We start from the raw sequence: 72,089 nt of genomic DNA, 5'->3' as shown, positions 1-72,089 counted from the left end.
TACTGTTAGCAATTTATGTAAATAAGCTAGTGGATAACGTCGGTAGCTCCACGACGCTGTTGGCAGATGATGTTTGTATATATAAGGAAGTTACAGCGCTAGAAAATTGTAGTAAAATGCAGGAAGACCTGTAGGGGATCGACGCTCCTTGCAAAGAGTTGCAGTTGATCCTCAGTATAAACAAATGTCTCTATCACGGTGAACCTATTTAATTTTACTAACTGAATCTTGACTATAGGAAACAGAATAATTGCTGTGGAAAACGAACAGTGCCTATCACGACTTAGCCAAATTCTCGCAAGATATATTGAAAAAATCATTCGTTTTCCACAGCAATTACTCTTTTTCCAATAGTCAAGATTTAGTTAATAAAATTAAAGACGTTCGCTGCGATAGAGATACGGAATTAATTTCCTTTGACATTACAAATCTTTACACAGATGTGCCGGTATTTGCAACTTTAGACACAGTAGAAAAAATTTACGTTGTTTCAAAAAAGATTTGTGTGATGAGTAAATCACTGATCTTATGAATTTACTTCGTATTGTAGTGAAATACAATTATTTTGAGTTTAATGCAAAACTATATCAACAACTACACTCATGCTCATAAATTAAGGAAAATGCTGATACATGGTGAAACAACGCTCTGGTGGGCGTTCGCGGATTTAAATCACCTCGGGGTATGACCATGAGGTGAATCTGACCTGCGGTCGTCGCACGGTGGCGCGGGCAGCAGTCCACATACGCAGAGATGTGTTGGTGCATGTCAGAGTACGGTGCAGGGGTAAGTGTGCAGACGTTTCCAGACGTGCTAATGGTGACTGCATGTTGAAAAATGGCTCAAAGAACACATATTGATGACGTTATGAGGGACAAAATACTAGGACGAATGGAGGCTGGTCAAACACAGCAGGTCGTATCACGGGCCCTCCGTGGGCTACAAAGTGTGATCTAAAGATTATTGCAACGATTCCAGCAGACAGGAAACGTGTCCAGGCGCTACGGTGCGGGACGTCCACAGTGTACAACACCACAAGAAGACCGATATCTCACCATCAGTGCCCGCAGACGGCCACGCAGTACTGCAGGTAGGCTTGCTCGGGACCTTACCCTACCCACTGGAACAGTTGTCTCCAGACACACAGTCTGCAGACGACTCAGACATGGTGTATTCGCCCGGAGACCTGCAAGGTGCATTCCACTGACCCCTGGTCGCAGGAGAGCCCGTAAAGCATGGTGTCAAGAACACAGTACATGGTCATTGGAACAGTGGTCCCAGGTTATATTCACGGACGAGTCCGGGTATATATGAAGATAGTAACTGTTCTCGAAAGAACAGATACCATTGATGACCTTGCAGCTTCTCTAGAATAAATAATAATTAACTGAAACCCCTAGCGGCCGACAGGCGTTGTTGATAAACCTCAAAGGGAACAGCTGAAAATGTCTGCCCCGCAGAGGACTCGAACCTGGGATCTCCTGCTTACATGCCAGACGCTCTACCCATCTCAGACACCGAGGACACAGATGAGTAGCGCGACTACAGGAACTTATCCCTCGCACACTTCCCGTGAGACCCACATTCCCAACTGTCCACAGTAATGTTCCTAATAGATATTTGCCCATCCACTCATTACTCGCGCCAACTAAGATGACGATTCCCGTAAGAGTTCGGGCAACCTGTGCGCCCTCTCCTCAATGTAGTCGCTTAAACATCGTTTTCCCTCGCATTTTCATGTTTTCTCCGTACTTTACTTGTCTGTATTTTCTTTTGTAAAATAAGGCTGTTACGGTCTGTTGTTACTCTCATGTCCTGGTTCCTGTTGTTAGCTGTAACGTTTAAATTGTCTTTGCAGTCCCTCATCTGCTCTTGTCTTCTTCCTAGATGGCACGAATCCGTGTTCATGTCCAACTTTTAGCGGCCTTGATCTGTTAGCCGTCTAGTGTGACGGTAGCAGCTCTTTTGATGCAGTTCTTGGTCCTAAGCGACCACGCGGCTGCCATAGTATTTCCATGGAATATTTTATCCATTTGGCAAATATGTTACATTTTCGCATTTTAGTTCTTATTGTCGTGACAATTTTCTATTTGACGAGAGCACTGTTGCTCAGATGTATTTTTACCCATGGTGTGATTACATGCAAGTATACTCTTTGTACTTTTCATGGAAGTAATGCTATTAAGTATACTGTATTTCAAGCCATGTCATTGTGTTTTCTAGATAACCCTATGTAATTTTTATTCTGATGAAGACTGCCGTAGTGCTGTCGAAACCATGGTCAATTAACTTACGGTTGCTTGACCTCAGCCAATAAAATTGTTTAAAATCAAGTGTAATTTGTTTCTCATAACAGGCTGGAACACTGGTTATCGTATCACTGTAGTCCACCCACAACGAAGGTATCTTTCAAACTGACGTGCGATACATACTTGACTATTGTTCGTTAGACCTGGACCTTTACCAGGTAGTACCAGTGGAGGATATAGAGAAGAGGGTCGCATTTAGTCGCAGTGCATTTAGTGAGGACGAAACTGTCACGGAATTGCTAATCCTCCACCAGTAACAGACACTACGAGAGAGACACTGTGTATCATGTTATATCTCACTGTTAATATGCCGAAAGCATATATTCCTATTAGAATCAACCCCCCACTATATTTCACGAAAAAAAAAACAGTGAAAGTAAAGTTAGAGAGATTCACGCTCACACGAGGTCTTTGGAAAAACACTTCCACGCACATGATGGGTCTGGAATAGAGAAGCAGAAAGTGACAGTGATACATAAAATACAGTCCGCGACACACCGAAAAGTGGCTTGCCAATTCCCGATGCTGATGTAACTATAGATATATTCCAAAAATAAATCATCGGACCTCAAATTTTTCCAAAAGTTTTGAGAAATCGTTATATAATCATGCTTTTTCTAAAATGATCTTCAAAATTTTCTTGATACATTTTTTTCAGCTACAGGTACGCAAATGGTTTCGTAACCGGTTACTGCTTTACACAGTAACGTGTCATCGTACAGCTATGGAGAGTTGCCTCTTCCACAGAACGGAACCGATGCTCCGTAGACGTTCTTCACGTCGACGCTGACCTTAAGATCTTTAGTAGCGTAGTACGAAAAGTAAATCAGTCTTGGTAGTGCAAGCACATCCAAACGTAATTCTGGGCTGCATTTACTATTACTGACAGTGATGTAGTATAGCTGACTGTGACCCTACCTCACCAAATGTTACTGAACTTATGTCCGTTAGGGGCTAGAAGGTTAATTACAGCTCACGTTTCTTAAAACCCGCCATGGTAGGCGTTTGAAACTGAAAACCGGTTCTTAAATCTCAGTGTGTTTACAATAATGAAAACTCTATTTCGTAAAGACTTGTCTCCACATTTTTGCTGTAATTATTTTAATTTCAGCAGTTTTTCAGCCATGAATACGCTAGTTTATTCTCGTGTAGTGTACACAGCAATTTGTGCTCCTGTAGTGGCCATAATATCAAGACCACCAGTTCTCCACTTAGCTTCGGGCGAACTTCTGAGGGGCTTAGAGAGTGCTTCCTCGTACTACAAGAAGAGAACTGCTGGCGGTGCTAAGTATACTTGCGGGAAACCCTTCTGCCTACTCAGAGGTACTTCCTTCGCCGATTACCTCAAGTCTTGCCTTGTGAGGTACTGTAACCACTATTCAAAGAGCAGGAAGCTGACTTGACTGAAATAATGGCTTTGCGAAAGTCTTTGATAGAATAAATTTCAAACACGTAACGGAGACGTTCATAATAATCCTTCTTTACGTAATGACAACGGAAACTTAACTGTGAAAAATAGCACACACTTCTAGATTTTTTGGAGAGCACTTCATATTCAAAGAGAATGTGCATGAGACTGCGATACCATAGCAAAACTAGCAGCAAGAAAGCATTTTTTTGTGCTCGATAGTAGACAAAAGACTTGTTTAATCTCACTGCAGTCATTGTAAAACATTTCTTTTAAGCAGTTTTCCTGAAGAAACGCCCACACAGAGATAGTGAAAATGACACGTCAATATGGCCGTGAGACAGCTTATCCATAAGTACATGTTGAGAAAGGATTCTTCTTGTGGAATAGCCGCAACTGCATTACAAAATACATGCTGTAGGAAGAGGAGGAAAGTGTCGTTTGCATACTGTAATAAAAATACTTTAATTGCCTTTAGTAAAGTCTATATTCTTTTCTTCGTTGAATCAGTTCAAACAGTTGTACACTGGTGTCTAAAGTTAAAGTAGCAAACCACTATTTTCCCATTCTGTATCTAATTCACTATATAGTCATACAAACTGTCGACAGATGTCCGTTCGATCGTGTTCTGCATGGAATGTAGCATTCAGGTCAACGAAGAACCACGCAAACGATGACGTCAGGGCACCTGTCAAATGGGGTGGTACTTGCCGGGTAGTCCAAATCCACAATCGGTGTATACACAGTCATAGACTGAGTTGTATGGAATAGTAAAGACGCCTACCTAACTCTCTGCGGTGAAGGAACATAGGAAAAATGAAAGCAGGACAGTCGCAAACTGATGTGACCCGATGACTTAACGTAAATCGTTTTGTTGTTTTACGGATGTGGCGACAATTTATAGAGACTGGAACGCTACCCCGAGGACCAGAGCAGGGCCGACCACGTGTGACATCGGAAAGAGAGGACCGTTATTTGGCTGTAAGTGAACGGCGGTTCCGCCTTAGTACTGCACAGTAACTGAAATCTGACCTCGCAGCACCCACTGGACGTGTTGTATGGAGGCAAACGGTGCACACAAGTCTACTGCAGGGTGACCTTTATTGCTGGAGACCTGCTGTATGTGTACCTCTGATGCGTCTTCACAGAAGAGAATGAGTAGAGTGGAGTAGTCAACACACCACCTGGACAATGGAACAGTGGGTCAATGTACTTTCCACAGATGAGTCCCGAATTGGTCTGGAGAGTGATTCTTGACGGATTTGCTTCTGGATGGAACGTGTAACAAGATTTCGGCACCCAAAAGTTGTGGAAAGAGACCATCAATGAGGAGGGTTCCTATCGATGTGAGCCGGGATTATGTTGACCACTCGAACACCTCTTCATGAACTTCTACAGTTGAATCAGCAAGGTTTAACTGCTGGCAGGTATGGTGATGAGATCTTGGGACCTCATGTGTGGTTTTTGCGAGGTGCTGTGGGTTCAGACTTCTTACTGAGTGACGATGATGCTCGACCTCATAGAGCACAGGTTAATGATATTTTCTTGGATACAGAAGAATTTTCATGCTTGACGTGGCCTGCTCGCCCTCCCGATTTTAATCTCATAGAGCAAGTCTGCGATGCGCTATGGACATGGGTTGCATCACGTTAGCATCCACCAACCACTCTCCAAGACTTGCAAGCAGTTCTGCAAGAATAATGGGCAACATTGCCTCACATGAGATTGATGAGATTATTTTCATCATGCTTCATCGTTGTCAGGCCTGTACTGATGAGAGAGGTAGTCACACCCGATACTGAGCACATTAACCATTTGTCATAATACGTGTGTAGATCCGTTGAGTTGCAAAAAACGAAAACTGTTACACGTGTTGCAGCTGTTTACTTTGTGTGTTCTTTACTTTGTTTCTACATTTCTATCGCCTGTTGATACTGTTTTGTAGAAGAATAAACACAGCTCTGAAAAATTTCTGTTTGTTCCTTTAATTTAGGACACCAGTGTATTATATCCCTTACATATTTTGAAGGTTAGCCGTTGAAACGAGATCACGGTTTGTACTTTCTCCTCATTCTGCCCTCTCACCACGTAGCTCACGAAGATATGAGAGATTACACTCAGTGCTCTTCCCACAGCTGAAGTAACCGTCGTGCTGTCAGGGTTAAGGTGACCTTACACGGGTTCACTACATCAGACAAGATTCCCTTGGAAAGATAGAATCATAAACACTTGAAAAAAAAATATGTCCGAGTCAGACTTCAGTTACTGCCCAGTGTTTAATGGTACAAGTCTACGTTCAAACGGAAGAAATTCCTGGGTGGAGATAAGCTCATAAACACTTGAAGTAAACATGTCCATGTCAGACATCAATCACTGTAGAGTGTTTAATAGCCGAATTCTAGGTTCAAATGGGAACAAATCTCGGACAGAAGTCCTTGAACACAAGTACGAAAGTCGAAAATAACTGCCAGATACCAAACCCTGATGCCCACAGTCCACAGGAGGTAAATGTTGAGGAGGTCGATGCTAAGAGACGACGCCCGGTTGCTTGTAGGGGCGTGACGTCCAGATCGGTGAGGCGTCTGGAGCTGCTGTCACTGTGAGGTGTAGATCCAGATTTAGCCCTGCGACAGAACTGGTGAGGTCGGCGACCTGAACTGCATGCTACCAACTGGGTGTTATGTTAAATACATGCTCAGCCGACACACAATAGCTCAGTGCTTGGTGAACATGCGATTATCTGACCCAAAGCAGTGCCCATGGACGTCGCACCCCCATCTGTGATACAGGCGCTACATGTGCCGAAGTGAGCGCCACTCTTTCCTGTGGTGGCTCCTGGAGGTGATCCGGACAATAACTGTCGTGTTTTGGTCGGCTTTGTCATTGACATGTCGCAGATGAGTTTCTAGGGGGCTCGTTACGTACTTTTTGGTGGCAGACGATAGTACAGGCAGGACTGTGGTATTCAGCGTCCGTCCCCACCAGGAGAAATATTGTGGAGAAATCCTGACGTCAGTCATCCTACATTCTTTTCCCGTGCAGCTGTCGAGGGAGAGATTATGACACGATCCTGATGAGAGTTATCCTGGTACTGACTAGGTGTCCAGGTTCGTTGTGGATACCTAAATTACGGATTCCTCGTCACCTGTATCCCTGTCTGTGGAGTGCTGAACCTGAGGTCTTTAATAGCCATGCCAGTGTCATGGATGGCCTGTTAGTGGCCATGAAAATTGGAGTTGGCTTGTGCAAATCAGTCTGGAGAATATCTGAAAAGAGGAAAACGCAGTAATGTTGTCATGGGTGGACCGAACTGACTAATCATCGATGGCAATGGAGGTGCAGCCAGGGAGTGGACCATTTGCATTTTTCCATGAGGAAGTAATCGCTGAGTTAGGGGATTCCTGTAAGTGTCCTGATAGATTGTCTCAGTCAGAAATGGCAACAACTCTGCCTGATTCGAGATGTCCCTGTTGCTGACTGGATTGCCAGAGAGATGAAGAGTCTTGCAGAGTTGACCATCTCCATGTGTTGCAGTGAGTGGACCATCCGATGGTGTGTTGTGGCTGCTGTTTTTCATTTCTGGCCATGATGATTGTGTCACACAAGAAGAAAAAATAGCAGATTCTCTTGAGAAGTGTACACGGCCCTGCAGACATGTCAAGAGTTTGATGTTCTGCGATAGCCAGGCCAAGACTTGAGCAGGTCGCTGCGTGCTAATGCATTAAAGTTGGATGTGAGTTTCCTTCGATAAGGTCCACGTCAACTGTGCTGGTCTGAACACAACGTCCTCGGTCCACCTGGTGGCCAGAAACTGCAGAGAAGGTATTTCTAATAGTGCTACTGATGAGTTTGGAGACCTAGATACCACTACTGAAGAATCTTCTTCTTCACCATCAGTATTGTGAAGCACATAGCCTGATCCCTGAGCTGCAGTATCACAACAGAAAGGTGTCACAACGCTACCGCTGAAACTGTCTTCGGTGACATATGAGAAGTGTCCAACACGTACACAAAGTTGGGACGCTAGGATATTCCAATGTGCAACACACAGATGTTCCTTGATCCGCATCCTGGATGGCAGAATGCTGTAAGGTCGGCAATAGTCAGAGATGTGGGCGGTACGTTGTATGTAGGTGGGAGTGACAGTGATACCAAGGATGACATTGATACTGTGGAGAGCTCTTTGGAAACCTGCTCACTGACGCTTGACTAGCTGGCAGTTAAGTCATTCTATAGTAGAGCAATGTCACTATGAAGTGGTGTGGAGGAATGCACGATGCTTATAGGTGTATTGTGCACACGAAGCAACTTTGTAAAACATCCAGAAAATAAATCAATACGAGCAATCTGTCCTGAAAGGGACTGGTTGCATTAAATGAGACCACAGGATAAGTGAATGTTTGTAATCAAGTTGTACAAGAGCATATGCCACTTGTTCAACAAGGTCGTCGGATCTCTGCCCAATTGAAAGCGTTTGAAGCATTGTGGCCAGGGTGCTCAGAGCTGATCGAGATTTTGAAGATCTAACATGCCAGTTGGACATAATACGGCACGATGTCCCCCAAAGAATATCCGCAATTCTGTCAGTCACTGTCAATCTGAATTACGGCTTGGATAAGAGGTTGACCAATGCGCTATTGACTTCTTCAGTTTTTAAAGCTCAAAATATCACATTTTCCTAAAATTGTAGTCATTTGTTTGTCTGTACGTGTACATATGTACATCACATCTAGTAATATCCATAGCATTCGGATAATTACTTCGCCGTTTGTCTTTTTAGAGTGTAGAAGGATGTAGGTTGCAATAGGTACTGGGAGATGAAAAAGCTTGCACAGGATAGAGTAGCATGGAGAGCTGCATCAAACCAGTCTCAGGACAGAAGACCACAACAACAACATTTTGTCTGAAACGGAACGTAAATTTGGCAGTATATGAACTTAGTTTTCATTTTATTTCCGTTCGTCCCAAGGTAAAGCTAATCTTTTTTGGGAGTGGGGGATCTTCCCTTGGTTTTATTTTTGAGTACTGTGTTAACCATGTCGTGATTGCGTCCAAAGTTCCTACATTGTTATATGAATAATATACGTCCTTGACTTCAGTACGGACATCTTTAGATCTGACCATCTCTCATCCAGCATGAGCATTAACAACTCGGTTGAATAGAGTTGTGAAAGTACTGGCACCGGAAAACATCGTTGCCACGTTGGCACCCTGCAGACGCAGCTCTGCCACCTCCCTATACACTCTCGCCGTTGAGTGCACCCTTTAACTGCATCGCATTCACTCAGCTCCGCCGTACCTTCTGACAAAGAGCGGCTTCCGTGTCATTTCCACCGCACCTCCGTGGTTCTAAACTGCTCATTTCCTAAAGTAAATTAACCCTTGCGAGGTTCTCGGAAACACCTAAATGTAACATGTAAATTCTCTCTATATTTTTCTCTTTACTAACATCTAATTTAATTTACCATGGATTTATATATATTTATAAGGACTTTAAAGGTTTGCCACTCCACGAATGGGATATTTCCTGTTGGTTCCTGTGAAGCACTACCAACTGTTTTAGCGTGTCACACTATAGAAGTCTGAAGGTATCCAGATTTGCTCCCGTTATCCAATGTTGGGCAACGTCTGCTAAATGATATAATGAAATATTTTTTTTTATATTTCTCCATGCATTCCTCCTGCACTTGTAATGTGTGCATTCTGAGGAGTTAGCGATTCATTTGTCACGATCATCGGTGATCAGAGGCTCTCAAGAGCCCTGTTCGCGCGCCCCCTGATTTCCTATACCGGCAGTAAGCATGCTGAGCTTGAGTATTTGCGACATTCTTTCTGGGGTACAAATCCTATTAAACAACTTCAGCCATTTGAAATGGGTTGAGTGAGGGCCTGCAGAAAGCTTGAGGAAAGTGTCGATGGGTTGCTGCACATATTTGGCAAAGTGATCGCTGGTGTGCCGCTGTTTTCAGTAGTGGTCTGTGTAACATTTCCAGACTAGTAGTTCACGTTGGGGACGTCCGCGTAGTACGTCAAAACCGACGTACTCTGCGAGCATTTTGGAAGACGGACCATCATCCTGGCATGAAATTCTGCTGTGTCACAGAGGACCCCTGGAAAGCGTCTGCCCGCATCTCGTGGTCGTGCGGTAGCGTTCTCGCTTCCCACGCCCGGGTTCCCGGGTTCGATTCCCGGCGGGGTCAGGGATTTTCTCTGCCTCGTGATGGCTGGGTGTTGTGTGCTGTCCTTAGGTTAGTTAGGTTTACTTAGTTCTAAGTTCTAGGCGACTTATGACCTCAGCAGTTGAGTCGCATAGTGCTCAGAGCCATTTGAAAGCGTCTGCTTGCATCACGACTAAGATCACATGTGCCTCAGGCCAGGCTACCACTGACACCACAACACTGCCAAGCACAGCTACTCTGTATTTGTGAAACAGTCGACTGTAGAGTGGAATGGCCCTCTATTGTCACTGAAGAATGGTGAGGGTAGTTCTATGTGTCTGTGGGTGATGAACGTGAAAGTGTAAGCCGTAGACCTGATGAGCGGACTATTCCAGAGTGCATCCGCCCACGAAGCACAGGTATCACACCACGCCGGGGAGGGGGAGTCACACCAGTTCCAATTTGCGTCACATTTGGTTCTCCTGCACGGTGCTCACTGCATTGCACATGCTACTGTCATTTGTTCGACAGGAAGGCGGCGAGCTTTTAAAGCACTACACAGCAGGTCCACATACCGTTGCTGCGACTCAACGTGCTCTTTGTGGTATAAAACGAATACCTGAACAGCGAGATCACCAGATTGGTCGCCAATTGATCATATATGGGACATGACGGACTGGGTACTTACTCGTTCTCCAGAGCCTACAAAAACCATTGATGAATTGGAACCAAAGGTGCAAGATGCTTGCAACAGTCTATCACAGAGTGCGATTCGACACCTGTCTGATGATCTGCATGCCTGAATAACGCCTGCGTTGGCGGCAGAGGGGACTATACTGTGTGCTGATGCAACAATTTGGGCACCATTTACTGTGTTATGTTTGTTTCAGTTTGTGTGAATTTGTTATCATCTATTCCTGCAATGATAAATTACCTGTCACATCACAAGTCAAATGGTTCAAATGGCTCTGAGCACTACGGGACTTAACATCTGTGGTCATCGGTCCCCTAGAACTTAGAACTACTTAAACCTAACTAACCTAAGGACATCACACAGATCCATGCCCGAGGCAGGATTAGAACCTGCGACCGTAGCAGTCGCGCGGTTCCGGACTGAGCGCCTAGAACCGCTAGACCACCGTGGCCGGCCATCACAAGTCAATAAAATGCCTTAGTCCATAAAAGTGTTGCATTTTGTTATTTGTCAGTGTAATTTGCATGTACCTTAGAATGACAAGTGTTTGACAGACAATAATGAGAGGTGAGATCTACCTACGTTTACTTTCTGGCTTTTAATCGAGCCCCATTTGTAGACACCCAAATCCATAAATTCTATGTATATACCGGGTCGTTATAATTAAACTTTTCATATTTAACACGTTATAACGCGGTTACTAATTACCGTATGAGTACCACACTCGGTAGCATTAATGTCCAGAATATGGGGTGCACGATTTCCACGCGTCACAGCACCATCGTCCATTTGCAACTACGGCAACCAGGTGCTGTGATCAGTCATGTCAACACGACTGCACAAAAGGAGCAGGGCGTTACTGGTGAATCTCTACTGTCAAAACATCAGTAATGCTGCATCTGTACTCCGAGAATATCGCCAGCTGAAAGGATTACGGAAGGGTCCTCTTTCTCCACCTGATGTGCGGAGCATGACGAAGAAGTTCGAATCAACTGGAGAACTGGGCTTCGCTCCGGGAAGAGGCCGACGACCGGTTGAGGCACCGGTGGTTCATGAAATCGTTGTTGCTGTGCAGACTACCATGTGCGCAATTTCCCGATCGTCAGGCAGTGCGCGTGTAGTGTCACGACAGCTGAACATCCCGTGGTCCACTGTACGGAAGGTGCTTCGAACCATTCCCAAATGGTATCCACACAAGATCCATATCGTAGTTCAGCTTGCGCCACAGGACGCACAACGCCGTATTGACTACGCTCCCCACATTCTCGCAAGAATTGAATTTGGCGAGGGCTGGCCCTGGACCTTCCTATGGACAGACGAAGATCATTTTTCTCTGACTGGTGAAGTGAAAACTCGGAATTGCTAACTGTGGAGATCTTCGTCTCCAATCACCATGTATGAAGTTCCTCTGTATAGTGAACGTGGCACCGTATAGTATGGCTTCACGGCTGCATTCATCATTGACCCATTCTTTTTTGAACAGTTTGGCGGTCAAGGACCAAAGACGTGCAGTATGAGTGGCCGGCGTTACTGCGATATGCTTCGCCATTATGTCATACCCGCCCTATAGGAGAGAAACGTGTTAAATTGAACTGTATTCATGCCAGATGCGGCTCCACCGCACATCGCTTGAAAAGTTCACCTGCTTCTCAGAATCACATATGGAAACGATGGAATTGTCAACCGACCGTTTCCAAATGCTTGGTCAGTATGATCACCTGATCTCACTCCTTTTGATTTCTGGTTGCGGGGCTACCTGAAGGAAAGGGTTTACCAGGGGAACTCACACATGTCCCAAACCGAAGCGCATATCAAAACAGGCAGCATAGCTACGGGCACGCTTTGTTCTGACGTACAGCATGTAATCCTGCGCTTTCAGACTCTTCTAAGCACTGATGGACGCTACATTGAGCCCCTTTTGAAACAGTAATAGTACCGGTACGTAATGGTATGATGTAACGTAGCAGTACGTTAGAAGTGTTTCGTTTGAATTGATACTGCGTTATTTCCCTTCCTCATATCCTTGACATTAATGCTATCAAGTATGCTACTCATACGGTAATTAGTTTCCGTGTTATAACGTGTTAAATATGGAAAGTTTAATTATAACCACCCGGTACTTAACCGTTTTGATACCGTTTCATCCAGAATTTCAGGCCACACCTTCATTGAGGTCGGAGGTGATACTGGGTCAGATAATACAACTAAACTTTACGGAGTATTTTGCTTCTTATCGGAATCCAGCACTGATAAAAGCATAGGAATATACAGTATGCCCTCCAACACAGCCAATATCAATACATCAATGTTGCCGCCACACCATTACTGTATAACAAAAATACGGTGCCACTGAAGAATCACCATCAGCCGCTCCCGTCCCTCTGGAGTTAACTGTTCATACCGTTTGCATATTCACTTGTTATTTAAAATAAAGTATGGACGGTAACATAACCCATAATAGTAAATTTAGCCATACCTTCACGTCCTTTAATCCAGATACATACCATATCATCACTACTTAATTTACGAATGCGTCTTGAACGAATACAAAATGGTTCATCAACGGCAACAGATGCACTAAAGGAGGCAGAATGGGACCACATAGTCTCAGACAATTTTAATATGTTATAAGTAATGACATTACGAGGGGTAAGTTTCCCAAAGCTGTAATTTCCTGCGCATTACTCTTTGTCAACAAGAACAACCACAAAAATTACCCAATTTTAAACCCCATGAATATCAATATACTTTAAAGCAAAGTCAAAGCTTCCCTTCTCGTAATATCGTTGATTATAATTGTCTGATAGTGTGTAGTCATATTCTGCCTCCGTTAGTGCATCTATTGCTGTTCATAAACCATTGTGTATTCGTTCATGACGAACTTGCACATTAAGTTCTGATAACATGTTACGCTCAGGAATTAGAGGACATGCATATTTTAATAAATTAATTTTTGTCATGTAAAAAAGTACTATGGACAGATTTGTGTATATCCTTGACCTCGATCTATGAATTATATCAGTGGGCGAATTTCGTCCTTCTTGTATTGAAATAAGGGAAGTTCCTCAGAATCCTACTTGCTTTCCACTCCTTCTCATGACTCCATCCTCGTAAGAACATCATAGTTGTGTCTATAAACTAATTACGAATGATTGTCATCTTTCTTAGGTAAACTGACATGTACCCTAATCATCAGTAATTGTCTATACAAGTTAGTTATAAGTTTCATCAGCTTAATTCAGTTGAGAAGCGAAAGTTCAGTTTTGTGACAATGCTACCAGTGCATATTTGCATAATTTATCTTAATACCAGCAGTCTAAATAGCTTGTTATTCGAAGTCCGATTATTCTTGCCATGCACTGCGACATATTTCATCGCCTTATGCTATACTTAATACGGACAACCACCACCCAAATTATCGCTTTCCTATGCCAATTTCTGACCGTGGTTTCATCACAACGGGAAGAATAACAGTAACGAGCGTGGAGTCAGCTACAATGGGAGCTTGTTCATACCATATCTTAACTGAAACCTCAATAAATTCATCTTCAGTCCGTTGCAGCCCGTGTGATTTTCCCCACCTCAGAATAATAGTATTCCGAGACACAACGCATTTCATCTTGGTCCTGATTACACACAACCTTTTTATGGGAAAATATCTCCAGATATTGCTAAGTTTATTGTTACGGGTGACGTTACTGTTTATTCTTCATTTTAAATAACGAGTAGTATGATGAAAAAACTTACTAATTGCGTCACGAGTGGTGATGCGCCTAACACTATCCCAGCTACTGATCGCCGAGCATATGTTACATTGAGCATACGCCATGCGCTGTATGACAATACCAGTAGCGTAAGCTGCCCAAACGCCCCTAGTGGGCAGGCTGACCCGCTTATTATCTCGCCCACTGTCGTTCAAGTCTTCATATATGCTGTAGGCTCAACGAAGCTATCCTTCCGAATTATAATATGTCTTTTGATTCTTGTTACCATTTAGACAATGTGATATTATAGTGAAGGTCAATTTTGCGAAAGACTTACGGCATCGAAATAACAAATGGACCCCCAGAAATGCTGGATCTGATAGTATAAAAATTATGTTAAAAATCTAATGATTCAACTGAGATGCAATGGGGAAAGGAAGGCTAAAAGCGTAGAAAAGCAAAAATAATTACAAAAATGTCAAAATAAAAATTGAACATAATGCTGTTGCTTTGTAAATCTGGTGACTGAATTTGATGCGGTAACTGCAAGTGTGATATCAGATTCAGTCAAGGAAAATAATTTTCGAAGTAAGAATGCATTTTTATCACTGTTTAATTCATATTGATTGAAACACCGTTTTTTGGATTATACTAGTAAATTTCATCTCATGCCTCGAATGAGTTTCCTCAATTGCGTAATGGGTGAGCAGTTCTCTGCTGGGGGCGTGGGAGGTGCAGACGATATAGGCAACAATCTGTTGCCATAACTCTTTGTTAATAATCATACATGAACGCAGAGCAGTGTGTTTGCAGGACGCAAGCAGCAGGAGGCGATCCGTCTGCGACATCACAGCCGAACACGAGGAATAAATTGTAATACCTATTTATTGACAGCATGTAATACACCTGACTGAAATAATATTTAATTTCATTTTGTGCAAGCATCTATGGTATGAAGCCATGCGTGAACTCTGCAATCATTAAGGAGATAGAAAATAGACAAAGATGATATTGTCAATATATTACATACACATGAACCAGTGTGGAAAAAGATAACTCTTTCTCACTCTCTTTGTTGTCTTGCTGAGTCTGATCCTTATTATCACCGCTGATACGAGGTCGTCTGATGTAAGTTTTCGTGTGATAGCTGATTCACATAAAAAAAAGGTGAAAAATTTTCTGAGAATAAACGACGTCATTTAACTTCCCTATCGGTGGCAACCATTGTAAAAGTATTTATATTGATCAAAGTGAAATATTTAAACATGGGGGACGAGGATTTTCGTTTGGTTAGCGATTTTTTCAAGCTCAATTCTGTGCGTGATTAGAATTTAGTTATATCCTTTAGACCCTGCAGTCACATTTCGTAGAGAAGACATTATTTATTTTCGCGATCAGTTGAAAAACGACCAAACGAATCGTTTTCGAACTGACTGCGAGTCGTAGCTGTTTCAAGAAATCAAGCAAATGAAAGTAATAGCATTATTAATTATTTCTGGCTTTCATGCAAATCAATCACAATAAATCAAAGAGAAATATTTTCACATTTTGTCCCCATTTCTTACTATAGCTCTCCGCTAAAGATAGAAGTTTCGATAAGTGTTTTAGGTAAACTGAAATTTGGTGATTACTAGATTTGATATCTTAATTTTACTCTGATACAGGCGGAAAAGTTATTGTTTTCGACCTTAAACGAGGACTGCCAATGCAATAGACACTGAAATAAATTATACATTGGGTAAAGATAGTAATAGCCAATATTCTCTAATTTTGTCATGTGTTCTGTCTTTCGTGTATCTGCCACTGCATGATAGAAAAAGTATACATAAGAATAAGGAATAATAGCAAAAAGAAAAAGACTACGTAATTAATATTAAGAAATAAAAAATCAGAATGAACTTAAGCACGATTACAAATAGCATATCATTAGGTAAGCAGGCCTCTATTGAAGCTAAAATCTTTTTGCTTCACAGTTAGGAAACCGAAAGTAGATTAACGTTGTCCTTCTTTTCTAGTAAATTTAGTATAAGTCAGTATAATTCTCATTTATCAGAAATTTTGAATTAGTGTTGTGTATCATAAGATGGTGGAGATCTGTGCTATCCAGGGCATCATGTCGAATCCCCGTTAGATGGAGTTTTCTTTTCGTTAACACTGTAAATGTTATTTCAAATGAGTAATAGATCTCTTAGAGAGAATAAGCGTAAACTTCAAATTCAACAATTCACTCCAAATTAATGGAAAGGGGAAACGTAGAAAATACAGAGAAATTCGGAATAAGTGGATACAAGATATCAGCAGTTAAATACCAGAGAGCAGCAAATTCCAGGTCAAGTGATAGAAAGTACGAATTCTACTACGAGTAATGCAGAATTACGGGCGGAAATCGACGAGAAATTGAAATAACCTTTCCGTTTTTCAGGTCCATTTGTCAATTTGTAAAAGGGTACAGCTTCCATTATTAAAATAAAATTTTGTCCTCTTAGCAAACGAACGGTATAAATTAGTACCAGTATCAAACAGAAAATGAGTAATAATTCCGAGCGTTTATCAAATGAACAATTCGCTCACCTCGTTAGATTAAAACGAGCTTAGAAACAGTAATGACTCAATTATTGGATTTAAAAATCGCATGTCAAGATTTACCGGAGGCGGTAACAAAAAGTCGGATGTTAAGGTATTAAAAGACTCGCTCTGAATTAAGTTACGTGCAGCAACTAATTACTCAGAGCAGTCAAATCAATACTGAATTTGTTTGCTGTTTGCATGAAAAGTTCGAGCACGTTACTGAGTACCTAATTGCTTAAGTAACAAAATTGCTAATAGAACCGTTAACTAGTTACACGAAAACGATACATATGTTTACGAACCTTTAAAAAATGAACTACGAGCTGTAGCACAGAATGAAAGTGCAGATGTTGTTGCTGATCGCAGAAATGATAACGAAGAGATTAAAACTGAATTAGGTCACGTTAAGTCTGTGCTTACACACTAACTTCCGAAATGGAAAGAAAACATGGTAATTCACGTGAGCAAACTGCAGCAAGAGTTATCCGGCGTACTTAATAATGGCGGTGAGACTTCGGCTGCGGTGACGGTGTCAACAAGGAATACCTTACTTCGACACAAACTAAACTTTTTATCATAATGAAAGTAATATTGTCAGTCTATATGCAAAGTGCTCGCCATGCGACATGGGAGCGGTGAATGCTTTGTTATGTTAGCTGGAAGACGCAGGTGGAAGGTATTACCGGTAACAGAGCATTTAAGAGCACATTTCTGCTCATAGATCATTTCTCTGCCAATTGCATATTAGGAATTGGGTTTCTGCAACAGGGAGATGCAAAATTAGATCTCTCTGTATTCAATTTTTTCTGAGAATTAATGGAAGGGAATTAGTTCTGGATTTAATCAAAATGAAATCTAAACATAGTAAACTTTCTGGAGGGTAAAGGTGAAGTTTGTAGGTATAGAGGTACCATATACAGGTATCTCCTAACAACACAAGCCCATGACACTAAGTGTAGAATCAGTTTTATCAGTCTTCAGAATCTGGAATACATGTTATAGGGCCAGATCCTAGATTCTTAATATCTAAGTGAGTAACTAAAATGGAACTATTCAGAAGTATTTACCGAAAACCCCGGTGTAATCAAGAGTTGCGTGTATCACACGCAAGTTAAAGCACATGAAATGTGTCCGCAGCTCGAGGTCTAGTGGGCAGCATTGCTGTTTGTATTGTCGTCACGATTTCATCATCATTCGGAAAAGTGGCGAGACTGGACATCGAAAATATGGGAAATTTTTATGGATGCTGATAACCACGCAGTTGAACGCCTCACAAACCTGATGCCATCATCATCCCATGAAATGTATTATCATTCTAACTACCGAATTAACTGGACTAAAAGACAGGCAGAGCACAGAGAAATCAGAAAGATGAACAATGAATATATATATCCCCGTACGCCAAGAGAGGACGTATCATGAGAGGATAAAATAAAACCAACAGTTATTTCATTACCACTCCAAGGAATATTGAGGAAAACAGATTACGTAAGACAGTAGAGTCAAAGGTAGCAGCTGGGAGAGAAGGTGTTACTGAAGTCACAAAGAAAAAAAATGGCAGTTAAAGTGCAGAGGACCAGGCAAAAGTTGTAAACAGTAATTATAAGACTTTTCTCACATTCTGTGCTTTTTCCTCTAGTGTTAAGATGTATATATTGTGCTTGTTTCTTTTCTATAGATTTGTTAGCATTTCGAGTAATTTTATTACACAGGACCCGACTATTAATAATACAAGAACTCCGAAGTATTTTGGATAATTGGATAAGTGAAGAGCGTGAAGGATTAAGTTAGTAATGAACTGATGCATCTGCTGCAAATGAAACTGAGTGTGCTGATTAAAGAACCTTCACTGAGCAACCTGCTGAAAAGGTGTACATAGTGGCTATAAGTCCAAGGAATAACCAGTATGTGAGTTTTATAGGGTTTCCAGATAAAATTAGTGTGTTTTATTTCTTTCTTTGTGTGTATTTTTTCTGCTATCGAAATATGGAAGAACAATCATGAACAGAAATGTGCGAAAAATAATGCAACATTACCAGAAAGTGAATCTGAAAGAATTTAGTGCAGGCACTTTGTGCTGAAGTTAGATATAATGTGTACATAGGTATTTAAAAATGTTAAGCAGTTTTCAGTTGCGGAGTTTAGTAAGCAATGACTGTGCATGTGTCTTACCAAGCAATCAAAGGGCACAAGTAATCAACTTTCGAAAGTCTTCATTTGAATAATGTTTTATCACAATAATTTGAATAATGTTTTGGCACAATTTAATGCCTTCGGATAATGATTTGACTCTCGTAACGCTATATATCTTGTCTTTCGCAGTTTATGCTGTTCAAATGTACAAGGATTTTAAAGAAACCTGGAACTGCGGTTTCCTGAGCTTAATGAATTTGAATGGATGCCATACACTTTCCCAATGGTCCACCTACGTAAAGCACGAACAAATAATTCAATAAAACAAGGCCTTAGACAACTTCGCAAGGCTAATTGAGAAACCTCACTACAAAGCCAATTGTACATAATGTAAATAAAAACATTTCTGAGTTTTATGTTAAACGAGTTACTTAGTAAAATATATGTTGAAGTGAACAAGTACAGATAATTCACGAATAAACATATTCTATACTTTATCTAAAGCGAATATCTTTGATTCTGGAATCATGTGGAGGACTTAAGTGATACATGGATACTCTCATAGAAAGTGGTAGTGCACGAACATTGTGTATGCAATGAGCAGTGAATCATACGACGATACTAATACATTGAAAACGACAACAAATCTAGTGCTGGTCGTGCAAAGTAAAGTTCTACACTCACCTAAGTTGATGTGTCGAATCGTGTGAGCACGTGCAGCATTGTGTGAAGAAACTCCTGAGTGGAATGAAAACCGATGTACTGCCGTACTCCAAAGTTACACCTACAAGTGAGCACAGTGTGCAGCAGCAAACTGTCGTTCCAGCAAGAACAAATACAGTGGTCGAACACATTGCTACGTGCTCGACTTGGTGTTTTCACTGTGGAATGTTGTCACGTGATAGTGCACTATTTACAGTACGTTGAAATGTCATCTATGATTGCTCTACAATGCACACTTAGCAAGTGCGTCTAGTAGCATCATATCTGAATAGTATTGACTGTGACCATACCATGAACAATAAACAGTGGATATGGTACAGTGAGGTGTCGTATGTGTAAAACACTACCACAGATGAAACTACAACGGCAATAGCTTTATTGAGAAACCACACCGACCATAGAAACCGTCGCCACAAACAGTAAGACAAACATGAAAAATGCATACTCTTAAAAGTATTTGTACTAATGAAACATCTCTTCAGCCAACACATCATGCCATGTTCTAGATGATTATGTTCCATGTACCAATAAAAAATGAGATGCCTGACCTCTGTAAGAGCACAACGTGGCCATCTTGTATCCAGTCGACCATCTTCGATATCTTGTCCTACCTATCCGTGTTCCTGTCCGCATTCGAGGGTCCTGGCGTCGATCCACATCTTATCTGGCGAGCTGTCGTGCATCCTGCTCACCCCGACAGCTCGACAGAACTTAACCGGACGACTATTCTACGTTTAATAGCATCAAACTTGTTCAATGTGTGTAAAAGAGAAAACAAAATTTTGTAAAGATAATCGAAATTATGAACAAAATATTTTCCTTTTTGTAATGAACGATGGCAGTAATAATTATTTAAGAGCAAAAACTGTACAAGTGTCTACACATCAATGGTAAAAAACTGTGAACATTATTATCTATGAAAATATAACAAAAATTCTCCAGAGGACTGATCAGATTTGAAAGTAAGGACGAGTATAAACTGTTTGAAACACTTCAAAACCTTAATTCACCAAAATATGATATAATCATGATAGTATTTTCCTGTAATATATTAAGCTCTTACGTAAATGTCAGATGAAATCATGAGAGTAAAAATAGAGACTGAAATCCTGTGCGACCATTCAAGGTTTCGCCTTGTTTTCAGTGAACTGCACCTGAAATAGATGGACATACAAAATCATTTGAGGCACAAGTTAGAACACAGAACACTCTTGCAACCCACAGAAATTTCAAGTGAAATGATGTGTTAATGTTGATCTCAGGCACAGGTGTTTATACAGAGCCTGAGATTCAAAGGGGGCTTTTGTGACGTCACGGAAGTACTTCAATAATTTTCCCCCTTATCAAGAGTAATGCCTGTTAAATGACATCGTCTAGTACGCTTGATTGAAATAATATTTAATTTTATATTGTGCAAGCATATATGAAATGCAACAACGCACGAACTCTGTAATCATTAACAAGGTAAAAAATAGACACAGATCATAATGTGAATGTGTTGTATGTGCGTGTACCAATGTGGAGAGAGATAACTCTCTCTCACCCTCTCTCTCTCTATTCTCATGCTGATTCTGCTTCTTATTCTGATTACAGTTATCACTGCCGATGTCAGATTATCACTGTGCTGTATTTTTTCATGTGTACTTTCGTGTGATAGGTGATTCACCATTTAAAAAAAATTAAAATGAGTTTTTTTGGGTATAAACTGCGTCATTTAACCGTTCTTTGAGTGAACACCTTAGTAAAAGTACGTATGTTGATAAAAATAAAATATGTAAATACGGAGAGTCTTCATTTGGTTCGCGATTTTTTCAAGCTCCATTTTGTGCCTGATTATAATTTAACTGAATGAGATTTTCACTCTGCAGTGGAGTGTGGGCTGATATGAAACTTCCTGGCAGATTAAAACTGTGTGCCCGACCGAGACTCGAACTCGGGACCTTTGCCTTTCGCGGGCAAGTGTTCTACCATCTGAGCTACCGAAGCACGACTCACGCCCGGTCCTCACAGCTGTACTTCTGCCAGTATCTCGTCTCGTACCTTCCAAACTTTACAGAAGCTCTCCCCTTCCGAAACTTGCAGAACTAGCACTCCTGAAAGAAAGGATACTGCGGAGACATGGCTTAGCCACAGCCTGGGGGATGTTTCCAGAATGAGATTTTCACTCTGCAGCGGAGTGTGCGCTGATATGAAACTTCCTAGGTACAGCACTTGCCCGCGAAAGGCAAAGGTCCCGAGTTCGAGTCTCGGTCGGGCACACAGTTTTAATCTGCCAGGAAGTTTTATAATTTAACTGTTTTATTCGTTACAACTTGCAGTTATATTCATTTTACGGTGTCAGATAATATTTCTGGATAATGTTTTCCGAAATGAAAACATTATCTGTTTTCGCGGTCAGTTAAGAAACTGGTAAAAGAATCGTTCTCCATACTAACTACGGGCCATAGCTATTTTCAGAAATGAAGCAAATGAAAGCAATAGCATTATTAGACCGCCCGGCTGGCCGCGCGGCGTAACGCGCTGTTTCCCGAGCGGGAAGGCGTGCCGGTCTCCGGCACGAATCCGCCCGGTAGATTATTGTCGAGGTCCTGTGTGTCGGCCAGCCTGTGACTGGTTTTTAAAGCGGTTTTCCATCCACCTAGGCGAATGCGGGCTGGTTCCCCTTATTTCGCGTCAGTTACACTGTGTCGGCGAGTGCTGCGCAAACACTGTTTCCACGTACGTGTACACCGGCCGATCTGCCCGGTAACCTTGGGTTCAGTGTGATGCGGCGTTGGGGTGGGTGGACTGCTGTGGCCTGTTGTGGGATGAAGCCTCTCCGTCGTTCCTAGGTCCCCGGTTTAATACACACATATGTAAATCAGCATTATTAATTATTCATGGCTTATATGTAGATCAGTCACCTTAAATAAAATATGTATTGACAGCTTTTGACCACAACTCTTCTTAACGAAGATGGAATTTTCAACAAGAAGATAACCTAACTTAAAATTTGACTATTATTAAATGTGATATCTAAACTCAGTTTTTCTTCAGATAAGTTGACAAATGGTATCTAGGCTAGCCAGGGGTGACCACTGGGCTACCTGGCTGACAAACAAAGTACTGCATGCTGTAGATTGGCGGCGGCAGAGCCCCAGGGTGCAGAGCTGGCTGGAACTCACTGCGTGGTCAGGACCATGGGGGAACGGCAGACTTCTCACTGCCTAGGGTCAGACAGATACGAATAGACGGATGTCATTGGTTCATGACCCGTGGAGGCTAGTCGTGGCTGCATCAAAAGTTTATTGGCACTGGCTTTGCGTAATAGTATGGCCCAGCTGTACCGATGGTCATGGTCTGGACCTGATGCATTAGATACCGCTACCCAGGGCCTGAATTTGTGGAAAATCTGTGTTTTTGTGTCGCCTGGAAAGCTCTTGCACCGGGGACGATGATTGGGATCTGGCTGTTGTTATGCTGCAGTCAGTCGCTCTCCCAGATTCTGCCGACAGCTCGCGGAAGTGGACGGCGGCTTCTGCTGACGCTGCTGTACAGGCAGAAGCGTTGACAGTCTGGCACGCTGTGACTACAGCTTGATTACTGTTTTGGGCTACTTTCGATGAGGCTCAAGTTCTAAACCGGTGCAACTACTTCAAAACTAGCTTTAGAGAAAGTTTCTAAAAGCAAGTTTGATCCGTGCAGGCACATATCAGGTAATTGATACCAGCGACACTTACTACAAGTGAAGTGCCACACTTGTTATCTGTTACCGAGGTGTACGGGAAGCATTGAAGCTACTGCGCAATCTCATTTTTGAGTCTGCCAATGAACGAGGAAGACAACATATTGTCCGCTGGAGTACCTTGGCTTGCAGCCAGCCTGTGTACTGTAGTCGTGGCCGTGGCCGCTGAACAACGAGCGCGGTCCTGAGCTCTGCACAACGAGTGAATGGCTTTTTTTTGTGTTCTGCCACCATTCGGTGCACGACGACGCCCACATGTATGTTATGGAGTAAACGACATCGATTGCCGGCTTGTTGTTACCTACGTGCCGTGTACCGAATACGACGACCGGATGGACGCTGTGGGGTCACCAGCAATGAGTATAAACTCTCCGCTTCCAATTTTCTCACTGATGTTTGTTGAGTAAGGCAACCGAGAACATACTGTGTCTATCATGTCAGCTTACGGGTGCGAAAATGACGGGATCACATAAGTAACATGGTGACCACTTGAGACTGCAAGAAGTCGAGTGCTTTCGTCTCTGGTGCAATTGAGGGGCCTGTTTGTGATGTTAAGCTTCATCCTCGTTTGCACCTACTTTTATATGCTGGTGCTGCGTTCGGCTTGTCAGTTGTTTACCTATGTCTGCAACCATGTGTTTTAAATTGTGTAGAGTAATGTTAGTCTTAATTGAGACGTTGAATTGTGAAGCTTTCGCCATTCCTGTACCTCTGTGTATTGATTGTGCTGGTAACGCCGCGTTATCTGGCAGATGGTTCATTGATCTCATGTGCCATCATTTGATTCTGTGAACTTTAGTGCACCAGTTGCCCCATCGCAATATAAATACTTTCAGGTCTGTCAAGCTAAGTGCTGTACGTACATATCATCCCTGTTCTTTTGTGTAGAGTTTCTGCGTTAACATTCACTTTAAAGGATTTGCAAAATGGCTGTAAATATTTTTCACGATTCACAAGGATTGACTAACAATGGTTGCATAGTTCCTGTTATTACAGATTTAAATATTTACCATAACATTATTTAATAGTGATTATTACCACGTCCTTTCGTTACCGCTTTTGCTGAATGAATACCCCTCAAAAGTATATGTATTACTGAATTTTCTTATGTAATGTGCTTGAGAGGCTAGAGCCATATATTTTGCTCCCAATTGTAAGAACAAGGATTTCTTGCCCGTGGCCAAATGTGATGGAATATATTTCGAGATCAAACTGTTGTGATCAGCAATGGTTGAACAGCTCTTACAATGATGTGTTAAGCTCGCATATCTGGTAATAAATGATGAACTGAAATTTGTCCAATAAAACCACCGGCACCTTCCAGTTCCCCACTCCCACACTGCCTGTAGTTTCAAAATTGAGCAGTGCACTCATTATGTCACTGCAAATAACATGTGGTTCTAACTTTGAAGAAATGTTAAGTATGTTTGTCATAATGTCTAAAATGGAAAACAAAAGCGAAAATATGCATCACGCTATGTGGTATAGGTCTATACTCATGTGCATAAGTAAAATGACTGGTTTGAGAAGGGATGGATGATTTCAAACAAATTTTTGTTGTAATCGAAACTGCCTTGTATGATGCATCAGAAATGACTTACAATTAAAACTTAGGTTATGATGGAAAAAGAGCTCTGCCTGAAGTAATCGGTCAGACGTAACCTGGAATTCGACAGTTTTGTCAGTATATCACTTAGGAACAGTTATGCATTTTTCACAATGGCACTGTTCCTCCTACCTCCAGTGGTTCATTTCAGCAGTGTAATGAACACTCTTCGCAAATTTTTAGGTAGGAGGAAGGTAAAACATTCTCACTACTACTTGGTTTTAGAGGCAGATGAAGTTAAATCTTAAGGGAAAAGTTTGCTCCAGATTGCGTTGCATGGTTGAGTGTACACACCCTGACACAGGGTCATCGCAACTGCATGGACTATCCTAGCACATCTCCTACTACAGCCATATTCCACGTTATCCACACACTGCTGATGCAGTGGCTGTTGCCCATTATAACCATTACTCGCGGCATTCGCCGATTCCTCTAAGAATACGAGCGTGGTGTGCATCCACAATGAATGATCATTGGCCGTTCTCACCTTAATTATAGATGAAGTGTCTGTTCTTTCATATATGTCCAGAAGGACAGACATTTCGATCCTGTAGCCACTATGAATCAAGACACAAAGGAATTAATGACATTAGATACCACTGTGCATTGATCAAAATCAATGGGGAAAGTTGAAAATTTGTACCAGACTGGGATTCGAACCCGGATCTCGTTTTTACTAGGCAGATGAGCTGACCAGTGTGCCATCCAGACACAGTGGTCATTGCTACTGCACGGAATACCCTAGCAGGAATTCCAGTCTGGTAGAAACAGTCAACTTTCGCCATTAATTTTGATCAGTCCCCATTAGCAGATAAGGCAATTAATTCCTTTGTGTTTTGATTTATAGTGGCTACAGTATCAAGATGGTGTCTGTTCTTTCAGACATGTCCCTTAAGGCTGACATCACTTATGAAATAAAAGCAATTGATGGAGTCCATACACGGATTGTAAAGTTATTATTTCACCTCTGTGTACTGAAAGGAATTTTTGTTATGAATCTGCCCTCCCTGGTATTCAGATACTTACCATTTATTAGAATGATTCACCGGGATGGCCGAGCGGTTCTAGGCGCTTCAGTCTGGAACCGCGCGACCGCTACGGTCGCAGGTTCTAATCCTGCCTCGGGCATGGATGTGTGTGATGTCCTTAGGTTAGTTAGGTTTAAGTAGTTCTAAGCTCTAGCAGACTGGTGACCTCAGAAGTTAAGTCCCATAGTGCTCAGAGCCATTTGAACCATTTTGATTAACCACATAATAGGATGTGTAGACTCCTAGTTTGCAACGTATTTCTTTTTGACATATAAGTTTTATCCATGACTGTTGCTGTTGTGCCAAGTAGGCATGCACACGTTACTCCACAGTACAGCTTTGAATAACGTTATTTTAACATATCAGTGTACAAATAGGAAACGCTAAGACACTTGGAACTGTCACTGATTCACACTTAAAGTGACTGGAAGGTACACAGAATATATAGAGACATATTATTGCCAGAGATACACGGCAAACAGGCATCTTTCGCAAACGCTATAGTCCTTCTGTAAGTTGAAAAGCGAACAGCGCTTGTTGTGGGAGAAGTGGCATTTCACGGAGGAGCGCTACAGCTGCAGTACTGGATTACTAAAAATCATTCCCCGTCTTAGTAGTGCACAGCTGTGTGCCGCAATTTACGTAGATACTGTCCAAGTGCCTTTCTTGTGTTAGCGTTATTAGAAACTAATATCTTTGTTTTGCATAGCGTTAACGAATTTCGTAGAAAATAAACACTGCCCCGGGCATATCTGTGCACTGCATCAACACTGATTCAAAAGACACGTTGTGGGAAGATACGCATAACATTGTGAAACAGCGTGCAGTTACTTCTTGCAACATAGTGAGGTCGGAGTCGTACCAAACAGGTGGCGAGTTAGGCCTCTGCGCCGAGAGTGCAGCTCCAGAGAGGGCGAATAACTGATTGATAAAGTTGAAACGATATGGAGCGGGTTGGAAGTGATTTTGAGCTCATTCCAGAGAAAATTACAATAAAGCTGATCAAATAAGTTTATTTAACAACTTTGGCAGTTCACTGTGCAACACGAAAAGAGTCAGAAAATATATGTTTACAAGAAAGAGACACATCCTTTAATACATGCAATCCACACTCAATTAAAAACATAAGATCACTACATCTGCAATAACTCGATTAAGAAATATTCACAATTAAATATATTTACATTAAAGTTATACTGAATGACTCTAACATCTATAAGAACGAGGCTAGTGCAAGAATAGCTTTCAATTATTCTTCAAAGGATTTTGTGGCCAAAATGCAACAAATGTTTACCCTTTAGATTTTGGATGAGATCCCCTTGGATATAGCATATAAACAGTCATAAAGATTTTGACCAAGGCAGTAAGCATACAAAAACCTACCACGAGAACCTTAGGATTACAGAACAGTACAGGCAGTAAAAATAAAAGAAACGTTAAAACATTAAAATTCATTCAGACAGTCTTGATCGCAACAGATCGTCATTTCGGTTGGCAACCGGTTTCGGTCTATAATTTAGACCACTTTCAGACCGTAGGCAACTTGATGGCGTTTGGAAGCGGTGGACAGGATAAGAACACTGACTTCAGTCAACTGTTCCTACCAAGAGCAGTTGACGCCCGTGTTCTAATAAACCTTGATCCCTCCACAGGTACCACCCTCCATCGTGGTGTCTACAGCCTGAAGATGGTGTAAATTATAGACCGAAACCAGTTGCCAATCGAAATGACGATCTGTTGCGATGAAGATCGTTTCACTAAATTTCAGTATTTTATACCAATCGCTATATACTCTCAACTATAATAATTCTTCCTAAAATCTTAAAACGTCATTCTAGTAATTCAGATTCAAACAAATTACAAATTTTCGTTGAAAGAAAGCAACGTTCTTGATCTGACCAGAACAGCAAACCACCACGGTACTGTTCTAACAACTTGTTTTAGAAAGCATTATCTTCCGGTTAACTGTCTTTTCTACAGAATACCATTAATTCCTAATCATTTAATAAGTTAGTACATAATCGCATTCGACATTAATTATAGCTTGTTCAAAGCTATTAAAGGTATGCTCTTAAATTTTAAGGTAGTTTCTCTGACATGCAATATATGTGATCAATTGACCAACGAGAGACGTTAAACAGTTCTGAAAATATTTAATAAATGCAACTTGAAATTTATGACCTGGAACAAATTTTAGTACGGAAGACAGTTGAAGTGACTTGGTAGTTTAAGCAGTGTGCCACAAGTGCCACAAATATCGGCATGGTTAAATTAAACTTTCAATATCTAACACGTTATGACACGGAAACTCACAACCATACGAGGACCAGACTTGCTAGCATTAATGTGAAGGGCATGAGGAAGAGACATAATGCAGAATCAGTTCAAGTGAAACACTTTTAATGAGCTGCTGCGGTACATCACACCTTTATATACCGGTACCATTACTGCTACAAAAGGGGCTCAGTATGGCGCCCATCACTGTCCAGAAGAGTCTGAAAACTCAGGACTGCATTCTGCACAGCAGAACGAAGCATGTCCGTAGGTATGCTGGCTACCTCTCTTGGTATGTTGCGCATCAGATCAGCACATGTGTGAATGTTCCCCTGGTAAACCCTGTCCTTCAGATAGCCCCACAACCAGAAGTCACAAGCAGTGAAATCAGGTCATCGTGCCGGCCAAGCATTTTGTTCGAAACGATCGGCTGACAATTCGAACATTTCCAAATTTGTTTCGGAGAAGCATGTAAACTTCACTAGCGGTGTGCGGCTTGGTCCCATCTTGCATAACGACTGTTGAGTTCTATGCGTCTCTCTCCTGCAGGGCGGCTGTGACATGCTGGCGAAGTACATTGCAGTAACGCCGACCAGTCACACTGCACATCTTTGATCCTTGAGAGCCAACCTGTTCAAAAAAGAATGGACCAATGATGAACGTAGCTGTGGAGCCATACCATACGGTTTCACGTTCACCATACAGTGGAACTTCATGCACAGTGATAAGAGGTGAAGATCCCCACACTCGGCAAGTCTGTGTGTTCACCTCACCCATCAGAGGGAAATGAGCTTTGTCTGTCTCTAGGATGGTCCAGGGCCAGTCCTTGCCAACTTCAGTTCTACAGCACGCTCACTGCCTGACGTTCGCGAATTGCGCGCAGCGTTGTCTACTATAGCGACAGCGATTTCATCAACCATCTATAGTGCAACCCGTCTTCGGCCTCTTCCCGGACCGAGGCCCATTTCCCCAGTTGATTCAAATTGCTTCATCATGCTCCGCACAGCAGGTGGAGAGAGAGGACCCTTCTGCAATACTTTCAGTCGCCGATATTCCCGAAGTGCAGCTGCAGCGTCACTGTTGTTTTGATAACAGAGCTTTACCAATAATGCCCTGCTCCTTTTGTCTAAGCTCAAGTTGACACGTCAACAAGTGCACTGCGACTGGACAGGTGTGTGAGTCTATGAATTACGATGAATGATCATTGCACTTGATGGAGATAGTTGGAACTGGACGGTGGCGATGTGACGCATGCACCCCATATTCTGGACATTGACGCTACCAAGTATGGTATTCGCACGGTAATTAGTTTCAATATTATAAAGTGTTAAATAGGGAACGTTTAATTACGTACACCCGATGCCTTATTTTTTCCAGCAAAGTAATCTTATTAAACTTACTTAATTTACACATATGACAGCACTACCTAATCCCATGGACAATCGTGCAACCGCTTTGCCGTGTCTTCTGAGCATGAACCAATTACGCGCTAATACGAGCCGTATTATTCAGATCAATACATTAGGCTAATTTGTCACCAACCAGTTAATAGGTTCCATTAAACACGATAAAACACAATTACAAAGGCAGTTGGATCTGAAACACACACACTTGCAGAACTTGCGTATTACCTGACAAATAATAATAATAATAATAAATAACAATAAACATTATTCGAATGAATTCCATACAGAGGCGGACCAAAACACAAATAAGCTGATCGCTCTTGCAGAACTGGAGCTCAATACCAATGAGACTGACTATGCTTACAGGTATTCTACCAATAGTAATAACAATAATAAAGTAGTAACGCCACTACAGAACATGGGAGGAATGAGACACAACGGGCGTGTCGAAGTCACCACTTAACGGACAACGTCTATAAAACTGCAAGCCCACACAGGCAGAAAGACGGAGTTGAACCAAGATATTGCTCAGGGTCGCAGACCGTTATTCTGCAGTGTAGTCGCTCCGGTATCGGCTTTCTTATGAAGTTCCACCCATCACCCTATTACAGAGTAGAGGCCACAGGATACGTCGGGCGGGAGACAACACACGCTGCCCCGACCGTAACGGTCACAGGACCGCTGCCGATATCAACAAGCTGAGAACAGCCAAAGTTCTCCAGACCGCACTTGAGCCACTTTCTCCAGCTGACTCTTCACTTTACTGCCTATGCTATTCCTTAAATAACCGTTCCTCAATGGCCACCGCCGCCTAGGAACTGGGAAATAAGTTCCGACAGAAGTTGCCAAAGAGCTGAAACTAAGAAGAGTCGATACTAGAGGACAAGTCGCAAGGATCGCTGGAGCACGGCAGAAAAAAAAGAAAGAAAAACAGCGTTAGAATTAAATTGGAGAGGTTCATTTCCTTTTATTGTTAATTATTGATTTACATACAACCAATAACTTAATGTAGGCAAATACAGTCTCTTTTTTTAATAAATCACATTAAAATGAATGTACAGTAGCTATCATCAGCATTAAGAGCCAGTGATTAATTTAATTTGCTGTGTGCAATATTTTTCATCATTATGCTTCATTTATAGTTGTTATATAACAAGAAAAAATATAAAGTATCTGTGACTGAATGTCTATTTCGTTTTCAACCTAACATGTTTCATATAATCCTTTTAGACAACATCAGTGCTATACAAAATTAAAGACAGTTGTTTGTATTTGGCGTTGAACATTCTTGGTAGGTGACTACTAACAGTCGTCAGGTAATGTATAACACGCATGTTTGATCATCAGCTGTTTTTTGTTTGAAACCGAAAAAGCGACCGGTTTCAGCCACAGGCCATCTTCACGGATTAGGGTTAAAACAATTTAGGTTACAACATTACATCTGTATTACTGAAATAATAACCACGTGTCATACGTATAGCATGCCATGAATTCCAGTATAACATAGATGACTTTTAAAGGCAAACATACTAATAACATACGTAAACTGCTCTGTTTACACGCGTTATTATTATGTTTACCTTTAAAAACGTCATGTGTGTTATACTGGGATTGAAATGGCTCTAAGCACTAGGGGTCTTAACCTCTGAGGTCATCAGTCCTCTAGACTTAGAACTACTTAAACCTATCCAACCTAATGACATCACACACAGCCATGCCCGAGGCAGGATTCGAATCTGCGACCGTAGCAACAGCGCGGTTTCGGACTTAAGAGCCCAGAACAGCGGCCGGCTATACTGAAATTCATGGCATGCTTTACATATGAGATTTGTGAAGACGGTCTGTGATTGAAACCATTCGATATTTGGGTTTTAAACGAAAGAACAGTTGATGGTCAAACATGCATTTTATTTATAAGTATAGTACCTATTTTCTTAAGGGTCGTGCAGGGTTTCCTGGAGGCACATTTACACTATCCTACAGTTTACAGTTATTGGATTATCATTCATCACTTACTTTTACGTTTCTTACGTAAACTATAATGGCAATAGTCTTTCCTTCACATTCACTTTTATTAAACGTTCAATAATTAACGAAACACATTTTTTTCTGAAAGCAGGTTGGTTTTATTCAGGATTTCAGAAGATCGTATACACCGAAGTGCCAACGTAACTAATATAGGCACGCGTATTCAAATACACATATGTGTATACAGGCAGAATACGGCTCTGCGGTCGGCAACGCCTCTATGAGACAAGTGTCTGGAGCAGTTGTTAGGTCGGTTGCTGCTGCTAAAATGGCAGGTTATCAAGATCTAAGTGAGTTTGGACGTGGTGTTACAGTCGCCGCACGAGCGATGGGTCACAGCATCTCCAAGGTAGCGATGAATTGGGGATTTTCCCTTAGGACCATTTCACGAGAGTACCGTGAATATCAGGAATCCGGTAAAACATCAGGTCTCCGACATCGCTGCGGCCGGAAAAAGATCCTGCAAGAACAGGTCCAACGACGACTGAACAGAATCATTCAATATGACAGAAGTGCAACCCTTCCACAAATTGTTGCAAATTTCAGTGTTGAGCCATCAATAAGTGTCAGCGTGCAAACCATTCAACGAAACATCATCGATATGGGCTTTTGGCGCCAAAGGCCCACACGTGTAACCTTGATGACTGCACGACACAAAGCTTTACGCCTCGCCTAGCTCCGTCAATACCGACATTGGACTGTTGATGACTGGAAACATGTTGCCTGTTCGGACGAGTCTCGTTTCAAATTGTATCGAGCGGATGGAGATGTACCGGTATGGAGAAAACCAATGACCATGCATGTCAGCAGGGGAATGTTCAAGCTGGTGGAGGCTCTGTAATGGTGTGGGGCGTGTGTAGTTGGAGTGATATGGGAGCACTGATACGTGTAGATACGACTCTGACAGGCGACACGTACGTAAGCACCCTGTCTGATCACCTGCATCCATTCGTGTCCATTGTGCATTCCGACAAACTTGGGCAATTCCAGCAGGACAATGCGACACCCCACACATCCAGAATTGCAACAGAGTAGTTCCAGGAACACTCTTCTGGGTTTAAACTTTTCCGCTGACCACCGATCTCCCCAGACATGAACATTTTTGAGCATATCCGGGATGCCTATCAACGTGCTGTTCGGAAGAGATCTCCACCCCTTCTTACTCTTACGGATTTATGTCCACATTCGTGGTGTCAATTCTCTCCAGCACTACTTTAGACGTTATTCTAGTCCATGCCACGTCGTGTCGCGGCACTTCTGCGTTCTCATGTGGGCCCTAGACGGTATTAACCTGGTGTATCAGTTTCTTTATTCCTCACTCTTGTGGCTACAACACCGTACTTTTCAAAATAATCTCTGTTCATTGGAACGGCTTTATACCACCTTACTGGGAGAGCCTGTATGTCCGCATGGTATAACACTGTACTGGTTGACGTCGGAGTGGAAGTTTCACTGTATCAATAATCTCCCCATCATCCATGAACTGCTTCCTGCAGAGCGCTTCCTTCATTGGGCCAAGCAGATGGAAATCGGAAGATGCGAGGTACGAGATGTAGTGTGTATGAGGAACAATATTTTTCGAGCTCCTTTCGGATGTTCAGACTTGTGTGAGGTTTAGCGTTGTCACGGAGAAGAAGTTCGTTTGCATTTTTGTGGCGACGAGCATGCTGAAGTCATTCTTCAGTTTCCAACATTCCAAGAGTCAGAGCTGTTGCGACCGACCGGCACACTGAGATCGGATGGGTTGCGCGACCATGTTGAGAGATGTCTCGCCCAAAGACCGTGCTTTTGTTCATTGTCAGGTCTCCGTAGACATTCTGCAAGAGCCTATGAATATCTGCGAGGCTCTGGTTTTCCACCAAAAAAACTCAATGACAACTCTCTGCTCATGAAGGCCATGTAAATCGCCACCAGCTGTCGTAACTAAATGAAAATACAGGGGCTGAAGCGGGAATGTTCCACGATGAGTCACAACAAATTCCGTTTTCAATCACAAATGACAGAAAAAATGTGTTGCCTTACTTATTGATCGACCGCCGGGGTTACAGATTTATAAAATTTGCGAAATTTGTGTGGAATAACAAAGCAGGGAGGTCATTTAAGGGATGGGATCACTTTGAAGTTTGGCAGTTGAGAGAGGGGTGATCACCTTACATATGTGAAGTGCTACACGTTTATCGCCTTCCATTTCCTAACATATATTTCAGTCGAGGAGGAAGAGCAGTGAAAGTTCATCGCTTGGGTACACAAGCAGCAGGTCCGTGACTGCGGAACAGCGTCTTTCGCCCGCCTCCGTCATCTTCCGGGCGGCTGTGCAGAATTGCGGCAACACCGCCGCGCCACAGAGCTCCGTAATCAAGCGCAGCGTTCCGTCGCCATCGCCGCGTCGCCACGGCCGATATCTGCAAACAAGTCGAGACTGTTCCGAGGCGCGACGAAGATTAACCGCACCGCCGCCGCCAGCGCCCCTGCTCTCAATTATCTCACAGCCTCCACACCGCTGGAAGGTGCAGCTTACTGCCGACGCGACCGGAACAATGGAAATCCAATTTAACTTCAAGAAGAGAGATTGCCGCGGAGCATAGCCGTGAGCGCGGATGAAGTTGCGGGCGTTTCTGGTCAGAGCGAAACCACCACCACCGCGACGCCTTACTTCGTTATGTATCTTGTTTTCAGTAGCTGGTTACAGAATGCACATCTGAAACACCAAGTGACAGCGAAGGAAGACAATCGCAGGTGTCATCTAATCTTCCCTGTAATCAGAGTTTGTAACTTATTAATATACCCTGCTCAAGAGAATCGTGGAAACACGACTTTGGGTGTCGGCCATACTGCATTGAGCAAAATTTGACAACTGAGTATACCTTTATCTTTCACAAATGAAGTGCACAGCAAAACATCATTGGTACGTTTTTACTTAAATGCTGTTTCGTTTTACCTTTAAATCTAAAGGGGGTGTGAGAGTTGACCCAATAAAGTGAACATTTCAGATTTAATGGGTTTATTAATTCCCCAAAACGATTTGACAGGCGCCACTTACGCAAGATCTTTTTAAGAGACATTCCTTACGTAAAATCATAATAAGGACACTCCGTCTTCAGGCCACAAGTGGCCCATCGGCCCATCGGGACAATCCGACCGCCGCGTCATCCTCAGTTGAGGATGTGGATAGGAGGGGTGTGTGGTCAGCACACCGCTCTCCCAGTCGGTACGATGGTTTTCTGTGACCGGAGCCGCTACTAGTCGGTTGAGTAACACCACAATTGGCATCACGAGGCTGAGTGCACCCCGAGAAATGGCAACAGCGCATGGCGGCCTAGATGGTCACCCATCCAAGTGCCGGCCACGCCCGACAGTGCTTAACTTCGGAGATCTAACGGGAACCAGCGTATCCACTGCGGCAAGGCCGTTTCCCAAGTTAAGAAAACATTTCCCATAAACATTGAGGACCACCAATTAGGCGAAATATTTAAGAAATTGATTACATAAGATCACAACCAGGTTAACGAGTTATTATCTCCCACCAAAATTGACAAAAGCCACTAACGGTAAATTTAACCATAACTTTACCAAAACTCTAGTTAAGACACATTATTTAAAACCCTTTTCATTTCCAAACTATACATGTAAAATAACAGTTGACACAGAGCTACGACTTTACAGAAATGCTTAAAATATGTATATATTAAACGCAATTTGTCAATCTTTCAGAGCGAGCAACTTGTGAGATGAACACCTTTCTACAATGATCAATGTGTAACAACAGAAGCAAGGTCCAAGCTTATAAGGCCAAAGTTTAACCACGAATTGTGGAACCGACTGAGAGGAGTAATACTTCGAACCAAGACGCAGCTCCGTTTGCAGCCCCACGTCGAGTAGACCAAAAGGTGAACCAAGCGAACGCTACCGAAGAGGAACACGAGCTCAGGCGAAGTCCATCGCCCGTAAGCCAAACTTGTAATCTAAAGGGAAACCCTCTGCTTCGGTTGCCCATTGCCTCAGCTCGCTGAAACACACATCACACCCGACAACAGGAAGCAGAATACTTTTTGTGGTGTCACCGCCAGACACCACACTTGCTAGGAGGTAGCTTTAAATCGGCCGCGGTCCATTAGTACATGTCGGACCCGCGTGTCGCCACTGTTAGTGATCGCAGACCGAGCGCCACCACACGGCAGGTCTCGAGAGACGGACTAGCACTCGCCCAGTTGTACGGACGACGTAGGTAGCGATGCACACTGACGAAGCCTCGCTCATTTGCTGAGCAGATAGTTAGAATAGCCTTCAGCTAAGTCAATGGCTACGACCTAGCAAGGCGCCATTAGTAGTTTATTGCCTGAATCTACAGAGTCTCACTTGTATCGTCAATAGCGATGTACAACAAGGATGGATTAAAGTTAAGTATTCCAGCAGCTACGTACTTTTCTTTATAGCACTCATTACGTATCCTGTTTCAGACCTCACGCCATCCTTCGTGAGCTTATAGCGTGCATTGCGGTCCCCTCAAACCACACTGTGTCGGCACTTCCGTCGACACATCACTTTTCTTAACCTTAACATTTAAGACTGACTAGTAAATTACCCTATAAAAATCAAGGCTAAACAACAACTAATTTCACTCACAAGTGCTTCCTTTAAGAGAAACAGTACCTGATAACAACACTAAGGGTGAGAAATGAACTGGTGGCCGTGCGGTTCCAGGCACTTCAGTCCGGAACCGCGTGACTGCTACGGTCGCAGGTTCGAATCCTGCCTCGGGCTGAACGTGTGTGATGTCCTTAGGTTAGTTAGGTTTAAGTAGTTCTAAGTTCTAGGGGACTGATGACCTTAGATGTTGAGTCCCATAGTGCTCAGAGCCATTTGAACCATTTCTTTGAGAAATGAACTGACTCAGGAAAACCGACACTCACTAAAAGTTAATAACACGTATCTGCAAATACAGCACTATTATGCGGAAGCAGAGCAGACGCCTAGGAAGAGGCCTCGAATGAAAACGAACAAACATAATGTTACACGTCTTGCAACACCTTACTGTACCAAGAGCGATCACAATGACAGTTAACTAAGCGCTCTTAGTAAATAAAATAGCGTACTTAACTTGGTGTCTTGATGCTGGGGCGATTTTGCGAAGGTGTTAAACCATCACTTCGCAAGACCATAACAGCGTGTTCCTACAAGGAAGCGGGCACATCCACAGCTCGCGACGTTGCCGGAGAATACACAGCACCGGCCAACTCCCGCCGACTCCAGTACAACCACGGGGCAACTGCCGCCCGGCCTCAGGCACGCCGTGTTCGCTTCTGTCCGCCAGCCAACCAACCAACTAGCGCACCTCCACGTATCGTTTCCCAGCGTTGTGTCCTTCCCCTACTCGCGGTCGGCACTCCCTTATATCTTGAGCCGGCCCAAGCCCAAACACAAATGGTTCAAATGGCTCTGAGCACTATGGGACTTAACGTCTGAGGTCATCAGGCCCCTAGAACTTAGAACTACTTAAACCTAACTGACCTAAGGACATCACTCACATCCACGCCCGAGGCAGGATTCGAACCTGCGACCGTAGCGGTCACGCGGTTCCAGACTGTAGCGCGTAGAACCGCTCGGCCACCCCGCCCAAAGACAAACCTCTGTACTAGGTAATCTATCGCACTCATGTGAGAGATACAACTGGCGCCCATCCCCTCCACTGCTCAATCATTACATGCTCGATCGCTTACATAAAAGAAAGTCAAATGTAGGAAACAAAGTGAAACAACCATTCATCCCGTCATCCGCGGGTGCTTTTGATTAGATTTTGAGGGCTTCAATACACGTGCATGCCTTCTGTGAGCGTTTACCATTGTCTGACACCTACATGCCACGTTCTTAATAACTGTACGGCGGCCATGCTGTGGTATCAGTTCCCATTAATCAATGAGAGTTCATGACAGTTCCCGGAGAGAGTTGTGGAATAGGATGACCACGAACACGTCTGTGAAGCATTTCCCGCATATACTCTACGGGGTTCAGGACGGGACTCATCGCCGGCAATTTCCACAACTTCAAAGTCAACGTTTCGCAAGACATTGCTGCCGACGCCCGCCACATATTCCCTGATACTGGAAGGAATTCATAGCCGCCACGGCATGCTGCAACCATCACATGGTCCAGCAGCAACTCTTCTATGTACTGCGTGGAGGTAAAGCAACCAATGACGACCAGAAGAACTGATGACTGACCACACTGAAGCCCCCCTGCAATACCACAGGACATTGCTGATCTGTGGGTTTCCTGGACACACTAGAACACAACCATCACCTTGCGTCAAAGGATATCTGGTCTCGTCTGCGAATAACACGTTTCGCCATTGACGAAGCGACTAATTGATGCGGGGACGGCAAAACTGAAGGCGAGCTGTAAGATGTCGTTGCAACCTGTTCATTACAGTCTGATCAGACAGCGCTCCTTCTGAGATCGTCCTGCAGTGCTCTGGCGTTATCCCTGTGACGTTGTAGCGAATACATGAGCAGATACCGTACGGTTGCGTAGATGACCTCGTCCAAGTAGCCTTGTGTACTGACCTGTCTCCCTGAAGCGTGTCCACAAACTATGGACGATACACGGGGAGGCATTGGCATTTGTGGCAGCACGATCAGAACTCCATTCTGTTTCGATCAAACGGATCACCCTTCCACCTTGCACTGCATTAACATGTCGCACTGTATCTTCTTGGTTGAATACAACGTCCACAAACGACAATTGGCATCTGCGTATCTCACTAGTGAACACTGGGACACCGATACTGAGTTCCTACTGACGGGTCACATAACACTGTAATGCATAACACACGGAGGGCGAATGATTTTAATCGTTGCCTAAAATGAAAGCGAAGATCTCAGACCTTGTAATAAGACGACCCGTACCACCTGTAACAAAATCGACTTAACATACCGGACGTTGATATCAGGACACTGTCTTGTAAAGCATTTATTTCGAAAATTCTTAAGCCTACCGTAATACGTCTGGAAATAAGTGTGCCTCCGAAAGACAAACAAGTAATTAATTAAAGAAGATTCAAAGGGGCCCTAAGATTAATTAAATGGCACAAACTTGCCTACAATAAAAAATTTTGAAATCATTGAATATCAAATTTTTACTTTTAAAAGGATTGGTAATTTTAACAACTTCTTTCGCTCATACACTATAACGGGAGACACATCAGAATCTGACAAGATCCAGCTATCAGACAAGTTGCAGCTATTAGAGAAAATCTCAAAGCCACGGATCCAAAAGTGTACACAATAATTTTGGACAATAATAAACTTAACAGGTCTAGGCTGTCTTTATGTACAGACTAAAAATCCCTTGTCGCCGATTCACGCACAGGCTAACATTTCCGATGTGCATTCTGTCTTTGCGGAAACCAGAAAGCCAGTGGAACGACCGAACGCTCCGAAGGGACGAGAGCTGGCTTCTGCGGCCGGAAGGGCCCAGATGAATTTAAGTAACAGATATGGGAGGCGTCCTTGAGATGCAGAAAATCTTATTAGTCAAGATACAAATATCAGATCTTCACGCCGGCCGGGGTGGCGGAGCGGCTCTAGGCGCTACAGTCTGGAATCGTGTGACCACTACGGTCGCAGGTTCGAATCCTGCCTCGGGCATGGATGAGTGTGACGTCCTTAGGTTAGTTAGGTTTAAGTAGTTCTAAGTTCTAGGGGACTGATGACGTCAGCTGTTAAGTCCCATAGTGCTCAGAGCCATTTGCACCATTTGCACCAGATCTTCACAAATACCAGATCTTCATATGTTCCGCAAGGACCGGAGGAATAAGGTATTTAAATACACCTGGGTACAACAATGCTGAGCAAGTCTCAGTGCTTGGTATTTACATTGAAAAGTGACAAAGTCGGAAATTATCGGTTGAACTACAGGGGCACCTCCAATTCAGTCACCTTAGTAGCAAATGCCGACTAACAAATATCAGGCAACAAGTCCCTTTAAACAATTCTCGTCCTAGGCGACACAACAAGTATGAATAAATATAAATGGTACCCTATAAAAGTAAAAATAGTAAGCCAACTTCATTAAATGAAATAGAATAAACATCTCAGGGCTCTGAGAGTCGGCGTTCAGCAAACTTTTGAAGGCACGACAAGTGAAAAATTCTGTTAGCTTACAGTTTGTGTCCCTCCCGCCAGTAAATAGACTGGTAAATAACACGCCTTACACATCAACACGCACAACCGCTGGTGACGTAGGACACACCTAGCGGGCTCCATGGGCAACACTAAAACACAGTAAAACACACATAAACTCTTTATGCAAGCAAAGCACTCTATATTTTAAATTCAAGCCGCTCACATACGGGCTTAACAACAATAGAACATCACACATATAAATATTACAATTTCGCCGAGGTAACAAGGCTCTAATCGTAATTGAGGGGCTATTTCTGTCACAACACCAAGAAGTGAAAGATGACAAGGCAGTCTTAAAACATGGATTGACAGTGAAAGGAAGTGTAACCTTCCAAAACAATAATCTTCATTCTTCTCAAGTTCGGCTCGAGATACCAAAAGAAGAGAACAAAGAAAAAAAATCCGGCACGTAAGGCGACGTGCGACAAATCCACGGCTCCAGTTTGAGGATGATGACGACGGCAGTGCACTGACACGCCCAGACCAACACGGGCCGCAACCGTGGAGCTGGAGGCCGCAGCGCAGGCCTCCACAAACTCGTTCTCCAGACCCCTGCTCCACTCCACTCGCCCAGCCTAAGCACGTCGGCACACGGGCCGTGCATCCGAACGTTGAGCTTTGAGCGTACCGCGTTCCTGACGTCATAGCGTGGATAATGCGTTGTGGAGTCTTTCCGAACGTGCAGAGCAATATCTAGCATGTCACATACAATGATCGTGCGTACAAATGTTGACCAATGAGATGGCAGAACGCCACCTACGTCACATGCACGCCGTCTCCCTTCAGTAAACACTTGCGAAGCGTCGTCGTTAATTGTGTGATTCGTTGCGAGGAAATAATGAGGAACATCATATTCGTGGTAAAAGAATTGTTGTCACTTGCGTATTTTGAGAGTATGCCATTTGAAAGCAACGACACATTGAGGATCAATTAAAAATGCGTTGTTCTTGGTACAGTTTGTTATAATTAAACATTAGTCAGTAACATAGATAAGAGTAAAGTTTTTAGCAACGGATAACAGACTGAGATCGGCCGTCTGGAGTTTGTCGTCGGTTTAGCGTAGCGAGAAGCGTTGATGATTCACAACCAAATGCGTGATGTGACCGCCACGAACGATTTTTTTTCTAACGTTCGTGTTTTTAGTGGTTTTTGTTACTTTCTTATTACTTAAATTTAGATATATACTATAATATTCTATGTTTTGTAAATAAAAGTGCACATTTTTTGAGGAGTAACTTTGTTCAGTTGATTTAACCTGCAGGACAGTTTGCACTACTTGTAACAAGACATTTTTAGGCCCACGTACCATATTCACAAGTCACATAGTTTCCGAGCGTTCAGCAGCATTTTGAGCTCGGAACTCTCAACGTTGACGTTCGACTGCACGGACAGTGTGCAGACGGCTCTCCGAGTGCTACCTGCCTTTCTCGTATGACAGAAAAGGTTCTGCTTTCGGTGCAAGATCGATTCTGAGCGAGCCTTCGCTTGGAGGAAACTTTTAAAAGTAGTAACTATTTGTACAGTCGTTGTTGGTGTCTATTGTGAATGTAAATACTCTCTCTGAAGCATCGACCATGGTAATGAATTAGGCCACGTCATATTTAATGTTTTGCATCTGTGGGAACCAACATGGTGGGGTAGAAACTGATAACACTGTTTCTCCAGTTCAGGATTCGTTATCTCAAGATGGAGTTGAGATTATCAATATAGTGATCAAGTATGGTTACCGAAAAAACTCACTTTATTCAGAAGAAGGAAACACGTCCTCTGAGGCATAAAAAGGAGGATATGAAAAACGATATTTGGAATTAGCGTCACTAAGATTTCGAGGTCACTCATACAGATTCCTGTGACATGCCGTGTACTCTGCATCCCTCGTTCACTTGTTAAATTTGTCCTTAGCCTAGGATTCGAACTGGTTACCTCGGAATCGATCTCCGCTGCAACAAAGAGCTATACTTGGGCTAGAGAAATGGCAGCGCGCACTCCACGTCTGCTGAGAGTGGAAGACCAGTGGCAAACGTAAGCACACTTGATCTGAAACAGAAATTTGATAACCACGTGACTCACTTCAGCCGATAACATCAATGGTTGACCATATTTAAAACCACACCAGAAGATTCAATCGAGTAATGCACCAAAACTTGAGCTCAATGATCATTACATAAGCACTTCAACATTCCTGGCCGCAATAAATATTTAACACGACGGTAAAAAACTACGATTAACAAACAACACTCACAGAGAAGTACATAAATACTTAACACATAACTACAAACGTAAATATGTACTATATATCTACAGACATGGAATCAAACTGACTCCGTATACTCTGTTTGCCGTTTACTCTTTTACACACATCAAAAAAGTTTTGCATCACCTCGGTTCCGAGAGTTCCGGAACCTGTACAGAAAATCGGAATAGAGATCAACATAAACATCATTTCTGCCCTTTTTATTGCTCATGAAAACCGCACATTGCATGTTGTGCCACCATACAGCGAGACCTTCAGAGGTGGTGGTCATAGATTGCTGTACACACCGGTACCTCTAATACCCAGTAGCATGTTCTCTTGCATTGAAGCATGCCTGTATTCGTCGTGGCATAATATCCACAAGTTCATCGAGGCACTGTTGGTGCAGATTGATCCACTCCTCAACAGCGATTCGGCGTAGATCCCTCAGAGCGGTTGGTAGGCCAAGTCGTCCATAAACAGCCCTTTCCAATCTACCCAGGCATGGTCTATAGGGTTCATGTCTGTAGAACATACTGGCCACTCCAGTCGAGTGATGTCATTATCCTGAAAGAAGTCATTCACAAGATGAGCACGATGGGGGCGCGAATTGTCGTCGATGAAGACGAATGCCTCACCAGTGCGCTACGATAAGGTGGCACTATCGGTAGGAGGGTGGCACTCACGTATCGTACAGCCGTTACGGCGCGTTCCATGACCACCAGTGGTGTACGTCGGCCCCACATAATGCCACCCCAAAGCAGCAGGGAACGTCCAGCTTGCTGCACTCGCTGGACAGTGTGTCTAAGGTGTTCATCCTGACCGGGTTGCCTCCAAACACGTCTCCGACGAATGTCTGGTTGAAGGAATATGCGACACTCATCAATGAAGAAAATGTGATGCCAATCCTGAGCGGTCCATTCGGAATGTTATTGGACCCACCTGTACCGCACTGCATGGTGTCGTGGTTACAAATATGGACCTCGCCATGGACGTAGGGAGTGAAGTTGCGCATTATGTAACCTATTGCCCACAGTTTGAGTCATAACACGACGTCCTGTGGCTGCACGAAAAGCGTTATTCAACAGGTGGAGTTTCTGCCAGGGTTCCTCCGGCGATAGCCGTCATCCACAGCATTAGTAGACCTTGGGCGGCCTGAGTGGGGCATGTGAACGACAGTCGCTGTCTTTCTGTATCTCCTCCATGTCCGAACAACATCGCTTTGGTTCACTCCGAGACGCCTGGACACTTCCCTTGTTGAGAGCCCTTCCTAGTGCAAAGTAACAATGCGGACGCGATCGAAGCGCGGTATTGACCGTCTAGGCATGGCTGACAATACGAGTCGTGTACCTCATGGTGGAATGACTGGAACTGATCGGCTGTCGGGCGCCCTCCGTCTAATAGACGCTGCTCATGCATGGTTGTTTGCATCTTTGGGTGGGTTTAGTGAAATCCCTGAACAGTCGAAGGGACTGTATCTGTGATACAATATCCACAGTCAACGTCTATCTTCAGGAGTTCTGGGAACCAGGGGTGATGAAAAACATTTTTTGATGTATCTATTATCACAACTTTTCTTTATGTTATGTATAATTAGGAGAATTTAGGAAAAAATTACAACAGTTAGTGTATCAAAATCACAATTAACACTAAAGTTTTTATGAAACATGAAAACTATTGTTTGAGTTAAAAATTATACAATTTTCAGAGAAGAATTTCAAGTAATGGCTTCTTCACTCCATAGAAAGTAATAAACATTCTTCATTACTTTGTTACATATAAATAAATTAAATTTAACATGAAAACGTTATAACAAATAAAGTTGTGACACAAAGCTGACGGGTGGTTTGCACAGTGTAGATGATTACAACGTTTGCATATTGGGGAGGTCTTCCTTTTAATTTTTTTTTCTTTTGAGTCATCAGTCTTCTGAATGGTTTGATGCGACCCGCAGCAAATTGCTCTCCTGTGCCAACCTCCTCATCTCAGAGTAGCACTTACTACATACGTCCTCAATTATTTACTGGATGTATTCCAGTGTCTGTGTTCCTCTGTAGTTTTCAATCTCCACAGCACCCTCTATACCTTGGATGTTATCCCTAATGTCTTAACAGATCTCCTACAATTCTATCCCTTCTTCTTGTTAGTGATTTCCATGTATTCTTTTCCTCGTTGATTCTCTGGAGAACCTCCTCATTCCTTACCACATCAGTCCACCTAATTTTCAACATTCTTCTGTAGCACCACATCTCAAGTTCTTCTGTTCTTTTGTTTTCCGGTTTTTCCACAGAGCATGTTTCACTACCACTCAACGATCTGCTTTAAATGTAGAGTCTCTGAAAGTTCTTTCTCAAATTAAGGCCCATGTTTGACACTAGTATACTTGCCTTGGTCAGGAATGCCCTGCCTACCAGTGCTAGTCTGCTTTTTATGTCGTCATTGCTCCGTCCGTCATGGATCATTTTGCTATCTAGGTAATGGAATTCCTTAACTGCATCTCTGTCGTGATCAGTAATCCTTATGTTGTTTCTCGCTGTTCTCACTTCTGCTACTTCTCATTGGTTCCATCTTCCTTCGATTTATTCTCAATCCATATTATGTTCTCATTAGACCGTTCATTCCATTCAGCAGATTCTGTAATTCTTCTTCACTTTCCCTGAGGTTAGCAACTTCATCATATATCCCTGGAAGATTTTGTTGAAGCATGCCACGGCGAAGGCTCCGAGCACACATATTGTATATTACCCGTCTCTCTCGATATCTCATACCTATTTTTCTTAGGATTCCGATCATTTTCAATCATTTTACATTCTCGAACGCTTTTTCCAGATCGGCAGATCCTATGAAGGTGTCTTGATTTTTCTTTAGCCTTGCATCCGTTATCAACGGCAACGTCAGAACAGCCTCTCTGGTGCCTTTACCTTTCCTGAACCCAAACTGACAGTCACCTAACAGATCATCAGTCTTCTTTCCCATGCTTCTGCATATTGTTCTTGTCAGCAAGAATGCCTGAGCTGTTAAGCTGATTGTGCGATGATTATCGTACTTAACGGCTATTGCAATCTTACGAATTTTGCGGATGATGCTTTTCCGAAAGTCAGATGGATATCGCCAATCTCATACATTCTACACACCAACGTGAACAGTCGTTCTGTTACTACTTCCTCTTATGATTTTAGCAATTCTAATGAAATTTTATCTATCCATACTGCCTTATCCTTTCTTAAGTCTTCCAACTCTCTTTTAATTTCTGATCTAACACTGAATCCCGTGTCTCTTCTGTATCGTCTCCCGTTTCTTGTTCTATAACGTCGTCAGACAAGTCTTCCCCCTGATAGAGGCCTACAATGTACTCTTTCCACCTATCCACTCTCTCCTGTGAAGTTAACAGTGAAATTCCCATTTCTCTCTTAACCTTATTGCCCTTGCTTTTAATTTTACCGAATTGTGTCTTGAACTTTCTATATCCTGAGTCAGTTTTTTCATTTTTGATTTCTTCACATTTTTCCTGTAGCCATTCGCCTTAGCTTCCCTGCACTTCCTGTTTATCTCGATCCTAAGGGACTTGTGTTTCTGTAGTCCTGAATTTCCCTGATCGTTTTTGTACTTCCTTCTTTCATCAATCAGCTGAGGTATTGATTCTGCTACCTACGCTTCCTTCCCCGTTACCTTCGTTGCACCTACGTTTTTCTTTCCAACTTCAGTGTTTCCATTTTTAGGGATGTCCATTTCTCTTCAACTGAATGCCTACTGCGCTATTCCTGTTCGCAGTATCATATAGTCTGAGAGAAGTTCAAACGGATCTCTTCCTTCCGTAATACTTCTTTGGACATTGATTCTTCTTGGGGCATAGCAATATTTCCTAGTTGCCAGATTATCTGCGCTTGATAGCGTTTGCTCCTCTTCCTTAGCAAGAACCTTCCTGACTGACGTTCTCACTTCATTGCAAATACGAGGTGTAAAGGTGTAAAGAAATTTTTTGCGATTATAATAATCAAAATATATCCCAAGTACAAAAATTAAGACAGGAAGTTTAAATTTTCCTCGTGAAATAACAGATGCGGAGCCAAATAGATTCCATGAAGCATACCCCTGAATTTAGCAACACATAACTTAGAAATACATGCAGGGCCTCCACTCTCCATATTCGGGTTAAGTGAAGATTAGTTGGAAAGTATTGATAGAGGCCTCCACTCTAAGTCGTACTCTAAGCTACTTAAGCTAGAGCGTTATTTGTTAACTTTAATGAGGTTAATGTCACTTACAACTGTACCAGTAGGCATACATTACAAAATATTCGACTGATCAGCTCTAACCGTAGCTTAAGCTACGTTTTGAGTTGACTGCATAACTATAAAGGTACTAGTATGATCAACACTAACAGTAAAATTTAGAATACGGCGGTAAACTGAGTAGAAACCAGCACCCCAGACAAATTTATCACCAAAAGAACTGGAACAGTTGGCGCTGTAAGACCTTTGCTGATGAGAGCACAAGACAGTCACTGAGGAAAGTGGACAACCTCGACAACGAGCGTTCCTCAAGCAACACTGCACAAGTTAATAAATATGGACGCATCCGTAAAATACCCAACACGGACAGGTATAGTAAAGGTTCGCATAACAACCAAAAATGGCTTCGTTCCGTAGTATCAACCAAGTCACGGATATGTGTTCAACACCTAAGTAATATCAAAACCACGACGAGAATACTCAAGGTAAATATAGAGCAATAGAAGGCCGCGACATAACTAGAGACTCCCATGTTCGTCCAACAACCAGATAACAAGATCAGGATGTATTAAAAGATACAGGCAGTCAAATCTGATCATCTCACGGACACGACTTTCGCGAACCACATATCGTTGAACAACACCGCAGAGTGAACATGTAGCGCACGGTAGTGCTTCCGGTCTTAATTTAGTTGCTCAAGATTCCACACAGTAGACAAGTGAGACTTTCGTTCCACACGATGAAGGCTGGCCGGGGTGGCAGAGCGGTTCTAGGCGCTACTGTCTGGTACCGCGCGACCGCTACGGTCGCAGTTTCGAATCCTGCCTCGGGCATGGATGTGTGTGATGTCCTTAGGTTTAAGTAGTTCTAAGTTCTAGGAGACTGATGACCTTAGATGTTAAGTCCCATAGTGCTCAGAGCCACTTGAACCTCACGATGGAAAGCAAAACTTATTTCCGCGACAATGAAATCAATACTCGTATCATAGCACTAAGGTATGGGATCGATGTGGGATTTCAAACGGTTGCCACAAAGATCTCAAAACAGCAGTTAATACAAGACACTAAACGTGCTTCGCCTGCGACACACCCACGACACATGTGCGCTTAATCACCGATCACACGTCATCGCGGAACCACTCTCGATGAAGACAATACCTCTTCCCAAACACTCGATACGTGATAGACCAGGAACACAGGCTAAACTAACTCACAAAAACACCACTTTGACAACAGCTTGTCGGTGCCTGTCGCAGGAAACAAATCATAGAATGCTGCTGATAGAACTTGACCCAATAATTCGACATTTCACAAGTATGTTACCAAGCCATGTGACAGCGGAGAGAACCAATCCAATAACACTCTCACATCCAGGAAAGCACTGCATAGTATATAAGGCGATTCAACTGCTCCTACTGATGTTTTATACAACTCGCAATACAAACCAAGCACGAGATTTTCATATTCTGTCGCTCGCTACGCACGAATTAGTAGTCCTGCAGCAAAAACGAACAGGACCTTTTCGTAGAAAATTTAAGTAGTTTACTTTTGTGCTATGATACATTTTCGCTGGAGACCACAGTTTCGAGTTATTCAAGAAAAACCTACAAAAATGATCTTCAAATGCACCTCCACCCCACATTTATCACTCACCAGTCAGGATTTCTAAGTAACTCTCCCCGATACCACCGTATAGAAATTTCCGATCACACAAACTACTGCTGATATTATTCACTATTTTAGGCCCCTATTTATTGGACTGCCGAGCCAGGAGCATAGTCGGCTAAGTGGTAACATTATTAACTTAATGAAAACTGTAACGAAAGAAAAACGACTTTTGTAAAATTTACGCTAAAACTAATTAGGTTAACAATCTTTACCAATACAAGAACAGTACTCTCGTAGTATAAAGACCTGATGAATACAGTGATGTAACCCTTTATTTTATGGCGTTAAAATTCATAACACTGTCAGGTAAAATTTACACAGACGTCAGTTTTACGATTCGTAAGTCTTTGACTAAGCCAGTGGCGTAATGAAGACCAAAAACGATCGGTAGTTCGTGCAGTCGCAAATTTCGTTGCAGTGCCATGAATAGCATACCTGAAATCCTGACCGGTGGAACAACAGTGTGGGATGTTAATGATGTTTGGTTTGTGTGGCGCTAAACTAGGCGTTCATCAGCGCCCGTACAAAGTCCCAATTTTTACAGAGTCCAATATTTGCACAGACCAATGTAGTCACTGTCACAAATGATGACGATGATGAAACGATGAGGACAAAAAGGATTTCAATCAGATTGTTCCACCCAGATCTCTGTGTACAGTTGACAGTACCAAGCACCGGGAATAAATTTTCGAAGACTAAACCTCCAGACGTGTAACACGCCTGGCGAACGTAATTATCTCATTAGAAACGAAGCTTCACTCTACAAACCTCGCAAAGCGAACTGATTTTTCTAGACTTGGTGTTTAAACCCACCGGCAACAGACATGCTCACTGGAACAGAGCATGAGGCCGAGAAATATTATTAACTAAACATACAAGTGGATGCACACAAAACAAAAAACATACTCACTGAATCACCGTCCAAGCGTAATTTATGACACTATCAATGGAGCTAACGCATTTCAGAACACGTGATATAGATTGACTAGGAACAAAAATGGCTCTGAGCACTATGCGACTTAACTTCTGAGGTCATCAGTCTCCTAGAACTTAGAACTAATTAAACCTAACTAATCTAAGGACATCACACACATCCATGCCCGAGGCAGGATTCGAACCTGCGACGGTAGCGGTAGCTCGGCTCCAGACTGTAGCGCCTAGAACCGCACGGCCACTCCGGCCGGCTGACTAGGAACAAAACACACACTAAACCCATAGATAAACCACATAGATGTCTGTTTGAAGGTCCCCTACAAAATCAAACTCTTACTACAGCTAGCAGAAGGTAATTTTTCTGTCCGATTCTTTCAACATTCGTCAAATGAGTAACTAGGATCCAACAACTGAGCAAAATCTTTGAAGCACTTCAGCTACTTAGGAGAATACTGATCATTACGCAACTCTACCGTATTACCCATTACAGCGCTATGGAAATCCTGTCACAATAATATCCAGATAAACGACTTTACGAACCGTCGATACACAATAAATAAATTAATAAATTAAAATAAAAAAATAAAATAAAAACAATTGCCAGAACCACTAGGTTCTGCCCATCCTGCTTGCTCCGTCGTCACTACTGCATGTCAAGAGAAAGAAGATCTTCTTTCTGGCCGCTGGAAGCCTAGATAAAAGAACAATCGCCAGAGCCGCCAGGGATCGTGAAAGCAGCCGCAAGACAGCGTCACTTTGACAGAGAGCGCCGTGTACTTTAGGTGGCAGGATTTTAGAATCCACGCAAGGCAGGACCGCACCTCACAGCTTATCTCATTGTTTATCTTCATGATTATCAGTAGTTTGAGTAACGTAGCAGTGGACATAGTAGCCCACTCCGCACTGTCGGCAAATTTCTCATGGCATCATCATTATGCATTGTTAGCAGATTACCTCCCTCCCCACCCTCTGATGCCATAGACTATTTGCCATGTGTATATAATTGCGGAAAATTCAGAACCTGACATGCTATTCTAAATAGTCCATTGCGCAACAGTATTTTCCCCACAATCGCCTGATGCCATAGCTCAGAGTCCTTTTTTCTATGTGTAAATCGGTGAGAAATTCAAGATGGACAGTGACACTGTTAGTGGAAACAAGTCGCTTGTGCTGGGTATGGAAACCAAGATGGCTGACCTGAGGATACTGGCCCATCCTACAGGACTGTCAGATTTACTGGGTTTTACTCCATCCTGAGGAATTGTAATCTCATATGTTTGACTGTGTATGGGAGCAAAATACCAAAATCTTTAGTAAAGTCTTCCCTCGGAACAATAACTTACTACAACAGCTAGTTGATCTTCATGTACCGTATCTATCGTTGAATCTTCAGCTAGTCTGTAGTATTTTGCTACTTGAATTTCGGCAATTATTTTACTCAACACGTTGTTTCCCATAAGGCCGACGAATTCGAATTCTTTAGCCTTGAAAAAAATATAACTGATGGCCACGACGTTTAGAGCCATGCTGCTGGATGTGTTGTTTCAAAAATGGTTCAGAAGGAGCAATTAGTTCAAGGGAGCCTCAACAGTTAAGGTTATTTGGGGCACCAAAAATTTCGTTATCACTACGAAAAGCAAGTCCCCTTACTGCCGGATGTTTAGCTTCTTCTAACACGCATCGAAGTCCTTCTTCTCAATAATTTTCCTCTTCCAGTCAGAAAATCCACAGGTTGAAAACATACACATGTTGTCTAAGTTCATGCTGTCGCTGAATAGTTTACAAAAAATACAGAATGCATTTCCTACAAACTCAGAATACAACAACCGTTTTCTTTCAATTTTCTCTCAATATAGGAGTTTTGTAAAGAACAAGTTTTCGGATGCGTATCTTTTTGCGATTGTTAGACACGTCCAGATTTACTTAGATCGTCCAAACTGTTCTTAAAATAGTCTAAAACTTTCAATAAACACAGGTCCACGAATTCGTTTTTCACGTGTTTCCATTTCGCTGGATCTTTCTCCACTGCTGGACGTCGAAGGTGAATGCGACAGCGAATTTATTTGGTCGCGTACAACAGCTGTATGAGAAAGCAAGTTAATTGTTGGATGTTTTGACCTGCCACCCGACTCTGCTGTGACTGTTAGGTTCATTCAAAGAAAGTCTATGGCCAGTGACACGGAAATGCCCAGATCATGCAACACTAGTTGGAGGTGACTTTAACCTACCGAGTATAGACTGGGATGTCTACGGATTCATTGCTGGCGGTACAGACAGGCAGTCATGAAAAATACTTTGGAACACATTTTCTAAAAATAGTCTTGATCAGCTAGCTCGGGAGCCCACACGCAATGGAAATATCTAGACCTTGTAGCTACAAAAAGGCTGGACCTTATCGACAATGTCAGTACAAAAACGAGGAAAAGCAGTCATGACGTCATTATAGCAACAATGATTACGAAAGTTAATAACTCCGTCAGGAAGGCTAGGAGAGTGTTCTGCTAGAGAGAGTAGATAAGCATTTCTTAGCATCTAGCTTAGACAGTGAAATGACATCACCTAGTCCCGGCATGATGAATAGAGAGAAATTGTTGGTGAGCCGTGGCTGGCTCGTGTTATGCTTTGAATTAAACCTTGGTTGCTATTCTGTGATTAGTCTCCCGCAGTTATCGCAGTTATGCTGTTATCCTCTCTCTCCCCGAGTCGCAGCTGCAGAGTGTATCGATATTCGCATCCTTGTACTATCTTTGTCCTCGCGCTTATAGTTTCCGGCTGTGCCGTGTGCGGGCAGTTGGTCGGTTGGCGTGGAGCAGCGAGGAAGTCTCCGTGGCGCATGTCTGGCCGGGCATACCGGTGGCGTCCACGCGCGGTCGGAGTGTGAGGGGCTGTTCCCACTGCTACGAGGTCCGCGGTTCACCGATCCCGGCCACAAAATATGAGTCATTACTAATCTACCAGCCAGCCCTAATTGTTCACATTGTGTCGTTTGAATTTCGTTGTGGGCTGCTGGAACATTCCCGCGAGCAACAACGTGTGTTTTCAAGTTAGCGAAATTCTAGCCGCCCTCCTGTGGAGTTTAAATTATCTTGATTATTTTTTAATTGGCGTGCACCAGTGGTTACCTGCCCTGACCGTTGATGTAAAATCAGGCGGTGTGTTTTCCTCGTCGTGTTGTGTCTGTCCAGTACGGCGTGTAGTTTGACAGTAGTTTGACACCTGAATGAGTAATTCGTTGTGGGCTCCGATAACTTCTGCGATCCAGGTTCGCAGGAGAGTTTCTGTAAAGTTTGGAAGGGAGGAGACGAGGTACTGGCAGAAGTAAAGCTGTGAGGACGGTGCGTGAGTCGGGCCTGGGTAGCTCAGTTGATAGAGCACTTGCTAAATGCAAAGGTCCCAAGTTCGAGTCTCGGTCCGGCACACAGTTTTAATCTGCCAGGAAGTTTCACCTTCTGCTTTGTTGCATTGAACTCCCTGTTATGTGCTGGTCGGGTGGAGCGGAAGTTATCCTGTCACTTGGTCCGTTGACTGTCTGTCGGTTGGGTTGCCGTCCGATTGAGAATTTTTGGGCCGACTGCCTGTCTCACCTAAGCGAGCGTTAGTGTTTTAATTCCAGGCCGACCCTTGGAAACTTCTGAGCGCCGTTTGATGTGCTGCCTTTTCTTATTTGTCTTTGTTGTTTGTTTATGTATGGCTTCGAGCCGATGCTAAATTCAAGTTGTTTTGCCCTTAAGGCGTGAGATTGTTTGGGCCTTCCGCCTAATTTAGAGAAATGTTTAAAGATGATGCCTTCTGCCTTTTAAAATTTAAATCCTTGTTTTTGAGTCTTAAATGATTGGCCTTCAGCCGGTTTTAAATTAAAGTTGTTTTTCCCTTGAGGCGTGGGATTGAATGACGCATTTAGCCGGGAATTGAGCTCTAAAATTAATGTTTGGCTTGCTCTGTTTTTAATGTTTTCTTTACTCTTGTAATGTTTGTCAATAATAAAGTAGTATGTTCGAATGCAACTGACAGCCACTCATTTTGGCTCCAATGCACGAATTAAACTATCTGACCTGTCCTGCGGGTATAGCAGGGATCTCATTGGGCAAAGATCAAGTAGACTGTAAATCGTTATGTCCCTAGTACGTGGATAAGGGATGGAATAGACCCACCATTGTTTAATAACGAAATTCGGAGGATGCTGAGAAAGCAGAGGCTGTTGCATTCTCGATTCATAAAGGAACGCTCAAATGACGACAAGCGAAGGTCAGTAGAGATTCGTGCGTCTGTGAAAAGATCTTTGCGCAAAAGATCGGGCGGAGAGAACCCGAGGAAATTCCGGTTTTATGTAAAATCGCTTAACGGATCCAAGGCCTCCACTCAGTCGCCGGCCGAAGTGGCCGTGCTGTTAAAGGCGCTGCAGTCTGGAACCGCAAGACCGCTGCGGTCGCAGGTTCGAATCCTGCCTCGGGCATGGATGTTTGTGATGTCCTTAGGTTAGTTAGGTTTAACTAGTTCTAAGTTCTAGGGGACTAATGACCTCCGCAATTGAGTCCCATAGTGCTCAGGGCCATTTGAACCATTTTAAAACCGATTTATGCTAATTTATTAAGATGGTGGAGGTGACAAACGAAGAAATTTGCCTCAAATATTGGTCATATTTCGTCCTATAATGGTGACTGTATCCTGAATGAGTCTTATTAGACACCCATTTGAGAACTCTAGGACTTTATAATGATTCCGTGTCACCGACGGCTTCTCTGTCTCTTGCAGCCTCAGCCAGTAGTCTGATAGCGCATGTGACCCAGTGGGTTAAGGCTGATATTCCGAGTGATGCTTGCGTTTAGCTGTAGAGAAGTGAGATCACATGCCTGCAAGTTGCATAGAGACAATTTTGACTGGAGTTGCCATGAGTCTGTCAGATGTAGTGCTCATGTTTTGCAGACTACTGCCTTTAGAGAGTTGATTTACAGTATAGGTCTACTGGAGCGATGCAAGTAAGTATTGTTTTGTTAGATTTTTTCTCGCATCAGTAAGTTTTCACTATTTTACATTGTAATCTTTTCTATGTTTTAGCTGCATTATCGAATGATGCCACTGAGTGGAGGTAAAGACGGAACTGGGTTACAAACTCTTATTGAAAGTCTTTTGTCATTGCTAAGTTCAGTATTATATGAGAATTCAATTTAAAATCTTTTCTTTTATGTTCGTTGATTTAAGTTTTGAAGACAGCTAGGTCAAATTGGTTGAACCTGTGCAAATGATTAACGTTTAAATATTTTTACTATCACTTTTGAAGTTTACTAATTTGAAAGTGAAATACAGGTTTGTGAAACTTGATTTAATTTAAACTTTTCTGGCCTGATACTTTATACTCCTGATACCTTACACTCATTTCAATCTTCACTAGCAGTCTGAAACTGGGACTGCCGGACGGGACTGCAAGAGACAGTGACTCCGCCGCTTACACGGAATCACAATTTCGTAGCACCACGCCGCGCCACCCACGCGGGCGCTCCAACACGTTTGCGCACGATGACGCACAAAGTAGATCACTGCCGATCTATCACAATGGAGACAATACCAGATTTTCATTATTATTCTACACTCAACATTCACAACCTTACGACCACTGCTCATCGCGACGTTGGATGTCACCTAGTCACGTTCCGGGCACGTGACGCGGTAAAAAAAGAATGTAATCGGAGCAGAGACGGATGAGGATCACCCTAGCGAAGATATGAGCTGAAAATCAGGAAATCGATTGAGATAAGCGAATCTGACAACAGGCACATTATTATTACTCAGAGCCTGTGACCGAGTATCCTGAAAATGGCGAAGCTGGTCGAATGTTCACGAGCTACTGTCGTGAGCATGTATGGAAAGTGGTAGAGGAACAGTGAGACTACCACTAGGCGCTAAGTGGTTAGACGTCGAGAAGTCTTCACAGAACGTGGGGTTCGGAGGCTTGTCGGCTCTGTAAAATAGGATAGACGGTAATCTGTGGTATCTCTTCCGAATGTGCACAAAGTTGCGGCGTGCGCAAGTGTTTCGAAGCAGACTGTTCATGCTACATTGTTGAACATGGAGCTTTGCAGCAGACGACCCGTAAGTGCTCCGATGTTGACTGAACGACATCGACAATTAACGACTGCAGTGGGCACGCGACTTTCGAGATCCGACAGTGGATCATTGAAAACGTGTCGGCTCTTCGGATGAATCACGTTTCTTGCCGCACCAGATCGATGGTTGTCCCCACAAACGCCGTCATCGAGACGAACGGCGGCTCCAAACATGCACTGCGCCACAGACGCAGGCTGGTGGGAGCAGTGTTATGCTTTAGGAGACAATATCCTGCGCTTGCATCGCATCTATGTTAATAAGAATCCATCGTTCCATCTGCGGACCACCTGCATCTCTTCACCCTTCATGTCTTTCCTGACAGCGACGTCATCTCTCAACGGTATAATTGTATGTGTTTCGAAGCTAAAAGTGCTATAGTGCTTTGAAGAGCATGGCTTGATGATCACGTTAATGTCTTGGCCACCGAATTTGCCTGATGTGAATCCGTTGGAACCTTTCTGAGTCGCTATCGAGCGCTTCACTTGTGTGTAGACATCTAATGCCACATACCTCCACAAACCTAACAACAAATTGCAGAACCGATTGTACCTAGAATTGGTGCTTTATTGCGCTCCAAAGATGGACTGAAAAGCTATTAAGCGGGTGGTCATAATGATTTCGCTTGTTAGTTTATCAAAAAATGCAAAAATAGCTAACATATCACGCAACCACCTGAAATATTTCTGGTCATTTTAAAAGTGCTTTGCCTAGTTTGTAATGACACTACTGCATACCCTCATAACATCTGTAGTATTCCTCAATGTTGGTTTGACAAAAGATTAATTTAACGGTGAATCTATTACAAATTTGTTGGTCAACGAGCAAAAAAGTGCGTTCTCGATACGAGTTCGGACACATAATGCGCAGGGGAAAAGGTGTAAAACAAATTTCTGTATGCATACTTAAAGGCCAAAGAAACTGGTATATGCATTCTTATTCAAATACAGAGATTTGTAAACAGGCTGAATACGGCGCTGCGGTCTAGAGCAGTTGTTAGATCGGTTACTGCTGCTACAATGGCAGGTTATGAAGATCTAGGTGAGTTCAGCGTGGTGTTACAGGTAGCACACGAGCGTTGGGACACACCATCTTCGAGTTAGACACTAAGTGGGGATTTTCCCGTACGTCCATTCCATGAGTGTGCTGTGAATATCAGAAGTCTGGTAAAACATCAAATCTCCGAGATCGATGCTGTCCGAAAAAGATCCTGCAAGAATGGGACCATAGACGACTGAAGATAATCGTTCAACGTGACAGAAGTGCAATCCTTCCGCCAATTGCTGCTGATTTTAAGTGCTAGGCCGTCAACAAGCGTCAGCGTGCGAACCATTCAACGAAACATCATCGATGTGGGATTTCAGAGCCGAAGGCCCACTGGGACACTCAGATGTTTAGGACGGGTGCTAGTGACAGAGCATCGAGTGACATTATACTGAGTGCACTATCCGAAAATTACCTCGAGCGATTAAACAGAGAACCGACTCGTGGAGATAACATCTGGGACCTACTGATAACAAACAGACCCGAACTTTTCGACTCTGTAAGCGCAGAACAGGGAATCATTGATCATAAGGCCGTTGCAGCATCCCTGAATATGGAAGTAAATAGGAATATAAAAAAAGGGAGGAAGGTTTATCTCTTTAGCAAGAGTAATAGAAGGCAGATTTCAGACTACCTAACAGATCAAAACGAAAATTTTTGTTCCGACACTGACAATGTTGAGTGTTTATGGAAAAAGTTCAAGGCAATCGTAAAATGCGTTTTAGACAGGTACGTGCCGAGTAAAACTGTGAGGGACGGGAAAAACCCACCGTGGTTCAACAACAAAGTTAGGAAATGTTTCAAATGGCTCTGAGAACTATGGGACTTAACATCTATGGTCATCAGTCCCCTAGAACTTAGAGCTACTTAAACCTAACTAACCTAAGGACATCACACAACATCCAAAGTTAGCAAACGACTGCGAAAGCAAAGAGAGCTTCACTGCAAGTTTAAACGCAGCCAAAACCTCTCAGACAAACAGAAGCTAAACGATGTCAAAGTTAGCGTAAGGAGGGCTATGCGTGAAGCGTTCAGTGAGTTCGAAAGTAAAATTCTATGTACCGACTTGACAGAAAATCCTAGGATGTTTTGGTCTTACGTTAAATCAGTAAGTGCCTCGAAACAGCATATCCAGACACTCTGGGATGATGATGGCATAAAAACAGAGGATGACACGCGTAAAGCTGAAATACTAAACACCTTTTTCCAAAGCTGTTTCACAGAGGAAGACCGCACTGCAGTTCCTTCTCTAAATCCTCGCACAAACTAAAAAATGGCTGACATCGAAATAAGTATCCAAGGAACAGAAAAGCAACTGAAATCACTCAACAGAGGAAAGTCCAGTGGACCTGACAGGATACCAATTCGATTCTACACAGAGTACGCGAAAGAACTTGCCCCCCTACTAATAGCCATGTACCGCAAGTCTCTAGAGGAACGTAAGGTTCCAAATGATTGGAAAAGAGCGCAAGTAGTCCCAGTTTTCAAGGACGGTCGTCGAGCACATGCGCAAGACTATAGACCTATATCTCTGACATCGATCTGTTTCTTGCTCGCGTATCATATCATTTCTGGAAACCCAGAATCTACTCTGTAGGAATCAACATGGATTCCGGAAACAGCGATCGTGTGAGATCCAACTCGCTTTATTTGTTCATGAGACCCAGATAATGTTAGATACAGGCTCCCAGGTAGATGCCGTTTTCCTTGACTTCCGGAAGGCGTTCGATACAGTTCCGCACTGTCGCGTGATAAACAAAGTAAGAGCCTACGGGATATCAGACCATCTGTTTGGCTTGATTGAAGAGTTTTTAGCAAACAGAAGACAGCATGTTGTTCTCAATAGAGAGACGTCTACAGACGTTAAGGTAACCTCTGGCGTGCCACAGGGGAGTGTTATGGGACCATTGCTTTTCACAATATATATAACTGACCTAGTAGATAGTGTCGGATGTTCCATGCGTCTTTTCGTGGATGATGCTGTAGTATACAGAGAAGTTGCAGCATTAGAAAATTGCAGCGAAATGCAGGAAGATCTGCAGCGGATAGGCACTTGGTGCAGGGAGTGGCAACTGACCCTTAACATAGACAAATGTAATGTATTACGAATACATAGAAAGAAGGATCCTTTATTGTATGATTATATGATAGCGGAACAAGCACTGGCAGCAGTTACTTCTGTAAAATATCTGGGAGTATGCGTGCGGAAATATTTGAATTGGAATGATCATATAAAATTAATTGTTGGTAAGGTGGGTACCAGGTTGAGATTCATTGGGAGAGTCCTTAGAAAATGTAGTCCATCAACAGAGGAGATAGCTTACAAAACACTCGTTCGAGCTATAGTTGAGTATTGCTTATCAATGTGAGATTCGCACCAGCTCGCGTTGACAGATGAAACAGAGAAGGTCCAAACAAGAGCGGCGCGTTTCGTCACAGGGTTATTCGGTAAGCGTGATAGCGTTACGGAGATGTTTAACAAACTCAAGTGGCAGACTCTGCAAGAGAGGCGCTCTGCATCGCGGTGTAGCTTGCTATCCAGGTTTCGAGAGGGTGCGTTTCTGGATGAGGTATCGAATATATTGCTTCCCCCTACTTATACCTCCCGAGGAGATCACGAATGTAGAATTAGAGAGATTCGAGCGCGCACGCGGAGGCTTTCCGGCAGTCGTTTTTCCCACGAACCATACGCGACTGGAACAGGAAAGGGAGGTAATGACAGTGGCACCTAAAGTGCCCTCCACCACACACCGTTGGGTGGCTTGCGGAGTATAAATGTAGATGTAGATGTGTACCCTTGATGACAGCACGAAACAAAGCATTACGCCTCGCCTGGACCCGTCAACACCGACACTGGACTTTTGATGACTGGAAACGTGTTGCCTGGTCGGACGAGTCTCGTTTCAATTTGTATTGAGCTGATGAACGTATGGAGGGAGACAACTTCAAAAATCCACGGACCCTGCATCTCAGTAGGAGACTGTTCAAGCTGTTGGAGGCTCTGTAATGGTGTGGGACGTGTGCAGTTGGAGTGATATTGGACCCCTGATATGTCTAGATACGACTCTGACCAGTGACACGTACGTAAGCATTCTGATCAACTGCATCCATTCATGTCCATGGTGTATTCCGACGGACTTGAGCAATTCCAGCAGGACAATGCGACACCTCATACTTCCAAAGTTGCTACAAAGTGGCTCCAGAAACATTCTTCTGAGTTTAAACACTTCCGCTGGCCACCGAACTCCCCAGACATGATCATTATTGAGCATATATGGGATGTCCAGCCCCTCGTATTTTTAGGGATTTATGACAGCCCTGCAGTACTCATGGTGTCACTTATCTCCGGCACTACTTCAGACATTAGTCGAGTCCATGCCACGTCGTGTTGCGGCCCTTCTGCGTGCTCGTGGAGGCCCTACACTATATTAGGCAGGTATACCAATTTCTTTGGCTCTTCATCGTAGGTTAAACATAAATAATTACAGGCAATGTCTTCTGAATTCGGAACTAAATGCAGCCGTGCAGTTTGTCATTCAGTCAAATGGTTTTTTTTTCATGTTTACGCAACATGAACTTGTTTTAAAGCACAGGACGACCAACGTCAAATATTTCAGTATGAGATCAATATAGAATCTTGGGGTCACTACTACATGTAAAATAATGATATTGTAAATACCTTGTAACTTGCGATGAATACCACTTTTGTGACATATTATTTATATATATTTAGTCATCCATCGTAATTGCGTAAGTAATGTAAAAAAACTATATGTGAAAATACTGAATGTAAATATACTCCATGAAAATAAATTTATTGCATATCTTATATGAAGTGTATTTATATGTTCTTCTCTTTGTTTTCATTGACATTCTATCTGTAGTTTCAACATTAGCGAGTTGCCACATTGGCTCTCTCTCTCTCTCTCTCTCTCTCTCTCTCTCTCTCTCTCTATCTATCTATCTATCTCTCTATCTATCTATCTCCAAATCTCCATTCTCCATCTCTTTCTTTCATCATGTTTCTTCATGCTCTATCTCCTGTTGGAAAACAATTGTTATTTTTAATGTCTTCTTGCGTTGTCAAAAACAGCGGTAGGTAATGGTGTCGACTCCCAATCAGAGATATAAATTTTCATCACATCGTTTCAGATTCTTGCCACTACCAGCTAATGGTGAGAAAGGATAGTTAACAACTCCTTGTGTGGAGCGCACGATGCTATGTGTTCGGTTCGATTCCCACTCAGCAATGAACTCTTCAGCACGAGCTCAAATACTCTCTCATCTCGCTGATGTTGAAAGAAACTTATATTTAACGTCAATTCATGGCTAGAAAAGAAAGGTGGTATGTTCCGCGTTCGAGACCCGGGAAGACAAACGTTATGTATTCGTCCCGTTATTTTTGACTCAAATATCTCACTACTGCTGAAAAACTCGATTGCTTGTATTAGAATATGCTTAGTTACCAATTCGATTAGGTGCTGGGTATGAATTTATGTTCAACACGATATTTTACCCCATGTGATTTAAAGTTTTTAAGTCAGGTACAGATTTGCTAACTGATACTGGCAAAAAAAAATATTTCACGTTTCTTATGTATAGTCAATAATCACGTTCAGTCTCGGGCGGGCTTGGAAACATAGCTTCATTATTGTTGCCAATAGGCGTAGGGTTTGAATCCATATCCAGAACAAACCCGTTTGTCATGTCATTTTGACTTCAAAAATAAGTATAATTTGCTGGTCATGAATCACTTAGATTTATAATGTCACAGTATGTTACGCAACAACGGTGACAGGTGAATTTCGAGCAGCATGTAGATCCACGTGCCATCGTTAGTTCAGTGAAATTACTAGCGATACGCTGTTACAGCATTTAATCGCCGTTTCTCTTTCTGTTTATTTCATTCATTGTAGGCAAAATCAATCTCCAAGCGAGCGATAGTTAAAAGCTGGTTGGAAAACATTTTAGAGAGTAAGAATATTTCGAATTATCACTGAATTTTGGGAGTGCAAATATTCCCGCAAAACCTTCTTTTACAAAAGTTAGTTTTCATTAAGGAATATTGAATGGTTTAACTGAGTTACGGGCATTAGTTGTTTCTGGTACTAACAAGAGTGCTAAGTTTTTAGGATTGTCACTTATGACTGGTATTATATTTGAGTTAACCCTGTGTAACCTCTAATAAGGAATTGCCTCATATTTGCGGTATCGTTGTATTAATTTACATCTGTACTTGCCATATAGAGCCGTGTTCTCTGGCGGTCACTAGAGATAACCATTTTGTATAGTTAAATGACTGTACAGTTAATGTTTCTGAAGACCTGAAAGGAAGATAAGTTGCGTGGGGAGCCTGTAAATTAGGCGTATCCCAGTTCGCATCGTTCTGACACTTTTGTGCATAAGAGTAAATGAGACAGTATTTTGAACCACTCGCTGTCCGAATGAGAATTCAGTTTGTTAACGAGTACGCCATCTCTGTTGGCCTCCTATTGTAATCAACATTGCTCAGCACCACATGGTAAAATATGAAAAGTTCGCTGCTGTAAGCTGAAACTACTAATTGGAGCACAACTCGCATTTCTCGGCAAAAGACTCAAGGCGCTGGAAATATGGCATAAATTGCGTAACCCGGGTAACAAAATGTAGAAACGAGATTTACACTGAAAATACATTCTCTGAGGAGCAGAAACGCGAATGCGCACCTCTTTTGACACGGGGATGCATGGTGCCAAACAGCAGCTTTCGCAACTTTAGAACAGAGAAAACCGACGAACAAATATCTAACGTCCCTGTTTGTTATCAGCGGTTCTAGTATAATCAGAGCAGTCTGCGCTATGCAGCGAAACTGCTAATTGATATGTAGCATATACAGATGCTCACCTCAACTGCAGACATACAGTGCTTTGTTATTAAGGTTAAAACTTCAAACAATATCTGTTATGAAACTGTTCCTCATCTGTTCGTGACTGCAAAAAAAGGAGGTAATTTAAAATAGTCGTGAATGATTTACAGTCAATTACTTACCGTGTAAGAAGCCGACACTTAAGATTGGTTAATTCCTTGTAGATGGTTGTGCAATTCTTGTAATATGTCTATATAGTTCATGTAAATCAAAGTCTTTCGTATTAACAATACATTTGACATCGAATATATGGATGTGTAGAGAATCTTGCTGTAAGAGAGATTCACTCATTGAAACATTTTGAATGAGACTGTAAGCGGAACTGTTTGTTTCTGAAGCACAAACTTGCTTAACACTGGGCACAGTAAAAAGAACTGTAGTTATGGTTGACTGTTAGCTGGCACTCGATGAACCACGTAACAAAGCAAGGCTGGGATGTGTTACACACTGAACCGAAGAATGACTTTCTATTACAAGTGCCGTAAAAATAAATAGTTTCTTCGCACTTTTTGATCTTAATGATCTCCAAAACCATTGGTTACAGCTGGTGCTGCTAACAACGCGACACCTATACAGGAACGCCTCTCAAAAAATATGAGATAAACAGCGGCACAGGCCAAGTTTTTGAGATTCAGTGTCTACATCTGCAGGATATTAATCACCATGAAGTTCGATGTAGGAAATACTTTTTATTATACAACATATTTTAAGTCTGTAATAGTTCTAGTTACAGATGAAGCGTGAAACTGTTCGTACACCCCTGCATGAGCTGTTCTTTGCCAAATTTTATCTTAGCAGTATTACATCTCTTTTAAGTTCAAGGTAGCGGCTGTAAAAATTTGTCAACATCTCTCCTACACAATCTCGCCGAGGAACCAAGCCTGTGACTTCGTAAACGCTCCTCTGTTAGCCGCACTTCACATTGTCTTTTTTTTTTTTTTTTTTTTTTTTTACTATGGGACTCAACTGCTGTGGTCATAAGTCCCCTACAACTTAGAACTACTTAAACCTAACTAACCTAAGGACATCACACACAGCCATGCCCGAGGCAGGATTCGAACCTGTGACCGTAGCGGTCGTGCGGTTCGAGACTGTAGCGCCTTTAACCGCTCGGTCACTACGGCCGGCTCTTCACATTGGTCCCATAAGCTTGAGCAGTACTTAATTGTGTTTCATATGCAGTAAGCTAAGAAACTGAAGTTTTAATTAATTCCTCTATGTGTTCTTGGTGAAACATTGTGTACTATGTAAAGTAAAATACATAAAATAGTAATGAGTATCATCAGAGTGTAGAATACAGATGTAACTTATTAATTATTGAAGTAGTCGACAGGTTAATACACGTTTATCTTTGCTTGGTTGCCATCTTTGAAATTAGTTGTATATTAGAAAACGGGCTTACAACGTGAAACTAAACTACACTATTAAAGTAGTCACCAGAGATAACTGTTACAGTTTAAGCCCAGAAGTGATAAATTAAGTTGTTCATATGTTAGTATCTTATCTTGGAATAAGCTGTGTGCTGGAAAATAGGCTTGCAACAAGAAACCTAGATTTTACGAAAATAAAGTTTTGTGAAATTAGATAAAAATGTGTTTCGTTTAGCTTATAAAGACGAAAGTTTCTCACTGTCCTGCCAAAAAATCGTTACTGGTACTTTGTTTTACTTCAAATGAGCGTATATGGTTGTTCCAGTTAGTCTCTCTGTTTCTCCAAAACATGTGTGTGGCGTGACTAGTGTAGTCAAAGGATGCCACGCTTTTATGTTTTATGAGGAGCAAAACTGCACTGCATTTCTGTACATTAGGACAGTAGCCAGCCTTTGTACCAGACTAGTGTTTCGTTGAGACGTAACTGAATATTACTGCAACACTTTAATAAAACAGCATTACGTCCAAGGTAGAGTGCCCACAGAATAATGAGGGTGGTAGGTTCTTAGTCGAGAGGGAAAGCATGGGGAGAATGGCACGTGGGTTGCGGACAGGCGCTAAAGGAGAAATGCCGAGCACTGGAGGGAAGGTACGGCTCTGAACAGAAGCATACTCTCATACTTTTTGTAAATATTACGTGACGTCTCTCCCTACCAACGCTTGGATGGTGACTGTACAAAAAACATCGGCCACCTCTGCTTTGGTTAGTATGTAAAAAGAATTCTGTTGAAAATGGAACAAAAATAGCGATTTATTTTCGCCTGACTTCTTAATCACTTGTAACTTTCAGGGAAGTGTCATGATTGGCGAATTTTGAGTAAAATCTTCATTTCTGTTGTCGCAATGTTAAAGCTTGCTTCTGTCGCCAAAACCCGGCGGAGTTTACACAACAGCGCATCAGTAACATATCGTGCAGACGCAATTGCGAGAGAATTCTGAAACGGTGGTTGTTTGGATTTAGTAAGTGGGGACAAGTGAGGTCAATAGCTTATGAAAAAGCACAGCCTTCAGGTAAAATGGTTGAAATGGCTCTGAGCACTATGGGACTTAACATCTGAGGTCATCAGTCCCCTAGAACTTAGAACTACGTAAACCTATCTAACCTAAGGACATCACACACATCCATGCCCGAGTCAGGATTCGAACCTGCGACCGTAGCGGTCACGCGGTTCCAGACTGAAGCGCCGAGAACCGCTCGGCCACCCTACAGGTAAAAATAAATGTGTAATATCTTCACTTTTGTTGTTCTAAAACCAACAGCACTTCTCATTTCATCTGATACTGATGGCCCTTAAAGCTTACAGTTTGTCAACGAAAAAATCTGTAGTTAGTGGAATAAAATGGTAGATAATGAAGTTTCGCTTAACACTTCTCTTTGTGTGCTACTGTTCGTCTTATTCTCGTTTCGATATCTCATGTCGTTTATGAGATATGAGGAATGTCGTTGATATTTCATTCGGGCTTTTATCACTGGTGCAAGAGGTCGCAAATGAGTCTGCTAAATAAGACCAGTTTTGTCAAGACTGGTGACAGAGACCACCACTCAAATCTGAAAAGAAAATATATGCAGCAACATATCGTGTAATATGCACCAAACGCAAAATCATAGCGACCCCTATTTTTCATTGCAAATTTACCGTTTCGTGTTGTGTCTTACTTAGATTCAAGTATTACAGTAAAAAATGGTTCAAATGGCTCTGCGCACTATGGGACTTAACATCTGTGGTCATCAGTCCCCTAGAACTTAGAACTACTTAAACCTAACTAACCTAAGGACATCACACACATCCATGCCCGAGGCAGGATTCGAACCTGCGACCGGAGCGGTCACGCGGTTCCAGACTGAAGCGCCTTTAACCGCACGGCCACGCCGGCCGGCTATTACAGTAAGTATGACCGTAAATGAAATAAAGGGAGCGTAATCATGACGCAGACATGTAAAGCTGTAAGTAAAGCAAAAATTAACTTTTTTACCTAGTAGTTCGCATGAAATCGTTTGAGAAAAATTACATGGGATGCGGCTCGATCTGTTAGCGCTGCGCATCGACAAACGGCCGAAAGCGAGCAAAGAGTGTCGGCGTCCCTTTCTGAAAAAATAAATGAACTCACCACCCAATCGACAAGAGTAAAGCAGTGCTCGTCATACGATTTACTTCTTCAGTTCCAAAAATCGCTTCGCTGAGTCCTAATGATACTGACCATTTTCAGTTAAGTTTTACGCAACGCTTCAACGAGTTACTCAGGAGCTTCAAAAATGCGATATGGCATATGATGTAGATTCTACGACTACAGTGCAGGGCATTGAACTTTTGAACAGTATATAAGAACCTTTGATGACTCAACACATGGAGAAGTCACAACGCTCGATACGACGACAGTACCAAGGGCGCCTCGGTGGTTGTAGTCGATTTGCGCCGGTAGCACTTACAGGCATATTATGAGCCTGACACCGAGTGCTGTTCTTTTTTCTAGTTAAGCTCACTAGACAAAGTACTGTCTTAAAGTGTTGCGTTCAACGTTTTGGGGTGCAGTAGACAATAGGAGATTGCTACCAGGCTTTCGTGCAACCTCCATCGAATACGTTAGCCATGACAGAGCATGTACCAGTCTCCCTTAAGAAATCAGTGCAGTGAAATAAATCGACGTGTAGACGTGACGGAATGGAAGTATCGTCTTTGGATGGGCCCATGAGTACACTGTGAATGAAGTTCCCCGGAAATTCCAACGCATCTGGACGAAAATAGTGCACCACACATACACACGCAGCATGTTGTAGGAACCGAGATAGTAAAAATATCCTAGGTGACAGGGACTAGGAGGCAAGTTTTATGGCTTGCCAATGAAAATCAAACCACACAATAATTTTTGGTGTCGATACAGGAAATCACAGCATTTAAGTTGATCGACTTGGAGGCATGCCAATATGATGTTAAGGAACTATGGGGTTTGGACGTTCCCATGACCACACTGCCCAATTCAGTAGTGTGTCAGTGCGGCCTGCACATTTTATCCACCAGGAATACTGCAACACTCGCAGGCACGTAACAAGGAGTAAGAACAGTAATTGGAAATATGTTGGAATTGCTACTCTCCCGCGCGACCACTACGGTCGCAGGTTCGAATCCTGCCTCGTGCCTCGGGCATGGATGTGTGTGACGTCCTTAGGTTAGTTAGGTTTCAGTAGTTCTAAGTTCTAGGGGACTGATGACTTCAGCAGTTAAGTCCCATAGTGCTCAGAGCCATTTGAACCTTTTTTTTTTTTTTTTTTTTTTTCCTACTCTCAATGAATTGCTACTCTCTCATTTTAACCAGTTTTCGAACGAACGTTGCTTTCAAACCGCAGAATCTAATCAGAAGCTAATGGAGGGCATCTAGTGTGTCCTCCGAGTCGCAGTTTCCACCATTTTCAAACTACACAAGACATCGAGTGCCCCAATGGCTGAATGCGGCGCTGTGTGTGGAGAGTAATTCTGGTGGAAGAGGATTCCACGATGTTTTGGGATGTGTTTTCGAACCGTGGCTTGAGCGTTACATTCAGATTACCGCGAACATGAATTCACAATATTTATTTCTGCCACGTGATCAAGCGTTCTTCTTTCTTTTACATCTTGACGATGAGTATGCTGTGGAGATTCTGTCTCCCAAATGAAGCAGCTATGTTCACAGAGAAGACGCATACATTTCTGATTTGACAAAGATACAGGTGCCCGCTGTAGCACCCGCTCTATAACCCATAGTAAAGGTCTAGGGCGAGTGAGACCTGGCGAGTGAGACCTAGCAGTCAACATCCCCTCCATTTTGTAGCGCCACAGGATCTTATCATTACCTCGCATCTTCAGCCGGATATGGAATACCTGAAGATGTCTTACACGATTTTGCCGTGATGTCTCGTATTGCTTATTATTTTATACAATGGTTACGTACTTTACCCATTTATTCTCTTTGGTAACTCTTTGACACTAATATCAGTGTCTAACAAAACAATCGCGGCATTCCGTCCAGTTTTTGTCACACACTGCGATAGCAATTTGCCACGCGCCCAGCAAGTGACATATCTGAACCGAACACCGGATGAGTGCGAATACTGTTCATATTGATTTTTGACATAGTTTTTACAGTAGGAAGTGTATACAATTAAATCGACAATAACTAAAAAACAACAATATATTTTTTATTCTTTAGTTTCTAAGGGATCTGAGCGTATGAAACTGTACATTACAGTGCAGTTAAGTGCTCTAGCAATGTACAGGTACTTACGGAAGAATTTCGTTTTCCTTTAATAAAAAAAGATTACTAATAAACACCAGAAGGCATGACCTTTTGCAGAAAGAACATCTTATATCTACCCAACAATACGAAGTTTTGTTCGCTACATTAATAGTCAAATCAGTGAATATGGAATGTAGGAAGTCTGGATGGAATGCAGTACCTAAGTTATTTAACGTAACAAATGAGCGAACACGCCTGTAGCTAACGGGAAAAACCACTAAGACTTGATAATAGCTTCGACGTGATAAAAACTTCGCCAACACTGAAGAAACCAATTCCACAGTTGTTGCTACACCTGCGCCACAAGCGCAAGAATCTTCAACACATTCAGTTTTGGAGCAAAACTAATTACATTTACAAAACTAGTCGTCTATTAGAAAATCGAGTGAATTGCAACAAAGGACGCATCATTACTCCATAAAAAAATTACGTTTCAAGGAAAGTGTCTATCACAATAAGAACAGAAACACGTGCTTCTCGTGCGTGAAACATGTGTTTAAATTTTCCTGCTGTCAGCGGAGTGAGATGCAGTTATACAGATTTTCGAAACCGTTTCTTCATGATTAAGTTGTATCTTCTGCCACTGAATCAGTGAGATTCAGCTGTTTATATAACAATTTCACGATGATTCATGTCTGATGATAAGTTACTAATCCATGGAAAGCAAAATAATAACAGTTGTTTTGTTAATTAATTAGAATGTAATCCTTACGACACATGTCACTGTATGATTTCTCACAACTGGGGACGCTAGCGCCGCCCGACCTGTCAAACGGTAACAACTTTCGCAACAGAGAGTACGACGACTGTGTGTATCAGACTGAAGTAATATCTCGTCCTTTGTCGTGCTACCGTCACTGTGAATTCTTAAGACCATGTGTAAGTTTAAGTCTCATGCTAAGTGTTAAGTACCAGCTGCGCCAGTACAACTTGCACTGTGTGCTTAGTTTGCCTGTACCCACGTCTGGACGTATCCCTGTCAGGACACGAGAGTATTTGACAATACCGAAGATAAGTTTCATGTTCGGTGTCAAATGGTATCTTAGCACGTCATAGTCTCTTTTATTGCAATATTATTCCAGCAGGAACAGATAAAGCATGAGAAGCAACTCCAGCAGCTAAAAAACAATTACAACACTATCAGTGGTTGAATCAACAACTGCTTTGTCAGTCCAATCGGTCAGTTGATACGAATGGCAAAACAAGCAGAAAATCCCGTAACTTATACAGCCATCACGAATTTTTTAACATATTGTTGCGTCTACTTACAACTGTATATTCCTAAAGAAAGCTTTCTGCCAGTACATGTATTTTATGTCACGTGATAGTTTTATATCTACATATTGTGTAACTGTAACACTATAAAAGCTGACCAACAACGAGAAGACGACGTAGTAATTTCATTTTAGGACAGTAACTCTGCACTGATCATGTAATTCGGGTCCCTCAATAAGTAACAGGGCTGCATTTTTTGCCAGTTAGCATGATGAGGTATTACGATCTCTAACCAGCTATCAAATGCTCTAGTGTGCCTCATTTCTTGGAGAAGCGTAAAGAAACTAGTACGAATCGCCAATGGCAATTGTAAGGAGTGAGTGAAGAATGAATGCAGAATAGATTAACTGTGCTGATGCAGCAGTTGAAAGAATTAGAGTTCGACTGGGGTCTGCTAAGTTTAAACTACGATTATGTCACTGGACGGTTGTTCTGCTGGGTGTTTCTGATCTGTTATTTACCGTGGGTTCATTGATGGAACTGTGATAAAGTTTAAGGTATTGAAGCTTAATTTCTTTGTTTTAAGTTTTGGAATTGTATGTGAAACACGCCGTGCAGCATTGTAGGTCTTTATTATGATCTAAATTTTTAACCTAGATAATATTATATTGCAAATGATATGTTTTAGATTTCTGTGTAGTCAGCATAATAACTGCATTTTGGTGCATTTGTGGGCACGTCCATGTTGTTGAGGTTTCAAGATAGTAAGCCTCAGCTATTTCGGGCGATTGCTTAAATTTTTGTCAGTCGCAAGTGTAGTGGCCTGGTGCAATGTTTCACTAATGATAATTTCATATTTATACTGCAGTTCATATCCGTGCTACTCCTATGTGTAGTTAACGCGAATTTTTCCTCTTGAACCTCGACTAATCAGTTATTGTATCCTAGGTCTGCCTCCTACCCTGGCTGTATGTACCTGCTTGTGTGGGACTGCCCTATTGCCGTTAATGACCCACGCTTGGGTCGCTAAGAGGGTCACGCTACGCAGTCCACGCACCTGCGATCCGCAAGGAACATCTAGACATCGGCATTCATGTCCTATGTAGTTGCGCACTCTGCTATTTCAAGTTCTTGTGTCTAGTCTATTACTATGTTGACTAATTGGTTCATGCGCCGAGTCTTTCCTCATATTACTCTAAGGCAATATTGTTGGTCAAATGTCAATTATTCTTGTAAATTTGATCCAGTTAAGTTTCTTAGTGAGTGCAACATTTTGTTTCTCTAGTTATGCCTTAGGGCTAGGTTCAACGTGGTAAATTAATTTGAATTGTTTTATTTAAAATAGAAAAAAACTAATGTACTGTTTTATTCTAAGAATTAACCAACCTCTGAATCTTGATTTTGATGTTAATAATTAGTCACATTACGTCGTTCTGATATTGGTAAAACCAATGTTGGATTAACTGATGGCTTAATGTCAACTTATTTAATTGATAAATTGTTTTACTAAGCTGGTTATTTTTTGAATAGCTGTAAGACATATACGTTGTATATGAAATTTAACGATGAATGCTGTTGGACAGCTTTGGAATCAAGCACTTCCATGTAAGTGTTTCTCCTGGAAATTGCTTACGGCGTAATTTATCCATTCCAGCATCGCCCCGGTTTCTGAAGTTGTTATCTCACATCAAATTATTTAAGAAATTCATTAATTCTAATGAAATAATTAATTATAGATGGAATTTTAAGCATGGCTGCAGCAGCAACTGTGCAGATGCTATATCTGTAATAAAAACAGCCCCCAGTCGCGGACCTTAGTTGTCACTAGCTCTTGACCTATGTTTCAACCCATAAAAATGATATATATATAGTTAAGGCTCACCGGCCACTTGACCATCTTCTTCTTCTGTGCGAATGCACAAACAGTGCCCGAACTCTTACGGGATCGGCAACGCGCACCGAGTAATGAGTATAATGGGCGGGGGCACTACGAATGTAGCGCGGGACAATACGTTGAGAATGTGGGTTTCGCGGGAGGCGTGCCAAAGATAAATCCCTGCAGTCGCGCTATGCTGTGTGTCCTCGGTGGCTCAGACGGGTAGAGCGTCTGGCATGTAAGCAGGAGATCCCGGGTTCGAGTCCCGATCGGGGCACACATTTTCATCTGTCCCCGTTGACGTATGTCAACGCCTGTAAGCAGCTAAGGGTGTTCATTTCATTGTAATTCCATAAAAATGGACCTTTTTCAGTAGTCCCACTACGTTTCATATGCTGATCATCATGTACCGCCAATTGGCTTAGTCATTCTAAATAACTAATTTGTTTCAAAAACATATATCCGCGACTGGGGGCTGTTTTTATTACAGATATAGCATCTGCACAGTTGCTGCTGCAGCCATGCTTAAAATTCCATCTATAATTAATTATTTCATTAGAATTAATGAATTTCTTAAATAATTTGATGTGAGATAACAACTTCAGAAACCGGGGCGATGCTGGAATGGATAAATTACGCCGTAAGCAATTTCCAGGAGAAACACTTACATGGAAGTGCTTGATTCCAAAGCTGTCCAACAGCATTCATCGTTAAATTTCATATACAACGTATATGTCTTACAGCTATTCAAAAAATAACCAGCTTAGTAAAACAATTTATCAATTAAATAAGTTGACATTAAGCCATCAGTTAATCCAACATTGGTTTTACCAATATCAGAACGACGTAATGTGACTAATTATTAACATCAAAATCAAGATTCAGAGGTTGGTTAATTCTTAGAATATTAGAATTCCAGGACACGCCCGAAGAGACAGTTGCGCGAGCTGGCATTTTCCGTTGCTAAAGTGATGCGAGCTCCATTGGCAAATGCGCCTCCGAGCCTGGACAGTATTATTTCTTTTTCCTTGTGTGTGTGTGTGTGTGTGTGTGTGTGTGTGTTTGTAAGTGAGTGCCAACCTCAGAAGCACACTCATCTCTGGTGTACTACACATGGAAATAAAGATGCCATCTTACACAAGTCAACAGTTATGATCGCATCGGAACACGATGGTGGGACCGGCACTATCTTAACACTCCAGGACAGGGTTAATAAAAGCGCGAGTTGTATTTAATTCTCTCT

General features: G+C 42.5%; 1 pseudogene; it reads right to left on the bottom strand.

Annotated features, from left to right (window-relative positions):
* Nucleotides 1-35,059: 35,059 nt before the first annotated feature.
* Nucleotides 35,060-35,177, bottom strand: LOC126482477 (5S ribosomal RNA; annotated as a pseudogene).
* Nucleotides 35,178-72,089: the final 36,912 nt, after the last annotated feature.

Source organism: Schistocerca serialis, chromosome 5 (genome assembly GCF_023864345.2).
Source record: "Schistocerca serialis cubense isolate TAMUIC-IGC-003099 chromosome 5, iqSchSeri2.2, whole genome shotgun sequence".
Classification (NCBI taxonomy): domain Eukaryota; kingdom Metazoa; phylum Arthropoda; class Insecta; order Orthoptera; family Acrididae; genus Schistocerca; species Schistocerca serialis.
The sequence above is the reverse complement of the archived record's forward strand: the minus strand, read 5'-3'. Positions and strand labels throughout refer to the sequence as shown.